Source organism: Orcinus orca, chromosome 2 (assembly GCF_937001465.1).
Source record: "Orcinus orca chromosome 2, mOrcOrc1.1, whole genome shotgun sequence".
In the NCBI taxonomy this organism is placed as follows: domain Eukaryota; kingdom Metazoa; phylum Chordata; class Mammalia; order Artiodactyla; family Delphinidae; genus Orcinus; species Orcinus orca.
Window position 1 is genome coordinate 25,327,857 of NC_064560.1, and position 64,263 is coordinate 25,392,119.

General features: G+C 45.5%; 1 protein-coding gene and 1 long non-coding RNA gene across 4 annotated transcripts; one reads left to right on the plus strand and one right to left on the minus strand.

Annotated features, from left to right (window-relative positions):
* Window positions 1-9,033: 9,033 nt before the first annotated feature.
* Window positions 9,034-15,151, minus strand: LOC117197394 (uncharacterized). The gene is made up of 3 exons (XR_004477986.2): window positions 13,268-15,151; window positions 11,467-11,659; window positions 9,034-10,720 (listed from the first exon to the last, which is right to left on the minus strand). It is a non-coding gene; the product is annotated as an uncharacterized LOC117197394 (long non-coding RNA).
* IL2RA (interleukin 2 receptor subunit alpha) lies at window positions 11,445-55,935 on the plus strand. Of its 3 annotated transcripts, none has more exons than XM_004281692.4 (8): window positions 11,445-11,579; window positions 41,143-41,325; window positions 42,923-43,036; window positions 45,423-45,644; window positions 46,783-46,869; window positions 47,212-47,283; window positions 48,480-48,546; window positions 53,792-55,935. In XM_004281692.4, exons 1-8 carry the CDS (start codon window positions 11,516-11,518, stop codon window positions 53,814-53,816), a joined length of 834 nt encoding a protein of 277 aa, XP_004281740.1. In that variant the 5' UTR covers window positions 11,445-11,515; the 3' UTR covers window positions 53,817-55,935. The 3 variants fall into 3 exon arrangements, with proteins under 3 accessions (XP_004281740.1, XP_049561317.1, XP_033265059.1); XM_049705360.1 differs by lacking the exon at window positions 53,792-55,935 and adding an exon at window positions 51,024-51,656; XM_033409168.2 differs by lacking the exon at window positions 53,792-55,935 and adding an exon at window positions 48,669-49,300.
* The last annotated feature ends 8,328 nt before the right edge of the window (window positions 55,936-64,263 follow it).

Genomic DNA, 64,263 nt, shown 5'->3' on the forward strand with positions numbered 1-64,263 from the left:
AGTTTTCGATAAAAGAAGGGGGGAAATTACCGTGTTCTTCAGAAAGATTAAGCTGAACATAATGGGTAAGAATTATGGAGGAGTAAGAGGTAATAATACATTCGAGCCAGGGAATCCACTTGGGAACCTAGGTAGAGGTCTAGACAAAAAATGATACAGGGGGGCTTCCCTGGTGGCGCAGTGGTTGAGGGTCCGCCTGCCGATGCAGGGGACACGGGTTCGTGCCCCGGTCCGGGAAGATCCCACATGCCGCGGAGCAGCTGGGCCCGTGAGCTGTGGCCGCTGAGCCTGCGCATCCGGAGCCTGTGCTCCGCAACGGGAAAGGCCACAACATGAGAGGCCCGCGTACGCAAACAAACAAACAAACAAACAAACAAAATGTTACAGGTATTCCTACATACCCCCTCCAAATACCCACAGCCACTGAGCTCAGATGGGGCCCAGAATCTGCTCCAGGCAACTATTGGTAATTGATCAGCTCTGGCTTGAGAGATAAAATGCAGTACTACCCATCCCTGAACTAGAGCCACAATGGAAGAGGTGAGGGGGTTTTGCTGATTTCCATCTAGCAAACGTATCCTGCTCTCAAACAGAAAGGGAGAAAAGGAGCGTCACTTTTTGACAACCTCTGTGGCATCCAATAGGAATAGTCTTCATAAGCTACAAAATGATAGCAAAGTCAATTTTTAACCATTAGAGACAGAGGACTTGGTTTTTGATTCATACACACCAACTGTTCGCTCCCAGGATTTTATGCGCAGGGCAATTCACAGCAATCAAACAGTTCCTTAGAAACTAGACATGTGAGTAGGGGAAGAGGAATTTGATTCAAAGTGGATTTTGATTTTCCACGGTACCCTTCTACTAGTAAAATCTGGTGGAAATTACAAATTGTAGAAATTCAACTCAGCGTCTCAATAACAGGATGTACCTGTAGATTTCGTAGAATTTGCAGCAGCATTCTCTTGACACCAGTTTGAGAGAAATAAGACTGTTTTCACAGAACCAACTGGGGCCAAATCTGAAGCAGCATTACATCAATACCGCTCATGCCCTCAATGATGGCAGGCATCAATCACGGCAGATACAGTCCACCATCTAACAAACACGGATTGAAGACTTCTGCGTTCGGGCCTCTCTTGCATTGATTGATTCTCTACTTGAGGGATTACCAATCTGACAGATATGTTTGCAGTTAGCTGGGAGCTTTTCTGATTCCCAACCCCCCAAATTAGATGGTGGGCTCTTTGAGAGCATGTGCATCTCCCAGTACTCATTGAATTGAATTATACTAAAGAACGCTCCCCCAGAGTGCATGAACTATGGAGTAAGGTAAATTGTGGGACCTCCAGTGGAGATTTCAGGTCCACAGCTAAGAGATAAGGGGCAGAGAAAGGGCTGGGACACCACAGGCCTGAGAAAACCACCTCTTATGGAACCGCATAAGGCATACCCACTATGTAAACAACAGGTTCCCTGTACCACCTGTGGTCATCACACTGCCATTATCCAAGAAGGCAAAGGTTCTCTTCTCTTGGATTCTGACTCTGAGACCACAGCTCAGCACATCGCTCTGCTAGAGAAAGGAGGGTGTGAGATGAGAGAGCAAGGCTGCTTTCATGTGGTGCAGCTGGGTGAGGCAGGGCAGGCCTGGGCGGCTAAGCGTCCCTGCAAACCCATCAGTCATTTCCCTTGTCAAGGGCCCACCTCCTTTTCTCTTTGAGTAGATTGTGAGCACCCTCTGAGCGGGGATATGCCCTCATTTCTTGGATTCCCCAGGTCCTATCACAGCACTTGTTTAACTATAGGTGCTCAGTCAACATCTGTAGATGGATGACTTGACAGAAGTGAAATCCGTTTATCCAAGTCTCACCTTCTCTCTTTCTTGGACTTCCCTTGAAGATGTTAGAAAAAATGAAATGGTAAAAAGGGCAGAAGCAGGAAAGAAAGGGGAGAAATCATGTGATTCTGAGCTAAATATGTTCCCCTCTTGTCCCAACCTCACATAGAAAGCCGTGCTCAGCACTTGAACGCATCCTCAAAGCGAATGCAACTCCAAAAGGCATGAACAAGAAATGGGCATTTGACTCAAGATTTTTGTGGAATTGTGGAATGTTGGGGAAAAGGGTGAACATTGCAAAGCAAATCACGAAGTGTTACCCTCCAGTGATTTTTTAAATCTCTTCTGAGCTCTCTATTATCCCCCCAAAGTTTCCCTTAATTTTTCAGTCTATCCTAATCCCCTCTCTGCCACTTTCTCTCAACCCTCCTTCCCCCTCATTCATCCATCATTTCTTTTTTCTGTGGAGCAATTTTTCTCGCCCTTGGCTTCTCTAGTGTGCATACTCATACCCATCCTTGCAAGGACGCCTTGGAGAACTAGTGTTTTAATACCTCAAAACAGTAATACGTGGATTCAGTAGAGAGCTCACCCTAGCAAACTTTAGTCTCCAGGATGACCCCCTCCCACGATGATCAGGGGCTAGCATCACCAGGTGGGACTCACCATCACTCACTGTGGTCACTTATCTCTTTCTTCCTTACCCCAGACTTCTCTTATTTCATCCTTTTTAATTTCTGCATTCATTCTTTCATAACCCACTTTTTTTTTTTTTTTGGCGGCACACGGGCCTCTCACTGTTGCGGCCTCTCCCGTTGCGGAGCACAGGCTCCGGACGCGCAGGCTCAGCGGCCATGGCTCACAGGCCCAGCCGCTCCGCGGCATGTGGGATCTTCCCAGACCGGGGCACGAACCCGTGTCCCCTGCATCGGCAGGCGGACTCTCAACCACTGCGCCACCAGGGAAGCCCTCATGACCCACTTTTTTAATCTTTCTTTCATAGGAGAATCTGTGCCACTTGGGACCAGGGGCATTGTTGAAATGACCATTGACAAGCCATAATGGCGAGTGAAGGAAAAGTGAAGGAAGGTGATTGATTTCTCACCGCCTCTTCCTCTTTCACCTGCTACTCCTTTAGACCCCCTCCTCCCCAACCTAGATTCTGATCAATAGAAACGGTTTGTTATAAACTCTTCATTAGTGGGATGGAGGGAGAGATTGGAGAGCCAAGGCTTAGGATGCTCTGGGTGATAAATGACAAAGACAAAGTTCCTGTCTTCAAAGACCAAACAAGAGAGTGGGAATGAGAGAACAACCAGGACTGAACAACTAACGTCTATCCATTAATCGAGCTTTTTGGAACTCACCTAACCTCAGCCTCACACACCTGGATTGAATCATCTGCCATCGTCTTCCACCTCCCCTCCCCCCACCCCAGCCCCACTCCCCACCCCGCCGCCCTCTTTATTTCACATTTACTAGCAACTTTGCCTGGGAGTGTTCAAGGGAAGGAAAAGATGAAACTCAAATCAATGAATTTCACTTCTGCCAAAGCTCACAACCTCCATCCTCTACCTCTTGCTTCCAAATACCAGGTATTAAAAACTGCATTTTTTGGGCTTCCCTGGTGGCGCAGTGGTTGAGAATCTTCCTGCTAATGCAGGGGACATGGGTTCGAGCCCTGGTCTGGGAGGATCCCACATGCCGCAGAGCAGGTAGGCCCGTGAGCCACAACTACTGAGCCTGCGCGTCTGGAGCCTGTGCTCCGCAACAAGAGAGGCTGCGACAGCGAGAGGCCCGCGCACCGCGATGAAGAGTGGCCCCCGCTTGCCGCAACTAGAGAAAGCCCTCGCACAGAAATGAAGACCCAACACAGCAAAAATAAATAAATTTTTTTAAAAAAACTGCATTTTTCCTTTGCAAGATATTCTGACATCAATCCTTCTGCCATTCCAATTTGCATCATCACCTCATTCGGGTCCTCATTATTTCATGCCCGAAGAGCATCTCAGCATCTCTGTCCCTCTAATCTCCCCTGCAACTTAAATCTCTCCTGTACCAGCTCAGGCTAATTATGTCACTTGAATTATGTCCCACCCCTCTTTAGACATTATCAGTGGCTGAAGTCCAAACATCTCATTCTGTCCTTTGAGGTCCACCTCAGTCTAAATCCAACTGACATTTCTACCCTTGGCTCCCACCACCTGTCTACCTACCTCTGTTTCTATTTGGCCATAGACCACGCCTTCCCACCTCAGTATCCACCTACCAAGGTGACAGCCATGCTTCAAGGACAATTCTTAGCTGGTCCAGATCATATCAACCCAGTAGTTTTCCCTTCCTGAATTTCTATTGCTTTTATCATGATCGTTACTATTTGTCATCTTTTACTGCTACAAAATTGTCACAAACCTCAGATAAGGCAGTGTGGGTCAGAAATGTGTTGTCTGATGCAATGAACAGTCCCTTCTGGGAAGTACCAAGTGTTTCTGATAATAGAATTGAGCAATTTCCTGAAAAATTGAGATTCAACTTGCACAGTTAACCATCTCTCCTGGGAGGAACTTAGTTACCTTTAACCAAATGTTCCTTTCTTGAACATAATCAGTGTTGACTAGCCACCTTTTCTTCCATAAAGAATCTCTACCAGGAAAGAAAACTGTGACCTGGATTGATTGGAAATTACCTCCTTGCAGTAGGCCTGAAACAAACCTTCGACACGTGCTCACAAAGAATTTGTCTGAAGTTGCTTTAACAGATGCCAGTTACATTTTTATGGGCATGTATCTTTAAAAATAGCAGTTGGATACCCACGTGTGTTACACAGTATGTTGGGTCACGTGAGTTCAGCTTCCTAGAGGCCCATAACTTGGCATGAAGAGCTTTAATCTGAGGTCCTCAAAGTGACCGAGAGTCTCCTGAAATGGCCTGCCAAATTCCTGGGGATGTGCTGATGTACATTTTTTCCAAGGGAAGAAATCAGAGATTCCATCAGATTCTCAAAAGCCTAATCACCCCTCCCCCCACCAAAGATTAACCACCAGACTAGAGGGAAAAAAGGCATAGGAATAGTGAATGATAGAGTCAGTCTGTTACGGAACCAGGTTCATCTTACCCAACACAGCAAGACAAAAACGTTGGGACGCTGAGGTTTGAAGCAGAGAGGGATTATTCACAAGGCAGCCAGGCGAGGAGATGGAAAAACAAGTCTCAAATCCAGCTCCCCTAAGGCAAGGGGCCGGGGCATTTATGGGATGAAGACTAAAGGAGCAGGGTGATCTGAGGCGTAGGGAGCGTGGGGAAAGCTGATTGGGAAAAGGTGTGATGATGGTCGTTCTGCGCAGGCGTAACTAAGCTACAGGCCTCTGCACGTTCAAAAGGTCACCACGTGGACACGTGCACCTGCCCAGTTGAAGGGTCAGTGGTCCTGTCTAGTCATAACCAGCTCAGCTTGAAATAGACACAGCTGACTCCAAACTCCTAAAAGACAACTTGGGCAAATATCTTATTGTTTAGGCTACATGCTACTTCAAGGACGTGCAAGTCTTAAAATGACCTTGATGAGTGAAGATGGGTGAAATGGATTTAACCCAGGGTTTCGAGGCTAAAGGATTAGAAAGTGACAGTCAAGTGTCTTTCCTTCTTAATCGTAAATCCACTAAGGGCAGCAGCTTTGCTCTATGGAGCCTCAGTACGAAATTATACACAATTCACGACAGACTCGATCTGCTTTCTCCTCCTCTCCTCCCATCTCAGCCTTGACACTGTGCTGTCAAGATCAGGAGACAAGACTGAAAGCTCAGCTCAGTGCAAACTGTAAAAGATAACCAAGTTATCTGTCTTACATGAGTCCATCTTAGCGCCGAGAGACACCTGGTCTTCTTATTTTGTTAGAAAAATTCAGGGGACTTTGTGATATATTTTTAAAGCTTTTCATTAATATGAATGTAAATATTTCATCATTGCAATCCATTAAATACTTAAAGATATTTTTTTCTGCTGCTGTACTAGTGAACTAGGTGTTGCTTAGCTATTTGAACTTCAGCAACGTCTTGGTTCAGAGGTCAAGATGTTTCTGTGAAACTTTAAAATAATATTAAGAAGAAACCTGGATTGAATAACATGTCAAACAATTGAATCATTTAGCTAGATTTAGTGTTTAGAGCCCTACAGTTTGAAAAGGTAAGGTAAAACATTTTTGGTTAGAAGCTCACAAAATGCTGGGGTTTTTTCCATGTATGATGAGTAAGACCGAGGCTATTATGATGGTTGTTCTTACGGGATTTGAGAATGGATGAGTCCTTCCTAAGCAAGCCTGCTGCCCCAAGGAAATCACCGATACAGGAGCACGTGATGTTTGATCGGTCTACTGGGACCAATGATATTAGTCAGGGTAAGCTAAGCTGCTGTAACAAAAGACCCAACAAGAATGTGACTTGATGTACAAAAATATCTACCACTTTCCTGTATAGCAATTTGAGGTACATGTTCCAGGTCATAGGTAGCTGTGCTCCAGGCATTCAGAAACCCAGGTGGGGCACCCAACTTCCACGATTACTCTGGTCACAGCCTTCCAGCCAGCTGGAAAGAAGGGAAGCCAGGCAGAGGTGCTAAACATCACTTCCGCTAACATTTCCTGGCAAGAACATCACCACAGAACCACACTTAGCTCCAGGAGGCTAGGGAATGTGTTCTAATCATTCGCCCAAGACGAAGGGAAGGATGATTTGGGGGACCTGCTGGCCGTCTCCATCCCACCAACTGTCATGGTGCGGTTGTCAACTTCTTGGTCTCTAGTCTCTGTTCTGTAACTGGGGTTTTAATTTCATCATGTGTTTATGATATTATTCAGTTTAACGAATCCCCACTTTTATATCATGTTGACTTGGCTCTGTGACTAAAAGAATTTTAACATGGTTCTCCCAACGGGACTGACTTAAAAACACGTCCTAACATTTCAAAGTGAAAATGAAAAATTCCAACCTGAAATTTCTTTAAAATGGAGAAGTGAGCTTCCCAAGATAAAACAACTGATCATTTTTTTGAGCAGTGTGCAATTTCTACATTCTTCCTTTTTCCTCAGCATTCCAGTGCAGGATAAGATGTCAAATGTGAGCCTCTGACACGAGGCTCTAATTCAGCAACACCACTCGTAAAAATTATAGTTATTTGGGCTTCCCTGGTGGTGCAGTGGTTGAGAGTCCGCCTGCCGATGCAGGGGACACGGGTTCGTGCCCTGGTCTGGGAAGATCCCACATGCCGCGGAGCGGCTGGGCCCGTGAGCCATGGCCGCTGGGCCTGTTCGTCCGGAGCCTGTGCTCCTCCAGTTGAACTAATATGAAACCCATCTGCTAATTGGCGGTGGGGGTGGGAATACAGTTTCTAAATTATAAAAAAGACCCCCCAAATCACTATTTTTGTTTTCATAGTTTGTATATTATTTTTAATAATAAAAATGTAAAATAAAAGATGTTTAATCTATTTTGCTATTATTTTGTTACTAGTAAAATGGATTTAACTCTTCTAATTATTGTGAGGAGGGGTTGAGGGAGGTTCTGTTGTAAAGCAAAAAAAATTACAATTCAAGTTTTGATTATTTTACATATCAGTGAATTAATCTGTGAGATTAATGTTTGCTACTTACTTCAGTCCAAATGTACCTTATAAGTCCTGGTTAATATTTCTTTGATCCTTAAAAATTTGTAAATATATATCATTAAATTTAATATTACTTTAACTTCATAGAAGAAAAAGAAACTGATATAAAACTGAAGGTTTTGAGGACCTCCCTGGTGGCACAGTGGTTAAGAATCCGCCTGCCAATGCAGGGGACACGGGTTCGAGCCCTGATCCGGGAAGATGCCACATGCTGTGGAGCAACTAAACCCGTGCGCCACAACTACTGAGCCGGCACTCTAGAGCCCGCAAGCCACAACTACTGAAGCCCACGCACCAGAACTACTGAAGGCTGCGCGCCTAGAGCCCGTGCTCCGCAACAAGAGAAGCCACCGCCATGAGAAGCCGGCGCACCGCAACGAAGAGTAGCCCCCGCTTACCACAACTAGAGAAAGCCCGCACGCAGCAATAAAGACCCAACATAGCCAAAAATAAATATTTTAAAAAAATAATAAAAAAATAAAACTGAAGTTTTAGTAAACTTTAGGTAACTGTTACTTTCCAAGAAGAAATATTAATTCCTAAGACCCTCTAGAGTTTAAAAACATATGAAGCACCTTCAAAGCTTGGAGGTCATTATGATTTGTTTGCTCCGTCACTGCACGTGTGCTCATTCTCTGAGCTGGGCTGGATTGCACATTTTGGCCTCATTTTCCTTTTACGGCTTTACTCTTGAAGTGTGGGCACTAACTGTCCTCTTCTCCTTCCCTTTCTGAATAATTCAGCTAAAGCTTTCTGGTGGAGCAAAGGAGGGGAGACAACTGTGTGTCCGGTGGGAGGTGACACTGTAGCCCAGAGTTGGGGGGCGGTCACAGCCCAAAGCGGGTGAGGACGGTGTCTTTATGGGGAGACCATCCAAGATGAGGAGTCAGGGTCCAAGCAGAGCGGAGCAGGGGTCCCCACAGGGAGAAACCCAGTGGGGGGAGTCAGAACCTGATCAGGTGGGGGGGGTCCACAAAGACAGGCAGATACACTAGTGTTATCGGAGTCCACGTTGGGGGGAGGGGGCTGACACCTAGTGCTGGTGGCAAGGTTGTCAGAGCTCACACAAGGGGAGGAGGTCATTCCCAAGGGGAACGACTTGGGATGGGGGTGCAGCACCCAAGCAGGGTCAGAAGGACATCCATGGGGGCGGGGGGGTGACCTGGTAAGAGCTGTCAGAGCCTGATCAGGCGAGGGGGCCATTCCCTCAGAGTCTGGGGGTGGGCTCAGAACAGGGATTCAGAGCCTGAGCAGGCAGAATAGGGTACCTGTGTGGGGAAAGGGATGGCGGCAGAGATGAGAGACTGGTAACATACAGGGGGACTGATCAAATGTAAACAGACAAGGGCTAACGAAGCCAATTTCCCACCATCAGGGAAGAGAGTTACCAACACATACAGAAAAGGAAAAAAACTAGAATTCAATCCTGTGGTGCTCAGGTGGATTTGGGATGTTGGGATGTATCAGTGTGAACTCATGGTTTCCAATATGTATAGATGGATACAGAAATATAAAGGGTGTGTGTGTGTGGGGGGGGTGTACATGCATGTATTCCTCACCTCTGTCCCTAGCTCTGTTCATTGGGGGAGCCTAGGAGTAGTGCCACCCCAATAGCAATGAGCATATCTTGGCATCAAAACACTATTTCCCTCTGAAGGAACCCGGACTCTTTGGATTAATGGCTGATTCCAGGGCTGGGACAGAGAAAGTACAAGATGAGCCTGGAAAAATCTCCTTATGCTCCCAAAGCAAAGAAGTACAGAAAGAATGATGGGGATGTGTCAAAAGGACACAGAAGCCACCTTGAATGGACTCGCGGTGGACAAACAGGAGACAGTTTGAGCACTGAAATAAATGGCAGCGATCGATTATAACCCAGTGAAAAAGATAGAAAATGCTGAGTCTGTGCACACAAATAAATGAATAAATTGAAAGTCTGATGTGTAACACGATATTTACTTCTTATCACCAAGTCCTTACTTATTACAAAGAGGGTTAGGGTTAGGGTTAGGGTTATAGTGACTGTAAAGTGGGGGCCCCTGGGAGACACCACCTGGATCAAGGGATCAAAGTGAACATCGTCAATTCTGTATTTGGAACATCACAGTGGCAGCTACTCTTCCATGGTTTGTGGGGGGGAGTTATTTATATTATACTTCCAATTTTTCTGTAAGTTTATTTCAAAACTATACGATGATCACTGTAGCCAGGCAAAGTCTCCAGCTTAATAACAGGGACAGCCCGGCAGATAACAGGAATTGCCGCACTCATCACATGGTTGAAATGTTTCCAGCAATGAGCGTAAGCCTGCTCTGGAATCGTAAAAGATAATCCTGTCACATTTCGATAAAGTATTTCACTCGTGGAAAGAGATCAGTTCATGCTTTTCTCTGCAAACTCTGGTACTTAATCTGGAAACCACTCTTGGTCCATGTGCAGCCTTTCAAAGCCCTTTTCAGAGATCATAATTACCTTTCTTAGAGAATATCAGAATGTTCTTAGAGAATTATCAACAACACATATCGGAACCATGAATTGCTTTGGCTTGCCTGGATGGTTCTTCCTTTTGTCAATATTTTCACTTGCTTTCTAATATCTTTTAAATTGTATTTTACTATAACTACATGATTACATGAATCTCCACTTAGCAAAACATAGTCAACCATTTCGTGAAAATCAGAAGATAGCTCTGATCTCTAACAGGGAAGGGACTTCCCTGGCAGTCCAGTGGCTAAGACTCTGCACTCCCAATGCAGGGGGCCCAGGTTCGATCCCTAGTCGGGGAACTACACCCCACAGGCCGCAACTAAGAGTTTGAATGCTGCAACTAAAGATCCCACACATGGCAGCAAAAGTCCTGAGTACCCCCAACATCGAAAACCAAAGTCCACATTTTAGTAATGATCCTTGTTTTGGGTTTTTTTTTTCCACAAATTTATTTATTTTTGGCTGCCTTGGGTCTTCATTGATGCGCACGGGCTTTCTCTAGTCGTGGCGAGCAGGGGCTACTCTTCGTTGCGGTGCGCGGGCCTCTCATTGTGGTGGCTTCTCTTGTTGTGGAGCACGGGCTCTAGGCACGTGGGCTTCAGTAGTTGTGGCGCATGGACTTAGCTGCTCTGCGGCATGTGGGATCTTCCCGGACCAGGGCTCGAACACGTTGTCCCCTGCACTGGCAGGCGGATTCTTAACCACTGCACCACCAGGGAAGTCCCCAGTAATGATCTTTTAAGAGAAAGACACATCTGGTGGCAAAACATCTTATAAAATGACAACTCACATGCAGGAACCCAGAGCATCGTGGTGAAATAATTATGGCTAGTACTGATTATAAATCTTGGGAGAGTATTCATGAGTTCTGAGTATGGAGACCCCACCCGGATGCCCACTAGACTTTTTAAAGGGATCCGTGGTCAGACAGCTTTAGGAAATTCCCGTCCAGGACCAAGACTGCTCCCCCACACTCCTGGCATGACCTTGCCCCCCATCTTGTGTGGCACCTGCCCACTCCTCCGGGAGCTGCAAGTCTGGGGAAGGACCTCAGTTTCACAGTGACACCAGTTTATGAAACTCTAGCTGAGACCACTGCCAAGAAGTGCTTGCTCACCCTCTTTCAACGGCAGGGGGAATCTCCCTCCCCTTTTCAGGGGAACACTGAAGAAAGGATTCATACACGAACCCCAATCTTCTCACCAACCCCGGCCCACACCTCCCAGCAACTGAACTTGAAAAAAAAAAAAAAAAAAGCTGGTTAAAACCACTTCCTATATTTGAGACTAGAGAAGAGAGTGGTAGGCACGATTTCCTGACTGAACAAACCAGGCTAATACTTATATAGAGCAAGTGCTGACTGTCCTAGAGACGGATGGACCAGCGAGGATGACAACCTGGGCGGATTGATCCTTCCCCAGCCTCCCAGCGCGACGCCAGCAAGAGGCTGAAAGGAAACCCAGCATTCTGCAGAGAAGTACCTTTTCTTCCTGGCCCTCACATCGGCAGCTGATCCCAGGGGCCCGGACGATGGAGCCAGGCTTGCTGATGTGGGGATTCTTCGTATTCATCGTCGTACCTGGCTGCGTGACAGGTAAGGGGTCACTGGTGTCCTCGGAGTCCTGGGAAGGCTAAGGATGTCGACTCTCCCCAGCCACAGAATCCGAGAGGCACCTAAGTAGAAAGTACGGGGAAGGGGGTTGAATCCTGGGTTCTACCCCTATGTCCACAGCCCACCGGGGGCCCATTTTATGCCTCAATTATCGCCGACCTATAAAGAGAACTTGGAACGGTGGGCTCTCTGTCGCTCAAAGTCTTTGACGGCTGATTCTGGGAAGAATAGGGTGATGTGATATTTGAATGTTAGCATACTAATGAGCAGAGTCCTCAAGAACTTGGATTTTCCACTGAATTCAGTTTTCCACTGCACCCACAAAGCTGTAAGATAATACTAAGAATCTACTAGGAGTCTAAGACCAGGTGAATGTCTGGCAGACATTACTAACTCATATGTGAAACATTGGGATCATTTAAGATCTCGGAAGAGTTAAGCCTCAAGGATGTATACTTTGTTTTTTACTGTCTCGGGAAATAATACCTAGGAAGTTTCTTATATGTGTAACTTTATAGAAGTTTTAAAAAAATAAGCATATCACTTTCAGAACATTAATTCTTATGTTCTTATGTGTATATATGCATGTATGTATGTGTGTGGATATATACATATATATATATATATGAAAGTTTTGAATTCCTTTCATCCTTTCAAAAGGGTTTGTCAGTTTTTTTTTTTTTAAGCAATAAGAAACCACCAACTTCTACCTCAAACCTCCTTCTTAATTGAGTGTGAACTTTCTAATAACATCTTCCCTTGCTTATGCAGGAAAACAGGTAAGATATCAGAGTCTATGATTTTATATCCTTCGTTTCTAGATATATAATGATGCTAAGTGGTCACAGAAAGATACGTTAAGAAGTGAAACAGGGTGATGCATAAGGAGTCTTTTTTGCTTGTTTAGGGGAAATGACCAAGTCACTGGGCTGTGAAGTGACCCAGGTGTAGGATCTTCTTTACTTTAAAGTGAAAAGTGGGCGTGATTTTAGGAAGGCTCATAATGAGATTTCTACCTCCACAGGGTCTTTGCAAAGTGGGAGGTCAAGCCAAGCCAGAACAGAAAAGTCTTTACAGTTAATCATGCCTCATCTCTGGGAAACACATTTCAAGTAAACGCGTGTTATTGCCAGCCGATGATGACTTATCTGAAGATTTGAATGGTCTTGTAGCAGTGAGGCCTCCTTCATACACTCGCCTCTTCAAAAATCTATCCAATACGTCTTGTTCCCCTTTTCAACACTGTAGGAAATACTAAAATGAACAAGACATAGCCTCACTCCTTAAGAGACATATAACCTAGTAAGGGGAAGAAAGGCATAGATATAATAACAGCAGTATGGGTGGAATGGGATAAGATCTAGGGGAGCAGGGGTATATCAGGGAAAGCTTCCTGAAAGCAGCAGCAAAAAGTGCCCTGAGGGGGCAGTGAATTTTCCTGAGTGGAGATTCCAGATAGAGAGGCCCACAGGAGCAAAGACACAGCAGAGCATCAGGGAACAGCCCCCAGCCTTGGACGGGGATGTGGGGTTGCTGGGGATTGAGACTGGAAAGGTAGGATGGCGTCAAATGAATGACCCAAGGCCTTCGTAACAAGTTTAAAAATTTAAACTTCATTTGGGAGTCAATAAAAGACTACTAGAAAGTAAAAATGACCATTTATAGAGTACCTTCTATGTGCCAGACGTGTAAGTCTTCTTTTCCTCTTCATAGCCCCTTTGCAAGGTGGATGTCACCAACCCATGAGATGAAGAAGACCTCAAAACTCAGAGGTCACACAGGCAGTGACAGAGCCAGGACTCAAGCCCAGTTTTCTCAGCCATGTGCTCTTTCTGGTCCCTGCAGACAGGGTCCGAGCTCTACAGAGATGATTCCGTACAGAGAGTAAGTGCACAGACAGGGCATGAAATGGTCCCATCCAGAGGCAAGTGAGGACTTAGTAGCTAAAGAGAATGATACGGGCTGAGTTTCTGGGATCCACATATGGCTTAGGAACCACTCCAGGGTGAGAAATAATCTCATCTCAGGCTTTTTCCTCCCTGGGGAACCCAGTCTTCAAATAAACAAATCTTTTTATTCCTCAGAAGGGAGAGTTGCTAACGAAATCAATCAGACTGTCAACAGATGCAATTTCTAGCTGATTCATAAGGCAGATTTTCAGTCTGAAAATTTCCAAAGCCACCATTTAAAATTGTGATGGGTGACAGGGGATGTATTAGTCAACGTGAGTGTTTTGAGTCTCTGTATTACTGGGTCCTGGGATGTGGTTGAAAAGAGAATTCTCCTGATGTTGCCAACAGGCACGTTATTGAAGGTGCCTTTCTCAGCATTGTGGAAATTCTGAGAGTTTATCTATGCCTTGATCATCTTTCTTTCATTCTAGGAATTCTGTGATCAAATCTTCATGCCCTAGACTCAAAAAAAAAAAAACAATGCAGAAAACCATTAAGATGATATTTTTGTCTAATTATCCTTTCTTGTAAAGATGACTGCCCACACTGGAATTTCCATCTTCACATGTATCATTAAAACACAAAATGTTTAACTCTTCATATTTAATCATTCAGTTTCTCTAGATCCCAAGGTGTTATTACCACTGTTTCCTTGCTCATCTTTAAGATGTACTTTGGAGAAGATGTATATATATATATATATGGGGCTTTGGTAAACTTAGGAAGTACCTCATGAAACAGTTGCTACTTTCTTTAAAAACAGCATGTCTTAAATAGGCAGTTCTGTTTATCACCCGTACATCTGCTCCTTTTGAGACCTGAGAGAATTAAGACACCAAAAAGAGTTGACTTCACTGACGGACAGTCAGCTAGAGATGCTATAGAGGACAGCTGATGAGCTCTACAGCTCCTATCCTCAACTTCACTCATCCGAAGAGAAGACTTCTTAGCTTCTTTGGCTAAAGCCCTGAGTAGTCTGGAGGCTTCTGTGTTGTTTCTTGTTGAAGTCATTCCTATCATAGTGACAGTCACCCTTAAGTCAGGCTAGCCCTCAATGTGGTGGTCATTCAAGTTCATTTCCCGCTCCCTTCATTTCCAATGATCAGTAGAAACTGTAAAAATAAACAGAGTTCCTTTGGGAAGGGGGGCCATGTCACCTGAGGTCAGTGGATAGAAGAGTCAGGGATACTGAACTTCGCAGGGAACAGAAAGTGGTCCAAGGCACCTCCGAATGACCATCGTTGGAGGAGGTGAAGGGCGTGATTTTTGGCAAATTTCTATACCTCCCTGGGCCTCAGTTTCTCTGCAAAATGAAAAGGTTGATGGAGCTGATCCTGAGACTGACTTCTAGCTCTATCGCTCTATGTCAAGAATTCTGAACAGGAAATAAAATAAGCTCTGTCGAAAGGTCTTTTCAAGCCGGCGTACTTTTGGATGAAAAAGTTTCCAAACCGAAGACATACACAGCAGGGTCTGGGTTAAGAGACCTTTGCGGGCCCAAGTGCCGAGGCTGACGTATCACTGTAGGTTATTTCCAACTCCTGGAAGGTACCGCGCAGCACTCAGGCGAGGTTGTAAACGTCAAGGCAAAAACACTTCTCACTGCTGGGTGAGGCTCCTGCTATTCGCTTTTCGGGCATTTTTGCCCTCAGATGATTTCCTTGCTTCTCACAGGGGAGGTCTCCTTCTCTTTATCCGAGGCCATTCCCTATGAAAAAAGGAAAGAGGACCTTAATTCAATCGATTGTTTCAAAAAGCTATAAGCCCTGCATCCCTGAAAGTGGTCAAGGCTTTCCAGCCACGTCAGGGGAGCCACAGAGGGCCGCGTATGCTGGCTGGGAAGATGGATGGGGCGGAATTCCAGTTGTTCTCTGCTGCCCTCCAATCTCTATGTTTTAACTTCCCCTCCTAGAAAATGAAATTAGGGATATGTGTCTTTCATACTTTTCAAATGAAAGAGCACCCAGATGGCAAACCAGTAGATTCTTGGCTTTAGGAGAGGATCTTGGCTTTTGTTCCTCATCTGCTCCCCTGCCCCAGACTTTAGGCGGCAGTGAGAATCAGAAAAGGAAGGAGACTTGAGTGGAAAGGTGACAGAGGCTGGGTGGGGGATGCCGCTGAAAAGGTAAAACTTTGGGAACTTCCCTGGTGGTGCAGTGGTTAAGACTCTGCACTTCCAATGCAGGGGTCACAGGTTCGATCCCTGGTCAGGGAACTAAGATCCCACATGCTGCGTGGCAAGGCCAAAAAACAAGGTAAAACTTTGAACTGTGGGTTTATTCGAGTCTGGTGAATGTCCAACAGCCAAACAGAGTAAAGAGTTCCTCTATCCTTTTGCTCTCCATTAACCCCTGGGCTCCCTTTCTCTGCAAGTGTTTAAGCAGAGCCTAAATGAAAATTTGTCAAAAGTGGTGTAGAGATTTCCCAAGCCAGGCAGGAATGGCCTCTGATCCCTTTGGACTTAGAAGCTAGGATTCCTTCTCTCCAGGCTAACAATGTGTGTCACCTTGGTACCAGTCATGGCCCACCCAGGGGCCCTCTGAAGCCACTGGGGGTATCTAAACTTCCAGACACTCTCCTCTCTTGTTCTTCATCCAGGAAGGTATCAGGGGAAGAGAGATTGGAGACCCTTAACGAGCTCCCTCATCCCCTCTTTGGCCACCTTTTCTAGTAATTTCTTCAGGAAGTTCTGCTTCGGTGGAGTCAGCCACTGCCCCAAGTATTATCAAGGGGGCAAAAAAAAATGGTCCATAGAACCTCACCACATAAAGACAGACCTCATTTGTCACTCCTATACATACATCCTGAATCTCCCAACAGGAAGAACAAAGTGATAGCAAGACTCCATCTGGCTTAATCTTTCTTGAGTGGTGAGTCCTTGAGCAAATTTGATGAGTGCTGTTAACTGTCTCCTTAGAAAACTGTACATATGCACAAAATTTTGAGGATAATATTTAGGGTTGTAGCCTCCCTATCAACCAGGGTCTCCAGGAAGGACCTCCAATGAGGTTCTTTAATATCTGAACAGCTATAGTTGTGAGCACAGAGGATGAGACACAGGAAGTTATGCTCCCTGGTAAGGGAGCTATAGTTGGCTTGGCAAAAGCAGCCTAAAAGTCCTGGGTACCTAGACAAGATGGTAAGAAAAAGGTACCAAGGACACAAGGCAAGCAGGAAAAGTGAAGAGCCAGGACCAGAATCCAGGCTTCCCAAATTCCAGTCCAATATTCCCCTTAGGTCTTCACGTCGACTCTCAGTGACATCCATCCATCCATCTTTCCATCCATTTCATTGATCCACCCATCTTTCCATCCATCCATCCATCCATCCATCCATCCATCCATCCATCCATCCACGCGTTAGGATTACCAAGATGGAAAAGGTCTTTGCTCTCAAACTGCTTCTGGCCTAAGACTGGAGATAAAACATCTGCTGAGCAACTCCCACCTTGAAGACTTGCCAATGGAGGCAGCAGTGTTTGCCAGCGAGTCAACAGCCATCACTGAATCCCTCCCCCTCTCAGGCTTTCAAATAAGTCACCCATTTAGGGGAAAACAATAATAGAATCATCTCTAGGTATTTTCCACTCTAAGATTACTCGGGAAGTTTTTGGCTGTTTGACTTGTTTGGAGGTTACTCTGGGATTTGCCTCCATCGGGGAGAAAACACAAGTCCAACTGGGAAATGTATTTAGAGCAGTGGTTCCTAGCATGAACTGCACATTAAGTGTGCGTCTGGGAAACTTTAACAAATGACGCCCAAGCCTCACCCAAGACCAATTAAGACCAATTAGGTCAGACTCTCTGGGGATGAGAATTGGACATAAGGATAACATTATTTTTAAGCTCCTCAAATGATTCAAGATGTGGTTAGGATTGAAATCCACAGAATAATGATTCCATGGTTGGTCCAATTCCATTGTTTTATTTCTATTCACTAGGAATAGGTGCCCTAGCACAGTATTTCCCAAAGTTTAATCTATTATAGATCACCTAGGGGCTTGTTGTGAGGCAGATTCTAACTCAGGATGTCAGGGATGGGGGCTGAGATTCTGGTTCAGGCTCCCTGTGAGGCCCATGTTGCTAATGCCCTAACCCCATTTTGAGTAGCAAGGCTGTCACAGCAGAGAAGAAATGTGTGCTGTGTCCACCCCACCCAGAACTTGCAAGTAAAATGGGAAAACCAGTCTGGGAAAGACACAAGATCAAATATTACAAAGTGGTATGTAGCAAAGTTGACACATGCCACAGCGACCAAAGCAGGGTAAGGTGCTTCGCGGAGCGTTCAGAAAGGCTTCTTGGAGAAGGTGGCTCTAAGCTTGTGCTTGTGAATATCAGAAGAGGCTGGAGGGTGGTGTTTCCTAATGATGTTGCTACAGTTGTATACGTGGGTCATGCTCCTTGAGTAACAACTGAAAATTGAGGTGTTAATGAGAGCAACGAAACAAATGACGCATATTTCAAATATTGGGTTGGCCAAAATGTTTGTTTGGGGTTTTCCGTAAGATGGTACGGAAAAACCCGAACGAACTTTTTCATATTTTGTGTTGGCTGCATGCAAGATGAGGCTCAAATGGCTAATGATGATCTGATAAAAACTAGTACCTTTGCTCCGACAAGAAGCACCTGTGTTCTCCTCCTCTCATGTTGATCCTCTAGTGTCTACACACCTTGTTGGGGTCTGGTAGACTTCATTCCCACAATGGGTCACTGAATCAGCATCACCAGGACCACATGACACCTCTCGGTAACAGTCAAGAAGTCCGGGATCTTATTCCCCTACATCCAAATTGTGCCCTGACCTAGCCCTGGCCAACGGCACACCACAAGGCCAGAGCCCTGGGACCTCCATCCTGACCGCCCACGTGACACTTTGCCCCCACCCACCCTGGCCACGCGGCTTTCCATCAGCCACGGTGCCTGCACTCTGAACCCAGCGTCAGGTACCCAGGAGGATTTCAGGCAGCAGAAACACTAAGGCACCTAAGTGTGGATGCCATGGGTGGGGGGTGACCAGAAGCTCACAAGGGACCAAGTAAGGTGAATAGCCTGGGTCAGACTAGTGAGACCTGCTTCCTGGGTTGCTTTCCCCCCTTTTCCAATCATTCTGGATGCAGTGAAAGGCCAGGCTGGCATCAGGAGGCTAGGAACAGTTAAATAATTTTTCCCAAAAGAAGAAGAAAGAGAAGCAGGTTTCTAAAGAATAAAAAGTAAGTGCTAAGAAGGCGATTGGTTTCTTTAAAAGAAAGAGCGTGGAAAGCCCGCTGGTCTTCAGGAGGCCCTCTTGAGAGAGAAAGCTGAGTGGTGGGCGAAGCTGTGAACTGGAGAACAGACGGCTATCTGGGGCAGGCCTGGCACAAACCCTGATCCCAGTACCCACTTTTTCCTTTGAGGCTTATTTGCCTTCAGCCTTGTTGCAGGAAACTTTTTTTTTTTTTTTGGCTATGCCGCGTGGCTTGTGGAACCTTCGTTCCCCGACCCGGGACTGAACCCGGGGCCACGGCAGCGAAGGCACCGAGTCCTAACCACTGGACCACCAGGGAACTCCCCAAGAAACATTTTAAACACGAATGATAATAACAAGAGCTAATATTCACAGCCTACATGCTCTCTTACAGGCATTATGTGAAAACGTAGTGTTCCTTCCAATAATCCTGAAAATCAGGTCGGCCTTGCTCTCACCCCCATTTTGCACCTGGTAAACTGAGGCTCACAGAAGTGAGTAAGTTAGCCCATGGAACACAACCGGGGTGGGGAGCGAGGATGTGAACCAGGCTGCAGTGGTGCAGAGCCCTCGTTCTTGATGATTCTCCTGAACCCACGTTAGTAAACAAGTTTAATTTCACTTTTTTAAAAGTGGAAGAGAGTCCGCTCTGAAGAGGTCCCGCTGCTGCTTTGGTTGTGCGTAAGTGAACGAGCCTGTTCCTACAGACTCCGACCCCAGATGCCCAGCAGCGATCCCTCCATCTCCTCTAGGAGGTGACCTCTTCAGGCACACAGAGCCCCTGCAGACTTAAGTTCTCTGAATCCCGCTCTCTCCCTCCTTCTACGCCCCAAACAGCAGCTAGGGGTGTCTTTCCTGCATTTGACTGTGCTTGAAAGAAAGCACTCGAGTCGAGCCACGTCTGCCCCAGACGCCCACGAAACAGAGGAAATTCTGAACACCTCCGGGCATGAGTCAACCCCACCACGTTCAGGAATCTCTGCCCACAGAATCACCCACTCTTTTCTGTTTGGGCCCAAAATAGATACCTCCTTCAGAAGTCTTGCTGCTTTTTGTATCCTCAGCAATAAGAAAACAAAGGTGAGGACAGGTGTGCCTCTGAGGCATGATGGTGGGAATCTTCTCTGCTGTGAAGTTTGTCAGAGTGAAAACACTGCTGCCAAGGTAGACAGACAGGATGGGTGTGACAGGTGGAGGAGGGACACAGGAGGGTGGATGGGGACAGTCTCGCCTGTGGCATCACCTTCAGGCACTGCTTCATTCCTTTGTTGATTCATTCATTCGGCAAGTATTTATTGAGCAACTACTATGTGTCAGATACAGGGTTAGGAGATGAATGTAACCCAGTCCTTGGTCTCCAGGAACACACCATCCAGCAGGAGAGAAATATATCACACAGATAATGCCAACACAAGCTGAGATCTAAAATGCAAATACAAAGAAAGAGTGGATGGAACACACAGACAAATGTTTGTTCTTATACGAGTCCCCGTACCTCTTTATTTATTTATTTATTTATTTTCGGCTGTGTCGGGTCTTCGTTTCTGTGCGAGGGCTTTCTCTAGTTGCGACGAGCAGGGGCCACTCTTCATCGCGGTGCGCGGGCCTCTCACTATCGCGGCCTCTCTTGCTGCAGAGCACAGGCTCCAGACGCGCAGGCTCAGTAGCTGTGGCGCACGGGCTTAGTTGCTCTGCGGCACATGGGATCTTCCCAGACCAGGGCTCGAACCCGTGTCCCCTGCATTGGCAGGCAGATTCTCAACCACTGCGCCACCAGGGAAGCCCTCCCCATACCTACTGAATCAAGAACTGCCTCACCTTTACACTAACATCTGGGACAGAAAGGAGGGCTGAGAGCATTACTTGGTCATTATCAACTACTGAAGTTATTAAAATCAAACACCACAGATTTTGAATTTATAACAACATAGAGGATGTGCAGAAGCTTTCTTTTGCTTGAGAAAGTCCCTGACCAAGAAAGTGGGAACATTTCAGGTGGGAGTAGTTACATTCCTTGAAGAAGAAACTAATGGCTCCCACAGCCCCCAGGTATTGCAGAAGTACCATTTATACACAGTGCTGACCGATGGCATGTCCTCAGCGGAGTGTGAACCACTCCCCAATTCTAAACGCCCAGGAAGGACCTTCCTCTCCAAGGAAGAGATGAAGGGAACCTAGTCAGTCCAGTTACCTTATATACTTAAAAGCAAAGCAACAGTGTTTCTTTAAAACATATATATATATAGTATGTGTTTATATGTATACATGTTTGTGTATGTATACACATACACATATATACTATGTGTATATATGTACATGTGTGTATATATATACACACACGTGTATATAATATGTGTATATATGTGTGTGTATAACTACATATACATAGTTTCATGAAATGAGGTCCTTGGAGCAAATTGGCTCATCTCCTCAGAGAAAGATCATGATACCAAATAAAGGGCAGAGGAATCATTTCTAAGAGTTTTGCTTGAAATCCCCGAAGGCTAAGTTGACGTCAGCTTCTTCCTGCCTCGGGGCTCTGTGAGTTTCCCGGGAGTTTCGGGGGAGGCTGCGCATCTGGCATCTTTCCTGGCTGCGGCCGGGGCTGTCACGGCGTCCCCGGCTGATGAAACCCGCCAGAGCCTGCACACCCAGCTGAATGTGGTATCCGTTTCCGGTCCCTGTGGTAGTGACACCTCTGTTCAGAGCCTGATTTAGAATAAAAGGATCTTTGTGAAGAGAAAACTCCTTATTTTAAGTGGAAAGCAAAACAAACAACTACAAAAAAAATTACAAACCCCAAAACCTTTTAAAAATAAAAGGGCAGTTTCCGCTGACACCCTGCTGACACCCAGGAGAGCACGGGGTACCGCAAAGGGTGAGCATTTCGGCTCTGATGTGCAAACGGGTCGTTGTTTATCTCACTTTTGGCTTTCAACGCCTTTCACTGGCCATCAAGTTTCACTTTCCCTCTTCCCAGGGCTTCGTTAACCTCACTCCTCCAGCCTGAGTTTGCAGTGGGCTTGTGCAGAGGGTCTGCGAGCAGAGCTGTCAGGACACCTCAGCCTCCCGCCCTCCTCCTCCTGGGAGAGTAAGTGTGTGCGCTGCACCTGTTACCTCACAGAAGCCTCACAATGACCCTGTGAGTCAGGTACCACCATGATCATTCCCATTTTACAGATGAGGAGACTGAAGTTGTGAAGCAGTCATTCCCGCGCCCAAGAAAGTGATGGAGGCGGGCTACCGGCTCCATCCCTGTACAAAGGAAGCACACAGTCGACAGGTCTCATTAACTCCCCTGGGCTTCTTAGGTAAGCCTTCCAGGTCTCATTTTAAGTCACTCTTTGATCCATCCCCAAATTAATTCTCCTGAAAACAACTTTCGTGATGCCTTTCCCCAGATCAAAGAGCTCAAATCATTCCCCGCTGCCTGTGGGGCACACTTCCTCTGCCTGGCATCCCATATTCTTTCTGACCTGGACCATCTGCATGTCTTCTGCACATCAGGCCCCCCAGCTCCAGGCACCCCAGCCCGCAGGTCTCCTATTCTGCAACCGTAGCTTCCTCGCCTATGATTTTAAAGCCTAGGGGCATCCTCGCCTCTTATAATCTTCCGCGTCTCGTCGGCCTATTTGGAATTCTTCCCAACTGGAAAGCACCTTGGGAGAGCAGAAAGGGCTCATGAATTTGGGATTCTGCAGGCTTGGATTCAGATCCTGGTTTGGACTTGTGTGACTCTCCTTTCCTTTAAAACAATCGCTGGGTACCATTCTCTGCAGGCTCCAGCAGGGTGGAGGCATCTGATGGACACGGTGTGGCAAGCACTGTGTAAAGAAATGGCGGGTAGCTTGGGAGTGCAGCGGAATGCCCAAAACCAAAGAGACAGGTCCAGGAGGCTTCCCAGAGAAATGTGACAGCAAGGGAGGCCTGCAGGACAAGCAGAAGTAGAGAAGGTGGAAGCGAAGTCGTGAGCAAGGTTAACTACAAAAGACAGAGCATAGTCCACCAGGCTGGAGAGCTCAGGTGGGGGGGGCAGAGGTGGAGGCTGTTGAGGCTGCGCTGTGAGCTATGTCATGGAGCCTTGCCAAGTACAGGGGCTTCGACTGTATCCTGGGAGGAATGGGTACCACAGAGCGGCGTGGGCAAGGGAAGGACGCAGTCTGGGCTTTAGAGCGTTGGCTCTGGCATCCGTGCGTATGATGGCAGGTGGGACAGGGGGAGGGGGTGCAGCCCCGGAGGGCGCTGAGTGACCTAGTGGGGAGCTGGTCATGGGCAGGTTCTTCTAACCTCCATGGGCTTCAGCTGCTGTGGGTATAAAGTGGGACGCGACGGCCTGCCTACAGTAACCAGGATATAGTGGGTGCTCAGTAAACATGGCTTGCTGGGCTTCCAATCTGCACAGCCAAGTCCCAGAGCACCTCTCCACAGGGCTGTCTCACAGACTTCTCAAACTCAGTACAGCCAGAGCTGTGGCCCCAGGCCTGGTCTTCCTCCTCTATTTCCCATTTTAGTGAAAGACACTACTATCCACCCAGCTGCCCAGGAACCCTGGGCAAAATCCTTATTCCTTTCCCTTGGCTGGCACTCCCTATGAAGCCCCAGTCCCTGTAGAGTCCAGCCCAAACGATCTCTGCACGTTAGCACCCAGCATCTGCTCTTCAAGCTCCAGCACCCACCCCACCCCACGATGCCCACAATGGCCTTCCCACCATGCGGGACACATGTGGGACGGGGCGGGGGACGGTCAGAGCATACAGTGGCCACATGAACAGGATGCGGCTGAGACACAGGGAGGAAACTGTGGGCGAACGGGGTCACGAGCACCTCCATCTGTGAGGCTGCGGATCCAAACGCTGGCCTCACACCGACCAGCTGTGCGACTCCGCGAAGGTCACTGACCCTGTCGGGGCCTCACCGCCATCGTGTATGACACAGAGCCAGTAAGAATGACTATGTAATAATCATATTTAAATGTTTCTTATTTATAACTATATTAATCATACTGTAGTACTTTGTATATCAATTTATTATACATTTAATATTTTAATTATAATAATGTACTATATAATAATCATTGTATTAATTGTCATGAATATTCCTAACAGCCTACTTCATAGGGGGCTGTGAGGACCAGAGAGGTCCATATATGTACCCCGATCAGTGCCCGGTGTGCAATGTCTCACACACCTTGGACAGAGTGGGCACTGTCTAAGCATGCGAGGAGATGGATAGGGAGGGTCTCTAAGCCCCTTTCTGTCCCGACATTCTACGGCTTAATAAACACCCTATAGCGGAGTGAAAAGTCATCCCTTCAGCCCTGTGCTGACCGAGCCATTCAGCCCCCCAGCGGCCAGCAAGCTCCCCTACCTGCATCCGGTCCATTTGTAAGCAGGACTGAAGGTATCAGTTCACACTACGGAAGGAAGTCTATCTAGTTCACGCTACAATTACCACATCCTTGGCGAGTCCCATCTGTCCTTTTCAGCGCAAAGCAATTCCCAGTGAATCATGGTAACAGGTCTTAAGTTCCCATGCCCTGGGAAAGCGCTGCCACCTGGGGTTTAAATTCTATAAGAAGCCCGACACAAATGCCCCTTGCAGGACCATCACCTGTGGTCGTCAAGCCTGAGGTGTCTGTTGAAAGGAACAGCACCCACCTACGGCACTGAGCAGAGGGCCGGGTTTCGCTGCTACCTAAGAATTTAGGGAAGGCAGGAATGGTGCAGAGCTGGCCCTTTAAAGGGCGCTCTGGGGAACACGGAGCCTGTTTCCTTCAGTGCCGGCTGAGGGAGGACAGCCCAGGCTGAGTCCACAGACTGAATTCATCAAAAGCCTTTCAGCTGAGGCTGCTTTTCCGAGGCCAGTCCCTGGAGTACCGGGGAGGGCTTTGGGTCTCATTTAATCGACGATCTTAACATAACCTCCTCCCGACCCTGTGTCACCCACCCCATCACGCGCCCACTCTGACACATCCTCATCCTTCTTCTGTTTATGGGGCAGCGCCTGCCGACATGCGGATTTGGGAAATACGTTCAGGCTGCTGTTTGTCCACCCTGAACCCGACTTAAGCGAGTCACAGTGGACAAGCAGATCAGGGCTGCTCCCAAAGCACCGAGAACCCCAGAACCTAAATCAGCACCTTCCCCTCCGGGCAGTCTGTGGCCTCCATGTCCATGTCTGCATTGACATTCTCCACGCAAGGGTCTGATCCCCATCCAAAACGCACGGTGATGTCTGTGCAGGCTGCTCTAACAGAATACCAAAGCCTGGGGGGCTCAGAACAACAGCACTTCATTCCTCACTTATTCCTGGAGGCTGGGATCTGAGATCAGGGGGCCTGCGTGGTGGGGTTTGGGGGAGGGCCGCTGTGTCCCCACATGGCTGGAAGCAGAGAGGGTGCTGGCTCTCTCATGACTCCTACAGGGGCACAAACTCACCCCTGAGGCTCCACCCTCATGGCCTCATCTCACCTCAAGGCCCCACCTTCTAACACCATCACGCTGGACAGTAAGGATTCGGCATACGAATTTGGGGGGGCAGGGGGGCCTCAAACATGGAATCCAAACAGCACACACGTGTGTCTTGTTTAAAACTGAGTGTGATTCTTGAGAGCAGGCGTGAAGAAGAGTGTCCCGGAGTTAGGGGGATGGCGGCCATCCCCGGGAGGTGGAGTGGAGGCTGCAGGTGTGGGTTCCTGCTGGCAACACCTGACCCGGGTCCCCCCAGGCTCTGTACACGTGGGTTTGGGGTGCCTGCCACACTTAGGATCCGTGTCAGCGTGGCCAGCTGCTGTTAGAGACCCGAATGGGTGGGACAGTGGGTGGGATTCACCAACGTAGCACATTTCTACTCAAAACATTATTTCGTCCCAAGAAATGGGTTTCAAAGATTTGAAGGAAAACTGCTTTTCGATTTCAAAGAAAAAACACGGGTCTATTTCTATCCCCCTTGTTTTTCTTATCTGACAACCTTTAATTTTCATCAGGTTGACATTCTGCAGTAAACTTGTGGTTAACCCTTTCAAGTACAGAAGTTTGTTATCAGCTAAGGCTCCCAGGGGCAAAACACAACCACCCCCAAAATTTCATTCACAGAAGCATTTGAGACCCCGAAACACGAGAGCTTTGATTCAGGGACAGCTTCTGGGAGGAATATTGTCGGTTCTCAGTCTCCTTTTTTCCCTTCCAAAGGAAAGAGAAAATAACTGGATTCCCACCCATCTCCCCCACCTTCTTTTTTCTTGGTAATAAGTGTTGATTAAGGAAGAAGATGTTCTCCAGAAGGATCTTACCCCATGAGTCACTCATTCTTGGGTAGTGGAAATTCTGACTCTTTGGCCTGGGAGGCCCAGCCGGGTCTCAGAAACTGTGGGTCAGACACACACAGAACTCACAGATGAAGGATGCTAATTACTGCAGAATGAGCCCAGTTGCACTGAGATCTTCCCCTTCAGAGTACACAGCCTCCCCTCTTATTCTTACCCAGGGAATCAGACACCTTTTCTTTGATGCCATTAAATTGCCTTAACCCGTCCCCCCAGCCCTGAGCACAAACAAACTTGGCTCTGCCACGTTCCCCTCAGCATTTATGCTGAACAAAGATGGATATGTGTCTGAATTAACTGATTAATAGACCATAATATCGACGCAATTGCCAATACACTCAAGCATTCGTTCAGTGCCTACGGCTGCCCACGTTGAAGAAACAGTTTAAATAAATAGTAGGTGGCATGGACAGCCAACAACAACCAGAAATGACTGGAAGTTTTCAAATTAAACCATGGGGAGCTAGTCGGCAGTGATCAGGAAGTTGACCATGTTTTATTAGATGTGAAGGCCATTGTGAATATAGGTGAGAGGAAGGAAACGAATGCAGAATTCTCATAAATAGTCCTTAGAAGATGACGTCAAAAGAAACTCCATTTCCTTGCTCTGACACAATCAAGCTTTAAGTAATTAACATTTTAGATAATTTCTTTTCCAACTCACGAAGGAACCTTACATATTTTATCATTTGGTCCTAAAAACAACACTGCTCGAGAGATAATAATAGCAACAATCAAGACTTGTGGGACATTTTACAGATATCAAGGTCCTTTCACTTACATTATTTCCACAGATACATTTCTGTCATTCACACCCTTGCCATTCACACTCCAGCAAACATTCCACTTATAGTCCCCTGAACCTGGCATTCCCCCTGCCAGGGTGACATATTCTGCCGAAACTGCCAGGTGAACCCTGTTCACCCTTCAAACAAGGTACAGCCAGGAGCAGCCTTCCTCCTTACCTGGCTCACAGGCCAGGAAGGATTCCACCCCCCCATCAGGGGCACCATGCCAGGAGGCCCAGAAAACTAATCAGCATGGCAAAGGCAGTGACCTGGAGTATCTAAGAAGCTCCTATGGTCACAAGCTCCTTAATGGCTCTGAGGAATCTGCCATCTGCTATTTGATTGGCAGACTCAGTCCCCAAAGCAAAGCAAGGAAATGCTGTCACTCCCTCCCGACAGGAGGGAGTCCAGTGTTTGACAAACCCACTTCCCAGATTAAAGGAAAAAGAGGGAGGGGCAGTTGTGGTACCCAGCGGTGAATCACGGAGGCAGAGAATACCTCACCTGCAGGCATTTACCGTGACACTAGCGCATCAGCTCTGTGCTCTGGGACCCTAGGATGCTTGGCTTGACGATATTTTAAAAGACATATCGGAGGCGGGGAGACACGGGAGGTGGAGGGAAATGATAAGATGCTACTGCTCTGGCGGGTCTGCAGCTGGGAGGGCTGCAGGAGAGTGGTGAACGTTACAGAAGAGAGGGGGCGTGTGCGAGGCTCCCGCAGAGGTCTAAGCAAGGACTCTTGAGAAGGGTTTGGACCTGACGGCAAAGGAAAGTGGAATTTAAGGGAGATGCTGAAGTGTCACATCACAGGAATGTCAGGGTCACCAAGAGAAACAAGGACAAGAAGAGGAACAGAGGATTGTTTGTGTGTGTGTTTGTTTTTAACTTTTTTTAATGTATAAAGTTTTTATTTTGTGATTTTCTCAGGATACATTTCCAGATATAGGATGCATGGGTAAAAGATTATGTAGATTTTGATACCTATGTATTGAAGCTCTGTATTGTAATGGTTAAGATGTTGGGCTTTGGAGTTTAGAATGAGCTGGGTTCAAATTCTAGTTCTGCTTGATCTTGGACCAGCTATTGTAAATCTATGTTTTTAACTTTTTATTTTGAGATAATTATAGACTCACATGCAGTTGTAAATAATAATATCGAGAGATCCAATATAGCCTTCATTCAATTTACCTCCAAATTATAGCATGATATCACAACCAGGAAATTGACCTTGCTACAATCCATCAGTCTTACTCAGATCTCACCAATTTTATATGCTCTCATCCGTGCATGTGTGTCTTTGGTTCTACACAACTGTCCCACATGTGTAGATTCATGTGACCATCACCAGAGCCAAGATACACAGCAGTTCTCTTCACAAGGATCCTTCCCGCTGCCCTATCATGGCCACAGCCACAGGCCTCCTTCCTCCCTAATCCCTGGCAGACACTAAGCTGCTCTCCACCTCTATAATTTTGTCATTTTTAAGACTGCAAAATAAATGGAATCACACAATATGTAACCTTTGAAACTGGCTTTTTTCACTCAACCTAATTCCCTTTCTGCACGTAATTCTCTTACGATCCACCTTTCTGCACACAATTCCCTTGAGATCCACCTTTCTGCACACAATTCCCTTGTGATCCATCTTTCTGCATTCCTTAGCTGGCATTATCCTGTAAAAAAAAGTGTTTCTTCCCTACCCACCCCATGCCACACTTCTTTAGTATCACTCTTGATTGCTCTCTTTTAAAATTATTTCATTATTTTATTACTCCCACCATTGATTCTCTTGGGTTTACTAGACACACTACCGTATAATCTGCAAGCAGAGATAGCTTTATTTCTTTTCTTTCCAGTTTTTATGCCCCTACATTCTTTCATCTGATTGAATTGACTAAAACCCCAATGGCAATGTTAAGTAGAAGAAGAAATAGTATCTTCACCTAGAAGTTTTGAACAGAGTTGAAGTACCAGAGGATGGCCAGATGGAAAGGTGGAAGGCATTCCGTCTAGACTAGAGCTCAGGGCTAGAGGTAGGAATTTAGAAGAGGCAGCACAGCATCCTGTCAAGACCACGGCTCGGAAGCCTAGATGAGCCTCCAGCTCCATCCCTGTGGGTCCTCTAGCTGGGCGACCTCGCTGGGTGACCTCAGGCAATTCTCCAAACCTCGTTGTGCCTTGATGTCTCATTTGTAAAATGGCAGTAATCATGATAATGTCCACTTCATAGTACAGTTGTCAGGATCAGATTAGTTCATATGTGTGAGGGCTTGTTACTGTTACTTAAAAATGCATTAATAGAAATTGAGCTATTTGTAATGAGGTGGATGGACCTAGAGTCTGTCATACAGAGTGAAGTAAGTCAGAAAGAGAAAGACAAATACCGTATGCTAACACATATATATGGAATTTAAGAAAAAAAATGTCATGAAGAACCTAGGGGTAAGACAGGAATAAAGACGCAGACCTACTAGAGAACGGACTTGAGGATATGGGGAGGGGGAAGGGTAAGCTGTGACAAAGCGAGAGAGTGGCATGGACATATATACACTACCAAACGTAAGGTAGATAGCTAGTGGGAAGCAGCCGCATAGCACAGGGAGATCAGCTCGGTGCTTTGTGACCGCCTAGAGGGGTGGGATAGGGAGGGTGGGAGGGAGGGAGACACAAGAGGGAAGAGATATGGGAACATATGTATATGTATAACTGATTCACTTTGTTATAAAGCAGAAACTAACACACCATTGTAAAGCAGTTATACTCCAATAAAGATGTAAAAAAAAAAGAATTAATAAACATGTACTCAAACTTTCTCAGTTTTAATTTCTAATATGGCAAACAATGATGGACATAACCCACAAAACAAAAGCTTTGCGGGGGGGTCCTCAGTAATTTTTGAGAGTATAAAGGGGTCCTGATACCAAAAGGTTTGAGAATCACTGCCTTCGTCATACTGGTTGTTAAAATTTGAAATACTTCCAAGCTTGTTGGTAAACACCTGCTGCTTTGAACCTGTCAAATGACCCTCCCTACTCATTCCCCTGGCTCCTCCCACATATCAGCACTGAAGGGTTACTGTGTGGCAGACAGGGCTCCAGGACCCTCGGCTTCATCCTCATCGGCATCCTTGGTTTCCTGACCCTGCTACCCTGCTTGTTCAACATTTTGAATCTCACTCCTACAGAGAAACCAACTGCATCGCCCTCTGAGCTTTTATGGCGACCTGGGGTCCACGCAAACCTTTTCTCCACACTCTGATCTCTTCTTCCTTGCTTCTTCCTGAGACATTTATGTTTGCTATTTGAAAGAATTTCCTGGAAGTAAAAGTGAGATTTTTTTTTAAAGGTAGACATAAGGGCAGCAATAGTGGGCTTTCTTGTGATTCTGATCCCATTACCTTGAGCTGTGTGACCTGGGCGATTGACTGAATCTCTCTGAAACTCAATCTCCTGCTGTACAGAGTGGGGTGACAATACGTCCCTTTGAGGGTTGTAGTGAGCATGGAAGGTGATCTCTACAAGTGAGCAGCACACAGGCAGGGCTCAGATGTGAGTTACTATTATATAAATAGCCCCAAATGGAGGACTTGAGCTCTCTGACTTCAAAGATAATGATCTGAATTAAACCACAACATCTCACAAACACTTCCCAGTAACCCAGATACTTTAGACATAGCTCTAACTCCTAGCTAGAGAGAACCTTCCATAGCAGGGTGAGAAGCATACTCGTTCCTGAAGATAATGATGAGAAAGCACTGAACTGGGAGTCAGGGCTCCGTTCTACTCCCAGGTTTGCCACAATTGGAGGAACGGCACTCAGCCTGTTTCCTTATCAACAAAAGGGGAGATTAACCTAAATCATCTTTGGGGTTTCTCCCAGCTCTCAGATCCTGGGATCCTATTGAGAGGAATAGTCAACATGTCCCATAATATTTTATTTTGAACCCAAAACACCCACTTTCTATAAGGCTCAGACTGCTGGGTGGATTTCCCAAGGAATTTGGAGACTGTCTTTGACATTAGGTATATCTTGGGCTTCTTCTCAGATCTGACACAGAAGATGAATGTCTTTAGGTCAAGAACGACACAATTTCTTTATCCAGTGCCCCAAACTCTTGATGGACTCCTATGTCCCTTGCAAAAAGCTTAGTAAATCATCATCTAGAAGTTTCTGTGCTTAGTGAGTTATTCTAATGTTCATCCCCGATCCCTATTGTATAGACGGCCAAGCAGAAGGACACAAAGATGAAGCCATGCACTCAGTGCTGGCTGGGCTGTACGGGTAAACAAAACTTGACCTTGATTCATCCACAGAGCAAAGAATCTTATCTCAGACCCTGTCCACATCCTTTTGAAGCCCCTTCCTTTTCCTTATCTTTCACGTTACACAGGCCACAAGGGCCAGATGAGTGCTCTCTCATTTTGAACAACATCAGAAAAGAATTTTTTTAAAAAATCACCTTGCCCACAGCCATTTTCACCCACCCACCTTTCCTCTAGCCAGGGGAGCTCTCACTGCACCCTTTTAGATGCTTTGCCTGGGAACGAAGTGTTCTGTAAGCAGATTCAGCCCCGCCTGAGGGCCCCGCTCTCGGTCCCCTTGGGGAGGCGGGCCCTCCGGAGGGGGCAGAAGAGGGGGGAAGACGGGGCAGCCACTGCTGGGTGCTGAGTGCGGCTACAGCCCCTGCAGCATTGGGGCGCTCGAGAGAAATAGTTTCAGCCTCCACACTCACCCCACTGTGCCCAGATGTGCATTTAACAAGCCCCCCAAGCCACGTGTACACACATTAAAGTTTGAGAAGCTCTGCTGTGAACAAGTGAAGCAGAGAGTCCTACCAGCTGTAGGAAACCAACTTCCCAGCTCAAAGGACCGACTGCCTTCCAGGTGTTGATATTTCTGGTTAACTCGAGGAACACAAAAATATATCGGCACAAAATTCACCTTAGTTCTGTTCCCTTCTAAAAACAAAACAGCAAGACACCAAGGGGTAGCTTTATTTAGGGGAGTGGAGTTGAGGTCATATGCTAAATGAGAGAAAGGGTGTCAGCATTCCAGATCCAATCAGGAAGCCCTGGTCTGCATCTCTTGTCTCTCTTAGTGAGTGACAGGCCACTTACAGGAAGAGAAGGGAGTGCCTCGTTTCACCAAGTTTCTCATCTTTTATTGGAAACCCAAGCAGTAGAAGCTATACGACTGTCCTTCTGGGAACAGTGGCGGAAAGGAGAGAGCAGACGCCTGGGAGACACAAAAGCTGGGCTGAATCCCTAAATCTGTTGCTGTGTAACCTACGAATGCCTAATCTTTCCCTCCCTAGCATGGGCGTGGTGAGATGGAGGAGATGAGCCTCTAGCAATTCAGTGGAGGGAAAACAAAAGGCAAAACAACACAGAAAAAAAGGCGAAGCGTGTCCCAGGGTCCGTCACCCTCAGCCACCTTCCTCCCAGACCTGTGCGGTGACAGCCCAGAGCAAGGTGGCTCTCAATTACTGTCGCTAATGTCGGCTGAGGAAGTCAAAGGCAGCCATGAATTCCTGCATTTCAGTTGAGCCGGGAATTCCTGGAGGCAACAAGCCTACAAATATCCCAAGGGAGGATGCACCTGGGACAGTGTTTCAGGGACAGGGATGGAGGCTGGGTGGGCGCAGGGGGTGGGATATATGGGGTCCTGCCTGTGTCTTTCCAGGTACCATTCTTAGCAAAAATTTGAAATAAGATGTGAAACACTTTCAACATTGGATGAGCTCAGTTTAACTCTCAATGCAAGGCCTTCGGGAAAATCCCTTGGGATTTTTCAGGATGAATGATAATTACTGGCTCTCTTTCCCCTCTGCCTACATAAAAGGTAGGAGGCAAGACCACATCAATGTTCCTCCGAGCCCATGGTAGGACCCCTCCAGGGGCCCCAGTGTCCCAGCTCTGAGCATTCACCCCAAGTCCCAACACGAGGCTAGTAGTCTCAACTTTTTCCTCCAATCTGCAGGCAGCACACACTTTCAAAGCTCTCAGAAAAGAAAATGACATCCAATCTGGAAATGCACCAATACTTAAAAATGACAGAGAGAAAAACATTTCCCTTCCCACCTTCCAAAAAAAATTCTGCATTTGCCTCCTGAGCTGGGAGAATGGGCCAGAGCTGAGAGCAGAGAATAATTTCTGTTAGAAAGTCAGAGCCTCTGGTGGAAGCAAGAAATAGATCTGGAAAGGTGGGTGCAAGAGTAAAGGCAGAAACAGCCCCTGTTTGCTGAATTTCGAGAAATTTTAGAGCTTTTGGAGTAAAACTAGAGAATGAGGCAGCTGCCATGCTGTGTGAAAATTTGTAAGTGATAATATGGGGAAGGAGGCTGTAAAGACATTTTGCTGAGTCACATAAACAGAACTGCCCTTCAATGTTCCTCTGCAAGATTTCAGGAGAGATAAAGTGTTTTCATCCTTTTCTTTAAGATGTTGTACAGCTGTTTCTTTTACGACACGGCCCTGAGAAGGGCTTTTAAAAATCCCAGATTTATTCCTGTTAAAAGAAACACCGCCGGCACCCCAGGTCTACCTTTCCTGCACACTCCCCTGCCCCCAACACACACACTTTCTTAAGGTGATACTTGGAACACTCTTCACGTGGTTCCAGGGAAAAGGGTTATAGTCAAGTTCTTTACTAGTTCTTAGCTATAGACCAGGGAAGTTTCAGTGCTTCTAGATTCCAGGAAAGATGCTTTTATAAAAGGCAAGTCTGTGGGAGTAAGAAGTTCTGGAAATTTCTCTTGTCCCCGCATGACCACCTCAGATGCTCAGGCTAATTTATGATGATCCTGGAAATTCCCATGGCCTAATTTAGAAAAGCACATCATCATGTAAATAGTTTTTAAGGACACAAAGTTGCCCCGAAGGCAATCTGTCTGCCTTCGTTTCAAATTTCTGTGTTTAGAAACTCTCTTGGTTTGTGGTTGAGTCGTCAGATTCCAAATGCGGCTGAGGTCAATCCTTGATTATTTGTGCTAGTGGATAATCACGAGAATTGCTCAATATACTTCTTAATGATTTTTTTGAAGTAAAATTACATGTGGTGAAATGCACAGATCTGAAGTGTACAATTTGACGAGTCTGGGCTGTTAACCAAAATTTCAGAAACGGAGACCTGATTGAAATAAAAAGGTGTTATTTGGGGTTTGTTAGGAATGCCCCAGTGACACAGATTCAAGAAGACCTTGAATTGTTTCCCCAGCTACAAAATAGGGGACACTTATAAAGGCAAACCCCCACAAGGTTACAGTTAGTGACATGAGTTGTCTATCAAGAATTATAATTGGAGCTGGCAAGCAGTAAGGGTGCTTATTGAGTAAGAATTGGTTGGGGTCTGAAATGGTTGCATAATTTCAAGGGGAGACCTTGAGACCATAAGGTTGCAGCTGCTGGCTGATATTGTTTTGAAAATGGCTGGTGGTGTCCTTAAGTTTGATGCAGTTCAGAGAAAATTCAAGTTCTCAGTGGTGCAGGGACATGTCTGAGACCGGGTCCTCAATGGCCCCCTGACTTGAACTGTGACAAGTCCATTATAATTTCAATTTGTCAGCAGGGCAAAGATGTACACTCATGTTTCCATCCCCCTACTGTCTCCTTCCAGTCAATCCCCACCCACCACAAGCAACCACTACTTTGACTTCTTTCTGCATACTAGTTTTGTCTTTTCGTAAACTTCATATAAATGGAATCAAACAGTGTTTGTATTTTGTGTCTGTCTTCTTTTGTTCAACATAATGTTTTTGAGATTATTCAAAGCTACTATAAATGTTTTGCTTAAGTCTTTTTGTAGATATGTGCTTTCACTCCTCCTAGATAAATACCAAGGAGTGGAACGGCTGGATCATAGGGCAGGTATATATTTAACTTCATTTTAAAAACTTTGAGTTTTGGCATCATGTTACACTCCCAACAGTAATGGAAGTGAGTTCCAGTAGCTCCTTGCCAATATTTGGTGTTGTCAGTCTTTTATCCATTTTACCCATTCTAATGGACTATTTCATGGTGGTTTCCAATTTGCTTTTTCTTGATATCTAATGATGTCTTCAGCACATTGTCAAGTGCTTATTGATAATCAGATATCTTCTTTGGAGAAGTGACCATTCAAGTCTTTGCCCATTTACTTATTGGGTTGTTTGACTTTTAGTATTGATTTGTAGTTCTTTGTATAATGTGGACACAAGTCTTTTTGTCAGATATATGTGTTGCAAAGATTTTTCTCCCAGTCTACCTGTAGCATTCATTTCTTCATGTTCTTAATGCCTTAGGAAGAGCAGAAGTTTTAAATTTACTATTATTTTATGGTTAGTGCTTTTTGTGTCTTCCCTAGGAAATCTTTGCCTATCCCTAGCTTGCAAAGCTATTTGCCTTTATGTTCTTTTAGAAACGTAATAGTTTTATCTTTTATGTTTACATCTATAATGTATGGATTTGGTGTATGGATGGATATTTTATGTTTAAATATACAATAAAATTAATTTTTGTATGTGGAGTAAAGTTCTTTTTTCCCTATACAATTATCACTTGTTCCAGAAGCATTTGTTGAGATTTTCCCTTCCCTCATTGAATTGCCATGGTGTGTTTGCAAAAAATCACCTGAATATACCTATGTCAGTCTATTTCTGGATTTTCTACTCTGTTCCATTATTCTATTTGTCTATCTTTTATCAATATGTACTGTCTTGGTCACTGAAGCTTTATAGAAAGTCTTGATATCAGATGATGTGAATCCTCCAAATTTGTACATCATTTTAAGATTGTCTTAAAATTCTAGGTCTGTGTCTTGCCAAATTTCTGCCAAACAGTGTGTTGGATTTTTTTTATTGTAATTGCATTAAGTTTATTGATCAATTTAAGATAAGTTGACATCTTTAAAAAAAAAAAGAAATTCCCAATCCATAAATATTGTGCATTTCTCCAGTTATATAATTCTTTATGTTAGCAGTGTTTCAGAACTTTCAGTTTAAAGGCCTTGTGAGTTTTCAGTAAATTTATTCCTGAGTATGTTATGTCTTTTCATACTATTGTAAATGGGATTGTTTTAAAATTTTTAATTTTCTAATTGGTTGCTCACAGTATAACCACAAGTGATTTTTGTATATTGAGATCGCTAAATTTGATAAGTTCTCATAGTTATTTTGGAGATTTCTCAGTAATTTCATGGAACCAACCAAGTCATCTGTGACTAATGTTTCTTACTTTGAAATCTACTCTCTGATATAAATATAGCCACAACTGGCAACAGGCAACAGATGCCTGTTTTTGTAAATAAAATTTGGTATAACTATTCTTCTCTCAGTCTCCACAGCAGGGAGTTGGTTCTAAGTCACAGGGTCCTGCCCTGTTCATATTCAGCCCAGCTGCTGGATTAAAAACCCGAAGAGTATCCTCACACAACTTCTGCCCCCCTCCTCTCTAGAGCCCCATCCCACAAATTCCACCCATGCCAGCAGCCTAGGGCTCTGATTTTTTCCCCCTTCAGGTCAGTGAGGCCACCACTCTGCTGGCTCCACTTTGGTGCTACCTGGCAGGAAAGTGCCCCAGGAGGAAAGCCATGGCAATGGTGGGCTCACTTCATGTGCTTCCTTCCTCTCAAATAATGCTGTGCTGCACTGCCCGTTGCTAAATGCCTGCAAACTCTTGTTCACATATTTTGTCTGTTTTTTAAAGTTGCTTTCAGCAGGAAGATAAATTTTGTCATGGTCGGAAGGAGAAGTCCTCATGGGCTGTTTTTCTTTTCCCCTTCAATTATTTTATCTAGCTCAGGGAATGTCCATTGTGTGCTTGTAAGTTGTTCTTTTTTAATAGGCTTTACTTTTTAGAACAGCTTTAGGTTCACAGTAAAATTGAGCAGAAGGTACAGAGATTTCCCATATACTCCTGACATCACACATGCACAGCCTCCCCCATTGTCACATTATCAACATCCCCCACCAGATTGTACGTTTGTCACCATTGATAAACCTACACTGATGCATCATCGTTGCCTAAAGTCCATAGTTTACATTAGGGTTCACTCTTGGTGTTGTATATTCTGTGGGTTTGGACTAATAGGTATCCATCATTATGGTGTCCTACAGAGTAATTTCACTGCCCTAAAAATCCTCTGTGCTACACATATTCATCCCTTCCTCCTCCCTACTCCCTGGCAACCTACCAATTCTTTTTACGACTTTCATAGTTTTTCCTTTTCTAGAATGTCATATAGTTGGACTCATACAGTGTATAGCCTTTTAAGATTGTCTTCTTTCACTTAGTAATATGCATTAAAGTTTCCTCTATGTCTTTTCATGGCTTGAGAATTCATTTCTTTTTAGCATTGGGTAACATCCCATTGTCCGAATGTACCACAGTTTATTTATCCACTCATTTACTGAGGGACATCTAAGATTACTTCCAAATTTTGACAATTATTAATAAAGCTGCTAGAAACATCCGTGTGCAGGTTTTTCTGTGGACTCAGCTTTTCAACTCCTTTGGGTAAATACCAAGAAGCATGATGGCGGGATGGTACATTAAGAGTATGTTTAGTTTTGTCAGAAACTGCCAAAACTGTCTTCCAAAGTGTCTGTACCATTTTGCTTTCCCATCCACAATGTATGAGGGATTTTGTTGCACCACACCCTCACCAGCATTAGGTGTTCTGAATTTTGGTCATTCTAAAGATGTGCAGTGGCATCTTATTGTTGTTTTAATTTGCATTTCCCTGATGACATGATGTGGAACATCTTTCATATACTTATTTGCCATCTGTATATCTTCTTTGGTGAGGTGTCTGTTCAGGACTTTGGCCCATTTTTTTCAATCAGGGTTCTTACTGTTGAGTTTTAAGAGTTCTTTGTATATTTTGGATACCAGCCCTTTATCATATAAATATTTTCTCCCAGTCTGTGGCTTGTCTTTCCATTCTCGTGACAGTGTCTCTTAAGAGCAGAAATTTTTTTTTCCGTTAAATCAGAATTTATTTTTTTTAAAGCATATGGTAACAAGAAAATAACACAAAAACAAACACCCTACTCCTTTTTTTTGGTTTGTTTTCTTTTATTTTTTTTTTACTGAAGTATAGTTTATTTACAATGTTGTGCCAATCTCTGGAAATTTTTTTATTTTAATGAGGTCCAGATTCTCAATTCTTTTCTTCATGGACCGTGCCTTTGGTGTTGCATCTAAAAAGTTGTCACCAAACCCAAGGTCAACTAGATTTTCTCCTATATTATCTTCAAGGAGTTTTATAGTTTTATGTTTTACTTTTAGGTCTGTGATCCATTTTGAGTTACTTTTTGTGAGGGACATAAGATGTGTGTTTAGATTTTATTTTTGCATGTGGAATGTCCAGTTGTTCTAGCACCATTTGTTGAAAAGACTATCTTTGCTCCACTGTATTGCCTTTGCCCCTTTGTCAAAGATCAGTTGGTCTATTTCTGGACCCTCTATTCTGTTCCACTGATCTATCTGTCTGTCCTTTCACCAATACCACACTGTCTTGATTAATGTAACTTTATAGTAAGTCTTGAAGTCAGGTAGTATGTCCTCCAACTTTGCTCCTTTCAGTCAATATTGTGTTAGCTATTCTGAGTCTTTTGTCTCTTCATATAAACTTAGATTCAGTTTGTTGTCATCCACCAATTAAGTTGCTGGGCGTTTTATTGGGATTGCCTTCAATCTATAGATCAAGTTGGGAAGAACTAACATACTGACAATATTGAATCTTCCTATCCATGAACATGGAATATCTCTCCATTTATTTAGCTCTTCATTGATTTATTTCATCAGAGTTTTATAGTTTTTCCTCATGTAGATCTTGTACATATATATATATTTTTTTTTTACTTATACCCAAGTACTTCCTTTTTTGGGTGCTAATGTAAATGGTATTGTGCTTCTAATTTCAATTTCCTCTTGGTCATTGCTGGTATTTAGCAAAGTGGTTGACTTTTGTATATTAGCTTTGTATCTTGTAACCCTGCTGTAATCACTTATTAGTATGAGGTTTTATTTTTGGTCTATTCTTTCAGATTTTCTACATAGATAACATGTCTTCTACAAACAAAGACAGTTTTGTTTCTTCCATCCCAATCTGGATACCTTTTGTTTCCTTTTCTTTTCTAACTGTATTAGCTAGGACTTCCAATATGATGCTGAAAAGCAGTGGTAACAGGGAACATCCTTGCCTCGTTCCTTCATTTGGCTTTTCTGATTATTACACACATCTTGTTTTAGCAACAGATTTACCTTCCGATACTTAAATTGTTGGTTGGTATTGACGTATGATAAGTGCCAGCGAATGGTACTGATGACATGGGCTGTAGGGAGAGATGAACTTTTGCAGGAGTTAAGGGTTAAGGTAAAACTCAGCCGAGTCTCTATCTGGACATTTTCTTTTTCTGGACAGGAAAAAAAGGGAGCGGAACTAGTACCTATTCTTTTTTTTTTCTTCTTTTTAAATTACTTTTATTGAAGTACAGTTGATTTACAGTGTTGTGATCATTGCTGCTGTACAGCAAAGTGATTCAGTTATACATATATATATACATTCTTTTTCATGTTCTTTTCCAGTACGGTTTATCACAGGATATTGAATATAGTTCCCTGTGTCATACAGTAGGATCTTGTTGTTTATCCATTCTATATATGATAGTTTGCAACTGACTAGCATCTATTCTATGCCTATTATGTGCCAGGTGCTCTGCAAGTTACCTTAATATGTTATTTCATGTAATATTTAAAAGAAATCAGTAAAATAATTATTATACCCATTTTACAAAAAAGGAAGCCAAGTCTTAGATACGTAAAAACAATAAAGCTGTATACCTAGTAAGCTGGAAAAACTACAATTTAGAAACCTATCCTTCTCCTCTTTCCACCATGCTGTGTTTCTTGCCTTATGATTATTATAATTCCTGGAATTTACATTATTTTACATGTTCCTCTACAACTGCTGGCCCAGTGAGCTATTCAAACTGCTTTTGTGTAGTCCCTTCTTGGTTAGAGGTGGGACAAGCTGTCCAGGTTCACCTCACCTTCTTTTTTTTTTTTTTTTTTTTGCTATACACGGGCCTCTCACTGTTGTGGCCTCTCCCATTGCGGAGCATAGGCTCCGGACACGCAGGCTCAGCAGCCATGGCTCACGGGCCCAGCCGCTACGTGGCATGTGGGATCTTCCCAAACAGGGGTACGAACCCATGACCCCCGCATCAGCAGGCGGACTCTCAAGCACTGCGCCACTAGGGAAGCCCCTCACCTCACCTTCTTAAGGGTGTCAGGAGGGTCCCGCATCTTGGCTGGGGGTGGTCTCCAGGATGACAAGATGCTGGGCGGACTGTGAGGGCTCAGAGAAGCTCCACTCCACCCTGAGTGATTAACAGACGATCGGCAGATGGTCCTCTGCCAGCAGCGAGTGCAGCAACCTGCCCGGACCCTGTGCCCGTTTGCTGGGTGGCAAGGCCAGATGTGGGAGCCCTGGCTGCCTCCCTTTTTTCTGTTTCCTGTGGTCCTTCCTGTCCGCTTCCTTTATCCAGCCTGTGACTTTTTCCTGAAAAATCTCATCTCTTGAAGCAGGAGAATTTGTCGTGAGATATACAATGGAATCATTGCTCTGATGAGACCAGCACCTTTTCCTCCCATAATAGTTGGGTGTTCAACTATTCAAGTGTCTTTAGTGGGAAGCCAGTGACTATTGTGGGGGGCGAGGAAGGGTCAGGTCTTCGTGGTGTGAGAAGGAATTTGGTAAACTTAGAGGTGGGTAGGTGGGTGAGAAACACACATTTCCTACTCACCAGACATTGAGTGAAGCACTTTACAAATATTTCTTCAAAAATAAACAACCTTACAGAATCATTAATTACAGAAAGTCGGACAATCTTTATTTCCTTCAAAGTATTTCTCACAGACACATCTCATCCCTCAATTAAATCAATGTGGTTCGTCCCTCCCTTTGCTCATGTCCCTTGTGCCCCCTCATTCTATACTTGCTCAGCAGGAGGCATATTCAGAATAAAACCTCATTCGTTTCTATTCATTTCGTTTGAAAGACACTGTAGTTTGGAGGTGAACTTGGCTGAAGTTAAATTCTGAACCATCTCTGATATGAAGGTTTCTAAAGAAACTTCAACAGCCTTAGTTTCTCTCCAGGAAACGGCGGGGTACATACAAAACCCCTTAAATCGAGCAAAGGAACGTGTGATTCGATCATATGCCCATGTTTGGAAGCTCCTGGACTCCTAAGGCGCCTTTTTGTCTTGGCAGATGCTTGTCTTGAAGACCCACCGAGTCTCAGAAACGCCATGTTCAAGGTCCTCAGGTATGAGGTGGGCACCATGATAAACTGTGACTGCAAGAAAGGCTTCCGCAGAAGGTCGCCCTTCATGCGCTGCACAGGAAACTCCAGCCACTCTGCCTGGGAAAACAGATGCCACTGCGACAGCACCTGTAAGTGTTTCCATTTGTAACCCCGGAGGGAAGGAGAAAAACTGGAGCAAAGAGGGAGACAGCGCTTCAACTATTATTCACACGGCCCTACAGACAAAAACGGGCCGCCCCATCTACGTGGAAACTAATGTTGGTGGTTCCCAGAATAGTCATTCACTGAACAGATATTGAATGAGTGTCTCCTAGTTCCAAGGCCTGTTCCAGATACTTGGGGATATGACAGACCCAGCCCTCAAGGAACCTATACTTCGGGGGGAGGGAGGGAGGACAGACATTACACTAATAATTACTAAACAACTAAAAATAATTCTAGTTCACACTGATGTGAATGTAGCTCATGCCACTGAACTGTACACTTAAAAATGGTTACTATGGTACATTTTATGTTATGCACATTTTATCACAATTTTTAAATTGAAGTATAGTTGATTTACAATGTTGTGTTAGTTTCAGGTGTACAGTAAAGTGATTCCGTTTTGTGTATACACACACACTTTTTCAGATGTTTTTCCATTATAGATTATTACAAGGTATTGAATATAGTTCCCTGTGCCTTACAGTAAATTCTTGTTATTCACCTGTTTTATATATAGTAGTGTGTGTCTGTTAATCCCATACTCCTAATATATCCCTCCCACACTTTTTCCCTTTGGTAACCATAAGTTTGTTTTCTATGTCTGTGAGTCTGTTTCTGTCTTGTAAATAAGTTTATTAGCACTATTGATTAGATTCCACACATAAAAGATATCATATGATATTTGTCTTTCTCTGAGTGACTTATTTCACTTAGTATGATAATCTGTATATCCATCCATGTTGCTGCAAATGGCATTATTTCATTCTTTTTTATGAATGAGTAGTATTCCACTATACACACACACACACACACACACACACACACACTACATCTTCTTTATCCATTCATCTGTTGGTGACATGTTGCTTCCATGTCTTGGCTATTGTGAATAGTGCTGCTATGAACATTGGGGTGTATGTATCTTTTTGAATTAGAGTTTTCGCCTTTTCTGGATATATACCCAGGAGTGGGATTGCTGCATCATATGGTAGCTCTATTTTTAGTTTTGTAAGGACATCCGTACTGTTCTCCATAGTGGCTGCACCATTGTCATTGCTTTAGGAGGGCCTCTCTCTAACTTTTAAATGAACTGCCTTGGGAAACAGAGGAGTGGGAGGGCTGTTGAATTAATAGCTCCTCTCGCTACCACACTCATCCCCACGTACAGTGTTGATGGGGTTGATGGCCAGAATGGCGTCCCTTTTGGAGAGACACACAGACACAAACAATTCCACCAGAAAAATCTCAGCTCCTTCAGAAACACGTTGTAGGCCACTGACATCATGTACAGGAAACCTGACTGACAGGCCAGTGCTGCACTGGCCAGGAACAGGCTCCCTGAGAGCCCCCCAAGGGCAGGGTGTGTGGGGATCATCTTTATAACCCCAGTATCCCCCGATATTGCCTGGCACATCACAGACCCTAGAAAGACTCTCTTTTTGAGCAAATGAATACATGAAGAGCGTGTTCTCTTTTAAACTTTTGTGAAGCTATCTTCTTCATTCCATCCATACTCTCTAGCCTCCCCTAAGACTCCAGGAAAACAAGTTACTCCTGGACTCAAAGAACAGAATGAAGAAACGACCACAGAAATGCAGAGCCAAATGCAGCCCACAGGCCAAGCTAACCTTCCAGGTAAGAGGGGACCCATTCTCTTGCAGGTACAGGATGTGTGCCCCAGAGGAGGAGGATCTGTCCTGCTGTCCTCTTTCCTAAGGATGTCATGTGGACGAGAACTATTGTGTAGTGTTTGCAGGCTGTTTGCTCAGCATTTCAAGCCACTCTTACAGCAGCCAACCTGGGTTCTGGGTTGCCTCCGGGTTTGGGAACTGGCCAAATAGAACTCAATTCAATTCACTTCATTTCAATTCAATTCAAAAAGCATGTTTGGGGACAAACTGTGCCAGGCACTGCGGCCAGACAATACAAACCTGAGTAGACGGTCACCCCTGCCCTCAAAGAGATGCTGTGTTTTCCCCTTAAGTACAAGGCAGTGAACTCCAAGCAAAGCAATTTACTTCCAGACGTTCCTTACAGGACAGGGTGGTGAAGTGGGCGGTGCCACACTGGTGCCTCTGGAAGCTGCGGACAAACACCTCCTAGCTAATAGGCTGTGGCCTAGCGAGTTGCCGCCCCAACTTCCCAAAATTAATAACGTTGGGGCTTCCCTGGTGGCACAGGGGTTGAGAGTCTACCTGCCGATGCAGGGGACGCGGGTTCGTGCCCCGGTCCGGGAAGATCCCACATGCTGCGGAGCGGCTGGGCCCGTGAGCCATGGCCACTGAGCCTGCGTGTCCGGAGCCCCAGTCCGTTGCTCTGCAACGGGAGAGGCCACAACAGTGAGAGGCCCCGCGTACCGCAAAAAAAAAAAAAAAAAAATGTTGAAGTCAAGCCATAACATCAGGAAGAAAGAGAGTCCATTAGGAAAACCTGAGCCTTGTGGGGGACCAGCTGACCTTACAAGACCCCATGGTCCAATGCTAATTTTATAACCTTACGAAGAACTTTACAACATTGTATATAATCTCATTTGAACCTCAGAAGCCAGTGAGTCAGGGAGCAGGAAATATTACTTCAATTCACTGAATAAATTGAGACACAGAGACATTTAAAGACTTGGCTAAACTCACGTAATAGGACTGAAATAAGGCCTTGGGTCTCCTGAATTAGAACAGGGATCTTGCTACTGATTATTTAAACTAGTCTGAATTTATTTTCAGCTTCTATTAATTAAAAAAACTAAAACCCAATGACTAATCCAAGGACTACTCTGCAACATGCTGTTTCCAGCCCTCTTCACTCTGACTTTGTGCTGGAACAAGGCTTCCGAACACATTTAATTATTTGTTTCTCTCTGGTTCTCCCACATCACCTTCCACAATTACTGAAAGTTTTCTCAAGAGGTCAAAGTTTACTGTCCTTACTCAAGAGATAAACAGCTGGCTCTGGCTAAGGGATATTTCACAGATTGTCTTAATGTGGAGGTTTTCACTTGAAAGAAGCAAACCCAATTCAAATGGGTTCAGATGGTTATGAATTTTACTGACTGTAAAGGCAATTTGATTCTGAGACTGAAACACACGTTCAGTCATGATTTGCAAGGTGCTGCACTGAGCAGACCACCCTGGACGGGACCACTCGGCCTCCTGCTGCAGAGGGTTACAGAGGGCACGGGGGAAGGTTATATGGGTCCTTGGGGTTGTGGAAGGTCAGAGCATATATGCAGTTTCACACTTCTGGGCTTAGAGGGACCTGTGGTCCATATGTCCAGATTTGGCGGGGGCAGGGGTTGGATTCTGGGATTAAATCAGAGCAGGACATGACCTCTGAGGTTAAAGGTCAGCCAGGCTTGGGTTTTAGTTGGGTAAGTGGAAAGTTACTGGGCATGGGAGTTTTCAGAGCCCTTAAAAGGGCCCACCTGGGTCAAGCTTCAGGCATGGCTTGATCAGGGATCAGGCTCCATTTCTCCAAGATCATCTTAGTGTTCCCCTCCTCCTGGCTTTGGATTTGTCCCCAGTCCTTCCGCTGTGGCCCCAAGATGACCACCAGCTGCAACTCACTTAGCAGTGGGGATCCAGACGGTCTCCACACTTCATTGGCCCAGATTGGCTTGAGCCTGCCTTTAGCCCTAAACTGAGACCACCATTCGCACGCCTGTCTACTTATCAAATCTCTCACCATCAGCAGAAGTAATTGCTCATCTCTCTGCATTCCGAGAGCAAGCGTCTGTCTCTTGGCTGTCATCCTCACCACATTCTGCCTGTATGTGCTTCCTTACCAGATCCACTGTTTGCTCCTTGCAGGGGGACTGGGTCTTTATGCCTTTTCACAACATGTCTAGCAAAGGTCCTAACACATAGATGTTATCAATACTTACTGGAAGGAAGGGAGGAAGGGAAGGAGGGAGGGAGGAAGGGGACAAAGAAAAGAGTAAGAACCATGGTCCAGTCTCTAGGAAGAGGCAACCTGGACTCACAATGTCTCCCCAGCTTGCCTTTGGAATTTCCTTTCCCTCTTCCAGGTCACTGCAAGGAGCCTCCACCATGGGAATATGAACGTGAACCTTTGAAGAGAATTTACCATTTCATGGCGGGGCAGACAGTTTACTACCAGTGCATTCAGGGATTCAGGCCCCTACAGGGAGGCCCTACCAAGAGCACCTGCAAGATGATCTATGGGAACATGAGGTGGACCCAGCCCAAGCTTGAGTGCATAAGTGAAGGGGAGAACAGTCAGTTTCCAGGTATGGAGATGCCCCCCGCCAGGTCCACCACCTTGCTGCTTCTGTCGGGCGGACCAGCCTGGAATCCCTGACCCACCCGCTACGTGACCTTGCGCAAGTCTCTTCCTCTCTTGGGGCCTCTGTTTTTTCTCATTCTAGAAAACAGACTAGATAAACTCCAAGGTCTTCATCACCTGAGGTCCCCTGTACCCTGATGGGGATAAACAGCAGGAGATGGAAGAGGAAGAAAGGTCTTCCGAAGCCCCCTGGGTGCTACTTCACTGGTGATCCTGCTGCCCCCTTTTCTAGCTGATCCTGAAATTTTCCTTCTGACTCTAAGCTACCAAAACTTCCTCATTCAAAAAGGAAAGTCCACATGCCATGCACACATTTCCAACTTGCTGATACATAATGTAAATCCATTATTTGTGCCATGCCACACCATTAGCATGCCCCCTCCTCTTGTGTGAGTCCCACCTGAGCTTTGCCAAAGTGCAGATGTGCAGGGAAGGGACTTTTCAAGCACAAACACACATGCACACGCATGCACGCTCATTCACACGTGCAGACAAGCCACCTACGTTGAGGTCTTCTGCTATTTTCATTCTGAAATAGTCTTACTATTTCTACAGTCAAAAGTCACTTCCATTTGACGCTGTTAGTGGTTTCTTTGCTCACCCCCGCTTCCCAGACCCCACATCTCTCTCTTGGATCTTCTAGGGAGGCTTCTGTGTTTCTTTCCCATAGCCTGACCCCCATGAGCCACACTGCACGCCAGGCGTGTCCACAAGCAACGGGGAACCTGTCACAGAGAAAAGCTCTCCTTTTGTGCATTTCTACTTCGTTTAATGGTTTGATGGTATTTGTATTATGATGACCCGTTTCCAAGCCACAGAAGGAAACCAGAGCTGAGTAGGCAGCGTGGGGAGAAAGTTGCTGAGTTCTGTAGAAAGCCAGGGTCAGGGTCACAAAATTCCCTCCCTCCTGCTCTGCTGTGGCCACTGAGCCATTTCGCTGTGACCCCAATGGGGAACCGAGAACTGAGACTCACACCTCAGCTAGTGCATCTGGAGTCAGCTGAGGAGGACAGGGAGGGGGTGGACATGAGACCTCCACGCCCCACCTTCTGTTCCACAAGCATCCTTACTCTCTCCTCCAGGTGATGAAGAGCCTCAGGAGAGCACGGATGCTCCCCCTGGCAGTGAAACTGATTTTCCCTTAACAACGAGGATGGCAGGTACCACAGGTACGGCTGCAGTTTCTTGGAAGATAAAAGGTTGGCTATTAAACCATGATGCAGGATAAGGGGAGGAGTTGGCCTGGAGCTGCCCGTAGGTACTAGAGATGATCACACACCTGCGGGCAACCTCCCAGTCCTCAAACACCGCCAGTGTCACAGGAGAAACAAGATGAGGGCGGCGCCTCGAGGCAGAAGAACGAAATGTTCAGATGTTGGCCCCAGGCTCCCCTGGTCTCTCCTAGCTCGCCAGTGGCTTCTGAACCCCCAGCCCCGAGAAGCCTGGACTCTCCCAGCCCGTGCAGCCCCACGACCAGCAGTGACTAGCACCCTTCTCTCTCTTTTGCACAGATTTCCAAACACCCACAGAAGTGGCCGCGACCATGGATACGTTCATATTTACAACCGAGTATCAGATCGCAGGTGGGTAGTGACAAACGTGCACCAGACAGAGACCAGGGGACGTTTGCTTGGTGGGTTGGTGAGTTGCTTGGTTAGTTACTATAAACTAGCTCTTTACACTGTATAATGTTTATAAAAGTCAAAGACGAATCCAGATAGTAACATGACTTGGAATCACAGGCACCGGTTGTAGTGAGTTAGGAGTGAGGTCTCAAACCAGCCTCAACCAGTGCCTCCCGACCAGATCCTAGAGGACAAAATACCCGGCACCTGCGTGTGAGGGGAGGCCAGGGTGCGGGGATGTGGTGGAACCAGCGGAAGAGAGAAGCATGCCACCAACACTCCAGGTGTTTCCTGGTGGGAGGCAAAAACGGGCTTTGAGAAAAAAACAAAACAAAGACCAAAACCGAGCTCTTAGAAACAGAGCAGAATGCTGGTGACCAGGGGCTGGGGGTGGGGTCAATGGGGAGGCGGGTGTCAGAGGCACAGACTTCCAGTGAGAAGTGGAGCAAGTATGGAGATTGAACGGAGAGCGTGGTGATCACAGCTAACAATGCTGTACTGTAGACTTGAAAGTTGCTAAGAGTAAATCTGAAATGTTCTTGGCCCAAAAAAGAAATGGTAATTACAATACATTTTGCAATGTGTAAGTGTATCAAAGCAACACATTGCACACCTTAAACTTAGACAATGTTACATGTCAATTATATCTCATAAGGGGAGGGGATGAGGGGAGCAAAACAGGCTTTGAGGCACGTCTAAGACACATAGACAGATGGACGTATGGATAACTTGACAGCTTCAGGACCACAGGAAAGAAGCATCTGGGAAACGACACTTTCAGGAGATGCTAAGTGTTTATCATGCATCTTTATATTTCAACATTTCTTTTACCCATCGCGGGCCTCACTCACGGCCTCTTTAACTGAGGCCGGGGACTCTGAACCTTTCTGAAGAGGGTGCCTGTCAGCTGCTCCCCACAGAAAGAGTGGAGCCCCCTGAGGAAAGGTTTGTGCCCTTCCAGTCCACACCCCCAGGCCCTAGTCCTGGAGCCTCCAGGGAAACTCTGCCGGGAGGGAGCCGCGTTCTGAAAAGGGCGGCAAAAACCGCAGCGCTCGCCTCTCAGCGAGCCCTTTGCTGGGGGTGGGGACGGATACAAGGGGACGGGCTCTCTCAGCCCCGGGGCCCCCTTCCCTGACCTTCCTCTCCGTCCACAGTGGCCGGCTGCATCCTGCTGCTCATCAGCATCTTCCTCCTGACAGGCCTCACCTGGCAGCAGAAATGGTGAGTCCCAGGTGGGCAAGGAAGCCCCGCCCACGCTGGGGGGAGGGGGAGCGCCGCGCAGGAAAGCACCGGGGCAGGGACCCCTTCCCCCCCAGCCCACCCCCTTCCTCCCTGACCACCAGGGGTTTGGGGAGCAGCAGAGGGAGAACTGGCCAGTGCACGCCTTCCCAGAGTCGACCCACAGAATTACAGCCGCAGGGAAATGGGAAAGCCAAGGAAGCGAACATCCACTGAGCGCCTACTGTATGCCAGGGTCCATGCTTATCTTGCGAACATTATGGCAACCTGAAACCTTTGCTACAAGCTCTGGCAGGTTAAGCAACGTGGACAAGGTTGCACAGCAGAGGCCCAAACTGCAACCTCTGTCTAGTGCCCAGGACCTCTTTGCCCCTGTCACCTGGCAGCGGAGAACCAAGGGCAGCGTCAGCCCTGGTCCTTTCCTGCGCTCCTCACCCCCCAGTGCAGACGCTCACACCAGAGCCCCCTAAGCCGGGAACCTGACCCACGCGACCCCACGTGTGGACTTATTTGCATTAACTCTCCCGGCTGCAGAGGAGAACAACCCGGTGAGATTTAAAAAATACCAATGCTTGGGTGGGCCCCAGACATCAGTACTTTAATTTTTAATTGAGATAAAATTCTTCATTTTAACCATTTTAAAGTGTGTAATTCAGTGGTTTTCAGCACTGTTGTGTATACATCACCACTATCTAATTCCAGAACATTCCATCACCCCAAAAAGAAACACCACATTTCCCAATTCTCCATCCCCCCCACCCCATTCCCTGGCCACCACTGATCTACGTTCCATCTCTGTGGATTTGCCTGTTCTGGACATTTCATGGGAATGGGACCACAATGTACGTACTGTGTGCCCTGTTGTTACTGGGATGTTAGTACTTTTTAAAAGCTCCTCAGTCGCATCTAATACATACACATCCAGTTTAGACAACCCCGAGCTGGACCCGTGGTTCTGAACCATGAGTGCATCAGAATCTCCCAGGGGGGCTTGTTTTCTTTAATTGAAGTACAGTTGATTTACAGTGTTTCAGGTTTACAGCAAAGTGATTCAGATATATATAAATACACATATATATACTTTTTCAGATTCTTTTCCATTATAGATTATCACAAGATACTGAATATAATTCTCTGTGCTATACAGTAGGTTTTCACTGTTTATCTATTCTATATATAGTATCTGTTAATCCCAAATTCCTAATTCCCTGTGGGCTTCTTAAAGCAGAGCCTGCCAAGCCTACCCCCAAAGTCCCTGATTCAGCAGGTCTGGGGTAGGGCCTGAAAATTTACGTCTAACAAATGCCCAGGTGATGCCAATGTTGCTGGTCCAGGGACCAAACTTTGAGACCCACTGCACTAACAGTGTTAAGAATCAAGAGAGTGAAATAATCTCTCTCTCTCTCTCTCTCTCTCTCTCTCTCTCAAACACACACACCACACACACACACACACACACACACACACAGAGTCAGTCTCTCTCTCCCTTTAGACAGAGGACTATGGAGACCTAGCTTGTCACTCTCCCCACCTCCCAGGGCATCCCCTACCCCCTCCTCACTGGGTGCACTCTGCCAACCCTGATATAAACCCCCCAGAAGACCCTGAGAAGACAGTCACCCCCCCACCCCCCGCCAAGAACCAAAGCCCTCCGACCCCCCAGCCTGCCTAGCCAGAGAGAAATCATCAGATTCCTTCCATTCTTATCTTGATCGTCAGGCCCACGATAAACTCCTCGTTTTCCTTCTGTCAATTAAAAAGCACAAATGATTGCAACGCAAAGGAGAAGCCCTCTAGGGTTGCCGTGTTAGGAATTATTCGCATACCCGGCAACCTACCAATCCCTCTACGTGTTAGCCAATTCCTGAGGCGTTTTTATAGGATTCTGTGAGATGATGCAGGTAAATTGCCCAAGACGCTATTTTTACTGCACAGACAGATCCTCTCCTTCCCTCACTGACAGGACCTAATACCTATCAAGGATCTTTGTATTTGGTAGCTTAAAGACCCAAACCTTCGGACACAAAGGGATGAAGCTATTTGGGAGTGGGAAAGGTTTGGACTTGATGTTGTGAAACCAAGAACTGCCTGAAACTATATGAGTTTCCAAGATCTCCCAGAATTGCAATCTTCCAGGAGACCTAAACAGACACCTCAAACTGACCCAGAGAGCTGGTCCAAAAGCCTTCCTAGAATTGAATTTCATCTGATGGTGCCCTCTTGTGGCCAAACAGAAATACTACATTTGATTTTTTAAATTTTTTAAAGCAATTACTGGGTGCTGACTTACCCCAGCTCCTGAGAGCCAAAAGCTAGATGTTCTGGCATTTTGAGAACTGCTTTTAAGCATAGCCATTATTAAAAATTAAATTATATAAACTTACAGTTAAATAAATTATATTAAAAACAAAGGGACTTCCCTGGTGGCACAGTGGCTAAGAATCCACCTGCCAATGCAGGGGACACGGGTTTGATCCCTGGTCCGAGAAGATCCCACATGCCGCGGGGCAACTAAGCCTGTGCGCCACAACTACTGAGCCTGCGCTCTACAGCCCGCGAGCCACACCTACTGAAGCCTGCATGCCACAACTACTGAAGCCCACGAGCCACAGCTACTGAACCCGCGAGCCTAGAGCCTGTGCTCCACAGCAAGAGAAGCCACCGCAATGAGAAGCCCGCGCAGAGCAACGAGGACCCAATGCAGCCAAAAATGAATAAATAAATAAATTTATTAAAAGAGAAAGTTAATAAGTACTCAAAATTAATCACTTTCTAATTGTTTTACTGCATTTTACTACTTTATTCTCAGGGTTATTTGCATCTGTGTATCTGTATCGAGAAAATACTATCTATATGATGGTTTTATACTGCACATCTCTCCCCAACTCTGTATTCAAGGTAGCTTGAAACTGGGAGTGGTGGGAGTTTTTACACCATGGAAACAGGCAGCCTTTTTCAGACAGCTGGTTGTTAAACATTTGCCAACACACCAGTTCTTGGAGCCTTGCGCCATGGGAGCTCTGAGCAAATTAGGAAGTAACCAGATGTTCCCATGGGCTGAGGAAGGGCTGGGGAAGTCTAGGATTGTACTGTCTGATAGGGTCGCCACTAGCCACGTGTGGATATTTAAGTTTAAACTTAAATAAATTAAATGCAATTAAAAATTCGGTCTACGCGTTGCACCAGCCACATTTCAGGTGTTTGATAGCCACACGTGGCCACATTATTGGACAACATAGATACAAAACATTCCCATCACCAAAGAAAGTTCTTATGGTACAGCGCAAGCTAGAAAACTAGGAGTTTTCAATTCATGAAAACCCCTTAGCACAGCTAGTTGGTTTTATTATTCCTTTTAGGCAGCTGTTGTCTTCTGTATACTTCCAAAAAATTTTGATAGGGTATCTCCTACGTAGATGCTGGTCAAAGGGTACAAACTTGCAGTTAGAAGATGAATAAGTTCTGGGGAATCTAATGCACAGCAGAGGTGATTATAATCAACAACATTGTATTATATACTTAAAAGTTGCTAAGAGACTAGATCTTAAATGTTCTCACCACCAAGAAGAAATGACAGTTATGTGATATGATGGAAGTGTTAGCTTTAACACCACGGTGTTCATTACATCTCAATATATAAATGTATCAAATCAACACATGGTACACCTTAAACTTCCACGACGTTCTATGTCAATTATATCTCAATTTTAAAATGACTATGAGAATATCTCCTATGTACCAGGCACTTGCCAGGGGCCTAAGGATGAATACGAATGGCCCCTGCTCTCAGGAGCTTACAGATCAGTGGAGGAGAAGGGGAAAAGAATTGAGACTTTAAATGTAATTTGTTAAAGCCTAAGGTTGAGGTGTTACAGGAACGAAGAGAAAGGAACCTAATCCTATATGGGGACACCCAGAAGTCTTTCAGAGCTGATACCAGCGGCCAGATAAAGAACGGCAGGAGAAGCTGCAAGTCAGAGGGGCAGGAGGAGACGTAAGGCAGCCTGAAGGGCACGAGGACGTCTGGGAGGATCTAGCAGTTCTGAACACTGGGGTGTAAAGTGCACGGGGCAGTGGTGACAGTGGTGCTGTGGGAATGGCCAGGGACCAAGGCCTGGAAGATCAGGCCAGACTAAGGAGCTCGGGCCCGATCCTGAGGACGACAGCGAGCCACAGAAGCCCGATTATGCGATAAATGGTAGCACTGGCCCTCTGAAGAGTCTGGCCACAATAGAGGCTGGAGTTACGGTGGGTAATGGTGGTGGCAGTTTGATTATGTTACGATGGAATAAATCCACACAGGGGACGAGGAGAGCATGAACTAGGTCAGTGGACATAAGTTAAAAAGGAGGAAAAGGACTTCCCTGGTGGCGCAGTGGTTAAGAATCCTGCCAATGCAGGGGACATGGGTTCGAACCCTGGTCTGAGAAGATCCCACATGCCGCGGAGCAACTAAGCCCGTGCGCCACAACTACTGAGCCTGCACTCTACAGCCCGCGAGCCACAACTACTGAAGCCCACGCGCCTAGAGCCCGTGCTCCACAGCAAGAGAAGCCACTGCAATGAGAAGCCCGTGCACCACAATGAAGAGTAGCCCCGCTCACCGCAACTAGAGAAAGCCCACGTTCGCTGCAACTAGAGAAAGCCCACGCACAGCAACGAAGACCCAACACAGCCAAAAATAAATAAATTAAAAATAAATTTTTAAAAAAAAGGAGAAAAAAATCGAGAAATACGTGAGTCAAGTTAGCAGGATTTGGTGGCTGATCAGAAGTAAGGGTTAAGGAAGAGGGTTGACTTGGGGATGACACCAGATGTTAGAGTGTTACGGGGGACTGTTGTCACTACACACGAGGATGACGTGTAACGTGAGGGTCATGTACCCCGTGGGGAGTAGCCCTGGAGCAGACCCCCTCCTGTAGCCCCTTCCCTAAGACCCACCCAGCCTCCACACCTGTAATGGTCTGGGTCTCAGGCTCTTTCTCAGCCCCACTCACCGCACAATGATTGGACCATCACGCTGTGAGGACCACAGGGCTGCCAGTCTTGATCTCTAGAGGGGGTGGTCAGCATGTGGGAAGGTCACAATATCCCGGGGTGGGATTTAAAGTTAGCGGGTCAATGGGGGCTTCTGTTGAATGCTCCACCCACATCCGTTTAGGGCGCAGACCACATTCTTCTTGGTGTGGCATTACACCCATGACTATGACTTGTTATATCACTACAGGAAGAAGAATAGAAGGACAATCTAGAAAACCAAGGGCAAGAAGAACCCGCAGATGTCATGGACCACAATCAAAATCAAGGCAGCTGAACACTCATCCAAGAGGCATCTCCTGATCCCATGGGTTCTGGAAAGCTCTGAAGTCACATCACAGGACACCAGGCACCTGCAACCCCATCGTGAAGCCAGCTCTGTAGTATCAACGAGCGAGCTTGACCTGCACGTAGGCAGCAAGTCCAAGGTCACTGGAGGAACAGGGAGGAAAAACCAGAACTCTTGGTCCCATTTTCATGTGTATGTGTTCATTAAAGCATGACCGGCATGGAACTCTCTCCATGCCATGTATAATACAAAGAAGAGTAGCTTCATGCTAAGTTCATCCCAACTTCCCAGTTTAGAAATCCCAAGGAAAACCCTAGCACTAATGTAAATAGACACACACGCTCTCTACCCTATGTAACTGGACCTTGCTCCTCGGTCCACGTAGGTCCTTTCCCAGCCTCTGGTTGACTAGCCCATTCTCCTGATCACATCCTTTAATGAATGCCCCCTAAGAACTCTGGACTGGTAACTAGGAATGCTTTGGACCTTAGCTCAGTGCTCTAAACTAGCCCCCCTCCACTGAACCTTCAATTCTGAGTTTCTAAAGAACAGAGTCCATGGGGGAATAGTCTTTGGGTAATACCAAAAGAGGACAACCAAGCCCTTGGAACTGTGGAGCTTCAATATTTGAAAAGATTTCACTGGAGTTAATGTCAGGAGAAGGGGGATAAGCTAGATCCTAGGTAATGGATTATTCCGGTCAAAAAGCTCCAGCTGTACATGACTAATGGGCCACTTCAAGAGTTAGTTTCTCTTGGATTGCTATAAATGATACTCTGTGTTTGGCCAGCACGAATTTGATGTTTACAGACAGACACACAATGTGCAAATGTGTACATTTTCAAAGAAGTGTCATAAAAACACTGATAAAGGAGCAATACGTTCAATGTTTATGGAAGGAAAGAAAGAAGGAAGTCGGGGTGGAGTGGGGTGGGAGAGCATGTGATTATGGACAAGGTCACACCAGTGATCCTCAAACTGTTAGCACAACGTTGAGCAAATCAAAATCACCTGGAGGCCTTGTTAAAACATAGAAGGGGGGACTTCTCTGTGCGCCAGTGGTTAAGAATCCGCCTGCCAATGTAGGAGACATGGGTTTGATTCCTGGTCCGGGATGATCCCACATGCTGTGGAGCAACTAAGCCCGTGCACCACAACTACCAAGCCTGCGCTCTAGAGCCCGCAAGTCACAACTACGGAGGCAGCGTGCCACAACTACTGAAGCCCACGCACCTAGAGCCTGTGCTCCACAACAAGAGAAGCCACCACAATGAGAAGCCCACGCACCACAAGGAAGAGTAGCCCCGCTCTCTGAAACTAGAGAAAGCCCACGTGCAGCAACGAAGACCCAACGCAGCCAAAAATAAAAAACAAAACAAAAAACACAGAAGGCTGGGCCCACCTCCAGAGTTTCTGAGTTAGCAGGTCTGGGGTGGGGCCTGAGACTTTACATTTCTAACAGGTTACAAGTGATGCTGATGATGCTGGTCCAGGGCCACACTTTGAGAACCATGGGGTTTATGCCTCCCGCCCTCAACTCTCACTGGAAAAATCAGCCTCAGGGGCTGAGATTTCAGTGCAGATTCAGACTTTTGCCAAAAATCTCAATTCTCAATCAGTTGACTTAGATGTCCAGGTTAAACAAAATCACATAATGAAGATTAATGAAAAATTTAAATCAGCAGCCAGTTTTCATTTCTGAAAGGGCAGGAAAATGTTATGAAAAAAATGGGCAGGAGTCAGCAGGTCCATATCTAGATTAAAGAACCATTTTCTGTCCTTTCTGTGACCAACCAAGTACCATCAGGTTCCATCATCAACATCCCCCAAGTATATGTTTTCTGGGGAAACTAATGTTAAGACGAATATAAGACCAGAAAAAAATTTTTTTTAATCTTATTTATCTTACTTGAATAAAACTGGATTATCATTACTCATTTTGGGGGAGGGAGGTCCATGAGATCAAAATTTTTTTCATAATACAGTTGACCCTTGAACAACACAGGTTTGAACTGCATGAGTCCACTTACATGTGGATTTTTTTTTTTTTTGCGGTACGTGGGCCTCTCACTGTTGTGGCCTCTCCCGTTGCGGAGCACAGGCTCCGGACGCGCAGGCTCAGCGGCCATGGCTCACGGGCCCAGCCGCTCCGTGGCATGTGGGATATTCCCGGACCAGGGCACGAACCCGTGTCCCCTGCATTGGCAGGTGGACTCTCAACCACTGTGCCACCAGGGAAGCCCTATGTGGATTTTTTTTAAAGTAAATTCTACAGTGCTACACAATCCCTGGTTGGTTGAATCTGCAGATGCAGAATCGGGGATATAGAGGAACCACAGATACATAAGAACCATGGATACGGAAGGCCGACTATAACTCACACGTGGATTTTTTACTGCACAGAGGGTCATTGCTCCCAACTCCAGTGTTGTTCAAGGGTCAGCTGTGATTAAGATGTTATTTACCTTTTTCACTCTCATTCTCTTATAAATGTATGGTGGAGTTTTCCAGAAGCTACATGATATGTGATGATGTCATCGCTCTGGTGGTAACACATAATGAGTTTACTACTGCTGTTTATAGAAGAATTAATAACTAATATTTTTTAAATTTCCTGGTTTTAGTGTCTAAGTATGATAAGTATCACTAGATGTAACTACATAACAAAAAGTTTTGAGGAGCCTCAATACTTTTTAATAATATGAAGAGGTCCTGACAGATGGCTAACAAGCACATCATCATTGGTCATTTCAGAAATGCAAATCAGATATATATGTGTATATATATATATATATATATATATATATGTATGTATAATGGAATATTACTCAGCCATAGAAAAGAATAAAATAATGCCCTTTGCAGCAACATGGATGAACCTAGAGATTATAATACTGAGTGAAGTAAGCCAGACAGAGAAAGACAAATATCATATGATATCTCTTATATGTGGAATCTAAAAAAAAAATATGATACAAATGAATTTATTTACAAAACAGAAACAGACTCACAGACATAGAAAACAAACTGATGGTTACCAAAATGGGGTGGGGGGAGGAATAAATTAGGAGCTTGGGATTAAAATATACACACTACTATATATAAAATAGATAACCAACAAGGAACTAGTGTATAGAACAGGAAACTATAGTCAATATCTTGTAATAACCTATAATGGAAGAGAATGTAAAAAAAGAATATATATATATATATATAAAAAACTGAATCACTTTGCTGTACACCTGAAACTCACACAACACTGTAAATCAACTACATTTCAATAAAAATTTTTTAAAAAAGAAATGCAAATCAAAACCATGGTGAGACACCACTTCATAACTGTTAAGATGACTTTAAGGGGAAAAAAAAGAGGAGATAACAAATGTTGACAAGGATGTGGAGAAATAGGAACCCTCATACATTGCTGGAGGGAATGTAAAATGGTGCAGCCATTGTGGTGGTTGTTCCTCAAAAAGTTAAAGAATTACCAGGTGGCCCTGCACTTCCACTCCTGGGCATGTTCAATAGGAAGGAAGAAAACCCTTGTCCGCACAGAAGCTTGTATAGAACTGCTTATAACAGCATCACAGCCAAACAGTCAAGAGATGGAAACAACCCAAAAGGCCTACCAACGGAGGAATGGATAAGCAAACCATGGTCTCTCCACACACTGCAATATGATTCTGCCATAGAAAGGAATCAAGTCCTGATAAAGGCTACAGCATAGATGAGCCTAAAGAACATTGTACCGAGTGAAAGAAGCCAGACACAAAAGGTCACATGTTGCATGATTCCTTTTATGTGAAATGTCCAGAATTGGCAGCTCCAAAGAGACAGAAAGCAAATGAGCAGCTTCCAGGCCTGGGGTAAGAAGAAAAGCCTGAACAAACTGAACACCAGTGACTCGTCTCAGATCGTCAGTCACAGGGCAAAGCTCTGCCCCCAAAGTGAAGGGACAGACAGGTGGATGCAAAGAATCAACGGCCTCCTGGAGCAGACACTGGGGCAGGGAAACCTAAACCCGTGACTGCTGGAGGCTCGGTGTGCACAAGTCTGGGAGGTATAAACTCCAGGGGTCCAGTCATAGGAGGCCCTACGTCTCCATGAGTTTTACCTCCCGGGGGTGACCCAGGTCCTCATGGTGACGGTCAGAGAAACCCCCCTCATGCTTGCAGCAGGGGGAGGGGGCAAAGGAACCAATTTTGAAATATACCAGACACTCTGCTCTCCTTAAGGAGGGCTGTCCCTGGGAGAAACTACTTCCCTAACTATCTGGGGTTTTATCTAAGCCTAACACACCAGAGGGAAGGGAAATGCCCAATTCTGACCTGCTCTACCTTGCACACAGGAAAAGGGAAATATCAACTCCAGACTCCTGGATTCCTATCCAGGCTTTCTATCCCACCTGAGGGGTTGGGGGAGAAGCACAGCCCCAGGCTCACTAAGGAGACTTAACCCCTAATTGTAAGACAATTGTAAGATAATTATAAAACAATCCCTCCCCCACACCTCACCATCACATCAGTATGGCTCCTGTATGATAACGGGGAAACACAGCCCAAAGACCCACACATCTTAGACATTATTTAAGAAAAAGTCTCTAGGGAAATGCAGAGAAAACCCAGGGAAAGCCAGGGAGATAAAAACAATGACACCATAGGCAATTTCAGCCTCCACAGGTATAGTAAACGCTAAACACAGCCTAATTCCTAGGCAGACAAACACAAAGCCTCACACCATAAGGCCTACTTACCTCAGTTCCTTTTACCTAGTACATCACGTCCAGCTTTCAATAAAAAATTACAAGGCATGCTAGGGAGTTCCCTGGTGGTCCAGTGGTTAGGACTCGGCGATTTCATTGCCAAGGGCCTGGGCTCAATCCCTGGTCAAGGAACTAAGATACTGCAAGCCGCGCAGCCCAGCCAAAAAAAAAAGAAAGAAAGAAATTACAAGGTATGCTAAAAGGCATAAAATGCAGCCTGAAGAGACAGAGCCAGCATCAGAACCAAATTCAGATATGGCAGATATGTCAGACTGGGAATTTAAAACAACTATGGAAAATAAATTATTCTGACAGAGATTGCTATGACCCCTAAATCCAGTCTTTCCTTGGTAATGAAAGCCCAGGTTTTAGTGGAACACAGCCCTCCCCCAGCTGAGGATTACGTTTGCCAGCCTCCCCGTCAGCTAAATGGGCCACGTGACTAAGTTCTGACTCTTGAGACATGAGTGCAGTAAAGTGAGCAGTTTCTAAGGTGCCCTTGAAGAGAACAGGTGTGCCTTGCCCTTCCTCCCCTCTTCCACTGGCTGGCAGGTGGTCTTGGTAGTGGGAGCTAGAACAAGCAGTGGAATTAAAAACTACACATTAAGTTTAACAGGGAAATAAAACCAAAGGAGCCTGGATGTCTGACATGGAGGGGCCCCGCCACAGCTGTTTACTCTTGCACTGGACATGAGTCAGAAATACCCTCCCCTAGGGATAGATTGGGAGTTTGGGATTGACATGTACACACACTACTATATTAAAATAGATAACCAATAAGGACCTGCTGTACAGCACAGGGAACTCTGCTCAATATTCTGTAACAACCCAAATGGGAAAAGAATTTGAAAAAAAATAGATATATGTGTATGTATAACTGAATCACTTTGCTGTACACCTGAAACTAACACAACACTGTTAATCAACTATACTCCAATATAAAATAAAAAGTTTTTTAAAAAAATAAAATGCAGATGTGATATTTATAACAGTTATAACTACCAAAAAAAAAAAAAGAAAGAAATACCCTTCCCTTTAGGCCACTGTGACCTTTGCCCTCATTAGAGCAGCTGTATCAACATCCCATAACAATCATCCACCCTACATGCACCTCCCCCAAATTTGGCTTATACAGTCATTACGGTATCAAAATATTTTCAGTGGAAAATGGGACAAGAATTAGCATAGGACTTTTTTTTTAATATTCCCCTTTTATTTTTTAACATCTTTATTGGAGTATAATTGCTTTACAATGGTGTGTTGGTTTCTGCTGTTATCACAAAGTGAATCAGCTATACATATACATAAGCATATGACATTTAAGCAGACTTTCAAGTAAGTACATGTTTTCTGTTCCACAAATGTTATATAAAAAAATTCTCCCTCCAGGAGGTGAACAAGTATATCAGAGAAAATGGCATCAATTTTCTGCACTAATTTGACTACTCCCTTACTCATCTTCAGAGAATGACTGTAGTTAATTTAAGGTGTCCCTGAAGGCTTTCCAAAAATATGGGCTCACATGGGGATGTTCCTAGCAGACGGTGCTTTCCAGCTAGTCAGGAATCAGAAAGAGACAGCTGCTGAGATTTTCAAAGCCAATCCCTCTGTAATTCCATTCCTCCTCTGAAGGAGTGCCATGCAAAACCCATGACCTCTTCTTCTACAATAAGTTATCCTAGTTATATGATGTTATCCTACTGATAAGAGGGTAGGTTAAGAGAATATTCCATCTGAAAAAAAAAAAAGGCTAATAACTACCTTCAAGCAGTCACACAAGGTGGGTGGCTATGTGTTTTCCATTAGCAGACTCGGAAGACAAAATCTGGCTTAAGCTCTTCAGATTACCTTGATAGAATAGACCCTAATAAGAGAAGGTATAAAGTGTTTGAAATCTTCAGTGGAGTAAATGCTTTAGAGCGGAGTGATTAATTGTGCAGGTAAATATCATTAATCAGCAAAGAAGTAAAAGATGCAGCAGCAGATATGTGATAACTTCCTGTCCTTCCACACCCTGTTCTCAACTGTCAGGGGCTGGGTCTTTGCAAATTACACTTCCCAGATGCTCTTGCCCCAGCCATGGGCTAGGTGGCCAGTGGGAAGTCCTAAGAAGAGTTTGGAAGGCAGATGAAAAAAGAGAAGCCATAAACCTTCCTTTCTGCTTTTAGCAGCATCTACATCAACGAGAGATGGCTGTAGGCTCCAGCAGCCTTTGGCAGCCTTGGTAAAGAGAACAGTGGTTGACTGCCACTATAGGCTCCAAAATTTTTTGCAGTTACAACAGCATTGATTTCTATGGCAGCAACAGTTTCCTCCAGAATCAGCCATAAGTATATTCCCAGATATTCAACATCCCTTATCTTAGGGAAATGCAAATTAACACTACAATGGGATGCCACCTCACACCCATCAGGATGGCTATTATCAAAAAAAAACAGAAAAATGGGACTTCCCTGGTGGTGCACTGGTTAAGAATCCACCTGCCACTGCAAGGGACATGGGTTCATGGGTTCCCTGGTCTGGGGAGATCCCAAATGCCGCGGAGCAACGAAGCCCGTGCGCCACAACTATGGAGCCTGCGCTCTAGAGCCTGTGAGCCACAACTACTGAGCATGCACGCCACAACTACTGAAGTCCGTGTGCGCCCTAGAGCCCATGCTCCACAACAAGAGAAGTCATGGCAATGAAAGGCTCACGCATCGCAATGAAGAGTAGTCCTGGCTTGACGCAACTAGAGAAAGCCCACGTGCAGCGACAAAGACCCAACGCAGGCAAAAAATTTTTTAAATTAAAAAAAAAAAAGAACAAGCGGTGGCAAAAATGTGGAGAAACTGTGCACTGTTGGTGGGAATGTGAAATGGTGCAGCCACTACAGAAAACAGTATGGAGTTTCAAAAAACTAAAAAATAGAACTACATATGATCCAGTAATCCCACCTGAAAGCAGGGTCTCAAGAAGATATTTGTACACCCGCGTTCATAGCAGTGTTATTCATAATAGCTAAAGCATGGAAGCAACCTAAGTGTCCATCAACAGATGAATGGATAAATAAGGTGTGGTCTATATACACGATGGAATATTACGCAGGCTTAAAAAACGAAGAAAATTTTGCAATATGCAACAACATGGATGAATCTTGAGGGCATTGTGCTAATGAAATAAGCCAATCACAAAACACAAATACTGTCTGATTCCACTAATATGAGGTACTTAGAGTAGTCAGAATCAGAGACATGAAGTAGCATGGGGGTTGTCAGGGCTGCAGGGAGTAGGGAATGGTGAGTTACTGTTCAACGGGTACAAAATTTCAATTTTGCAAGATGAAAAGAGTTCTGAAGATGGATGGTGGTGATGGTCGCAGAACATTCTGAATGTACTTAATGCTACGAACTGTACACTTAAAAATGGGTAAAAGGGTGCATTTTGTGTTATATGTTTTTAACCACAATATTTAAAGAGTATTTACTGCTTGATTCCATTTATTTTATATAAATTTCTGTAAAATGCAAACTAATATACAGTGACAGAAAGCAGGTTGTCAGGGGAGGGGCAGGGAGGGGCAGAGTGAGGATTACAAAGGGGCATTTGTGTGATTGTGGTTTTACAGGTGCAGACATATCAAAACATATCAAATCGTACGCTTCATATATGTGCAGTTTCAATTAACCCCCCAATAAAGTGCTTTCTAAAGAATTCACCTCTGTCTGAAATTCCTGGCAGGGTTCTGGGTTTTTGGGGTGTTGGGGTAGGGGACTGGTCTCTGACTGAAATGTCTTCTGGCCTCACGAGCCAGTAGGTTCAGACCAAGCCAGGCTGTTGGTGATAACCCAGAGTTCCTTGCTCTTGCTCTACCTGCTAGTGTAGGACTTTAGCCCTGCACACACCCATGGGCACACACGTAACACTCACAGTCTCATACACACACATGCACACACACACACCCCGTCTCACTCAGACACCTTTGGGATCTGGTTGTCAGGACTGTATTTGCTCTAAAACAAGTTCCATGTGCCCTGGAGTCTCACCAAGTCCTCCGTGAATCCTGTACCCTCAGCTCATGCCTATAGCTTTTCCTGCCATCAGGTTCTCACTCACGGCCAAGGGGCCAGACCAACGGGACAGTCTCAGACAGACACAAGGATGTCCTCCCTTCCTTCCTCGCTATGCTTGTCCCCTGGGCTCACTTCTCCAAAACTGCAAATAGATTCCTGCATCCTGTCCCTATAGGTTCACCAGACACACCCAGAGACATGTGAATTTCAGTGAGCGGGACATCCAGTCCACGTAGATCAAGACGTCAGTGTTGAAACCTCTGTTAGGGCCCTTGGACTTTGAGTTTTCCATATATTTGTTTTACAAATACGTAGCACCACTCTCTAGGGAAAACCTGCAGACAGACGGCTCCATAGACATTGTGATAGGGTGATATGTAAAGTATGATGTTTGGGCAGAGCTAGAGATTACGGCACCAAACTCTCCTCTGTGCCCCTGCAACCACCTACACTCGTACTCATGAAAACAAAGTCACCAGACGTTAATCTGCTGTTCAAAGAACACTCCATCAGGTGTGGGACAAAACAGGTGGGGGATTGCGGGACAACCGGGAGAACTGGTTTCCTTCCCTACGCACACTCTCCCCGGTCCTCCTCGAGGTGAAGGAAGAGAAGGGGTGCGGTCTAGCTCAGCGCCTCTACCTTCCCTTGCTCCGCGCTCTGCAGAGGGGGGTAGGTTCTGATACAGGCACCCCATTAAATTGGGACACCCACGAACCTAGGGGCAACCGTAGAGTGACAGAGACGTTTATTAGCATGATTCTGGTGATATTTTCATAATGTATACTTGTATCAAACATCAAGTTGTACATCCTAAGTGTATATAATTTCTATATGTCAAAGATATCTCAATAAAGCTGTTTAAAAAAAAAAAAGAGCCTAGGGAAGGCTGGCTGTTTTGAGAGTAGGCAGGAACACAAATACTGCACCGTTAGAAGCGGGAAAAGCCAGAGAGAGCTTCCAGAGGTGGTCTAAGCTCTGAGCTCCCCTCGGGGCGAACGTGGCCTGAACAGAATCCAAATGTCTCCAGGTGCCCATATGGGGACCAGAGGGGACTTTGGGCAAGAACCGCACACTCTCCAGGCCTCAGTGAGGAAGGAGCCTGGGTGCAGGGAGGGAGTTGAGGCCAAGAATGTCAGCGGATCTCCTGCCAGGACCTGATGGCACCCAAGGACCTGCAGGATGTCAGCCTCAGGGCCTGGAACAGGACACCCTCACTAACCACTTGGAGACATCGGGGTAGAAATGGAAGAGAGACATCCCCCCTCCGTAGAAGCAGGTAATGGAATCCTGGGATAGAATTTAAAACAAAACTATGAGTTAATAATTGACCTGAGAGCTTACGGAAGTGGACAGAGGGAAAGCATGGAGTGGGCGAGACAGGATGGAATGCACCTGGCAGGTCAGAGGTTTAGAATCAGAAATTATTGTCTCTACTCTAAAATGCTGCTGCCACCCGGGTCCTGTGAGGGCAGCTGTCTGCTCACTCTACCTGGAGGAATCAGATGGCATCTTTGCTCCCCAAAAGTACATCTGTGGGGTTTGTGGGCTTTTCCTTT

Bases quoted from the DNA above. Each gene is read 5' to 3' on its own strand.
- IL2RA (XM_049705360.1), top strand. From the start codon at position 11,516: ATGGAGCCAGGCTTGCTGATGTGGGGATTCTTCGTATTCATCGTCGTA. The intron at 11,580-41,142 runs GTAAGGGGTCAC...TTGTCTTGGCAG, and splicing joins CGTACCTGGCTGCGTGACAG to ATGCTTGTCTTGAAGACCCA. The intron at 48,547-51,023 runs GTGAGTCCCAGG...CTGCCAATGCAG, and splicing joins CTCACCTGGCAGCAGAAATG to GGGACACGGGTTTGATCCCT.